This window comes from Monodon monoceros, unplaced genomic scaffold, assembly GCF_005190385.1.
Source record: "Monodon monoceros isolate NGI ecotype Baffin Bay Population unplaced genomic scaffold, NGI_Narwhal_1 Super_Scaffold_20, whole genome shotgun sequence".
Lineage (NCBI taxonomy): Eukaryota > Metazoa > Chordata > Mammalia > Artiodactyla > Monodontidae > Monodon > Monodon monoceros.
This window is the reverse complement of record NW_021703777.1, coordinates 39,785,348-39,838,752: the sequence shown is the minus strand read 5'-3', so window position 1 is coordinate 39,838,752 and position 53,405 is coordinate 39,785,348. Positions and strand designations below refer to the sequence as shown.

General features: G+C 40.2%; 1 protein-coding gene across 1 annotated transcript; it reads right to left on the bottom strand.

The window, feature by feature from the left end:
* Positions 1 to 4,915: 4,915 nt before the first annotated feature.
* Positions 4,916 to 37,985, bottom strand: LOC114902687 (placenta-specific gene 8 protein). Its single transcript, XM_029235155.1, has 5 exons — positions 37,890 to 37,985; positions 23,606 to 23,747; positions 21,816 to 21,940; positions 16,571 to 16,685; positions 4,916 to 5,239 (listed from the first exon to the last, which is right to left on the bottom strand). The coding sequence occupies exons 2-4, from the start codon at positions 23,715 to 23,717 to the stop codon at positions 16,581 to 16,583; spliced, it is 342 nt and encodes a 113-aa protein (XP_029090988.1). The 5' UTR covers positions 23,718 to 23,747; positions 37,890 to 37,985; the 3' UTR covers positions 4,916 to 5,239; positions 16,571 to 16,580.
* Between the last annotated feature and the right edge of the window lie 15,420 nt (positions 37,986 to 53,405).

Here is a 53,405-nt window from a genome sequence, read left to right as displayed (position 1 = left end):
GACAGTTAAAAACCCCACTCTTAAGAGAACCTCCACACTTTATAGGATTTATCCCCAGGAACCCCACCAAGTTCTCATGATTAAGATCAGGGATCCCCTTGTGTTTCAGGGGAGGAGAAGATAACTATTTTGAAATACACCCATATCATTTTCCATGACAAAGTCCTGCCGTCTGAAGGAAATTACCAGAGCCTTATCTCACCTGAGGAAAAGCAAGTTAGACAATTTCAGCCCCCTTTAGCCTTCTTATATCATGGGAGAAGAGAAAAAAATGTCTAAGAAATACTTCTGAAAATCACAGCCCAGGGACCCAGGCCAAATAAAAGACAGAGATATAAGATTATTGAATGCTTCCCAAATACCCTTCCACCATGACAACAGAGTTCCAGTGTAGTATTTGTGGAGTATGACTGAGAGCTCCAAGACAGACTTTAACAAAGAATTCTTAGGGAAAAAACACAACAGGGAAGAAGACAAAACAACAAGGAAAATAGAGGAAGCAAGCCTCTGCCACTTAGAACTACAGAAAATGTTAAGTACTGCCTAGCTCCTATCTAGATTAACATAAAACCTTCTACTAAAAGACTAATTGCCTCAGTTCCTATTTCCTGATACGTCATGTCTGGCCTCCAACCAAAAAGTTACAAAGGGTGATCAAAGGCAAGAAAAAGCACAATTTGAAGAGACAAGCAAGAGAACCAGACTCAGATATGGCAGGGATGTTGAAATTCTCAGAACAGAATAGAAATTTAAAACAGCTATGTTTAATTTGCTAACGGCTCTCATGGAAAAAGTAGACAAAATGCAAGGACAGATGGGTAATGTAAGCAGACAAATTGAAGTTTCGGAACTGTAAAATTTTTAAAAATATAGTTGATAGCTAAGAGGATGGAGAAAATGTAATCATAAACTGCTCAGTTAAAATCAGAGCATCAACAATAGAGTGTCAAAGTACATGTGGCAAAAACTGATAGAACTGCAAGAAGAAGTAGACGAGTCCACTACTATATTTGGAGACTTCAATACCCGTCTATCAGCAATGGACAGATTCAGCAGGCAGAGAAGTAGTAAGGACATAGTTGAACTCAACAGCACCATCAATTGACTGGATCTAATTGTTATTTCTAAACCACTTCATCCAACAACAGCAGAGTACACTCAAGCTCACATAGAACATTCACCAAGGTAGACCACATCTTGGGCCATAAAACACACCTTAACAAGTTAAAAAAAAGAATAGATATCCTAAAATGTATGCTTTTAGACCACAGAGAAATGAAACTGAAAATCAATAACAGAAAGATATCTGGAAATTCCCTCAAAACTTGGAGATTAAACAACATACTTTGGGACTTCCCTGGTGGTCCAGTGGTAAAGAATCTGCCTTCCAATGCAGGGGACGTGGGTTTGATCCTTGGTCGGGGAACTAAGATCCCACATACTGTGGGGCAGCTAAGCCCATGTGCCTCAACTAGAGAGTCCGCATGCCACAAACTACAGAGCCCACAAACCCTGGAGCCTGTGTGCCACAACTTGAGAGATGCCTGTGAGCCACAGTGAAGAGCCCTCATGCCGCAACGAAAGATCCTCCATACCGCAACAAATATCCCACATGCTGCAACTAAGACCTGACACAGCCAATAAATAAATAAATAAAAAATAAAATACTTCTAAATAACATATGGATTAAAGAAGAAATCTCGGGCTTCCCTGGTGGTGCAGTGTTTGAGAGTCTGCCTGCTGATGCAGGGGACGCGGGTTGGTGCCCCGGTCTGGCAAGATGCTGTGGAGTGGCTAGGTCCATGAGCCAAGGCCGCTGGGCCTGCGCGTCCGGAGTCTGTGCTCCGCAACGGGAGAGGCCACAATAGTGAGAGGCCTGCGTACCGCAAAAAAAAAAAAAAAAAAAAAGAAAGAAATCTCAAGAGAAATTTAAAAATATTTTGAACTAAATGAAAATGAAAATATAACTCATCAAAATTTGTGGGTTGCAGTGAAAGCAGTGCATATCTTAGGAAAGAATAAAGATCTAAGGTCAATAATTTAAGCTTCCACATTAGGAAACTAGAAAAAAAGCAAATTAAATCCAAAGTAAGAAGAAGGGAAGAAATAATAAAAATTATAATAGAGTGTAAACCAGTGAAACTTGAAAACAGGAAGTTGATAAAGAAAATCAATGAAACCAAAGTCTGGTTCTTTGACAAGATCAATAGAATTGGTAACTCTAGCCAGACTAAGATAAAAAGAGAAGGCAAATTACTAATATCAGGAATGAAGGGGGCCATCACTACAGATGCTATGAAGAATAGAAGGATAATTAAGGAATAATATGAACAACTCTGTGCTGACAGATTTGATAACCTAGATGAAATGGACCAATTTCTTTGAGAGACATAATTACCAAAAGCCTCACAAGAAGAAATAATCTAAATAGGCCTATATCTATTAAAAATTTTTAATCAATAATTAATAACCTTCCATGACAGAAAGCACCAGGCTCAGATGGGTTTACTGGTGAATTCTATGAAACATATAAGGAAGAAATCACACCAACTCTCTATAATCTCTTTCAGAAAATAGAAGCAGAGAACACTTCTTAATCCATTCTATGAGGCAAGCGTCACCCTTCCACCCAAAGCAGATAAAGACATTACAAGAAAGGAAAACTGCAGTCCAATATCTATCATGAACATAGATGCAAAAATTCTTAACAAAATATTAGCGAATCAAGTCCAGCAGTACAGAAAAAGAAGTATACACCATGACCAAGTGGGATTTATTCCAGGTGTGTAAATTGGCTCAACATCCAAAAATCAGTTAATGTAATCTATCACATCTACAAGCTAAAGAAGAAAAATCATTTGATCATATCAATAGGTACAGAAAAATCATTTTACAAAATCCAACACCTACTCATGATAAAAACTTTCAGCAAACTAGGAATACAGGGGGAACTTCCTCAATTTAATAAGGAACATGTACAAAAAACCTATAGCTAACATCATAATGGTGAGAAACTAGATTGCTAGATTCTTTCCCCCTAAGATCAGGAACAAAGTGAAGTTGTTTGCTCTCACCACACTTTTTTTTTTTGGCCTTACCTCATGGCTTTTCTGATCTTAATTCCCCAACCCACACCCTTGGCAGTGAAAGTGCGGAGTCCTAACCACTGGGAATTCCCTCACCACTCCTATTAAACTTTGTACTGGAAGTCCTAGGTAATGCAATAACTCCAGAAAAGGAAATTAAGCTTTAAATACAGACTGGGAAGGATGAAATAAAACTATATTCAAAGTTGACATGATTATGTAGAAAATCCCAAGGAATCAAAAACAAAAAAAAATTTCCAGCAACTAATAAGCAGTTATAGCAAAGTTGCTGGATACAAGGTTAATATACAAAAGTCAGTTTCTTTCCTATATATATAACAATGAAGAGCTGGAATTTGAAATTTGAAAAAAGTATGTGTGTTGAACGTAGGGAAAATAGGGAATTTGTAGAGTGAAAAAATAGTGGGAGAATAGGCTAACGAGGTAGATTGAGGTTATATTGTGAAGCACCAGGCAAATTTTTTTAGGATGTTTACAGTTTACTCATGGCAAGCTGTGTATAGGATGGATTGGAGAGAAGGCAATGGGAGCTGGAGTTACTAAAGGCAGAGAAACTAGTTCAGGAGCTTTGAATGTGAGTCTCCAAAGACATAATTAGGGCTTGGACTACATCCATGGCAGTGCAAAGAAGAGAGGACAGATTAATTCATTCAATAAATGATTTCAGTATGTATCTACTAGGTGTCAGGCATTCTTCTAGGCACCACAGATACAGCAACAAACAAAATAGATCATCCATTGGGGGTATTAAGTGGAGTTTAAGTGACAGAAGTTGGTGTTGGATTAGATGTGAGGAGAAGGGAGAATGGTGTGCTGAGACAGTTCAGGTTTCACTGATATCTAGATTTCTCACCTTAAACAACTGAGTGGTAATATCTTTTGACCTGTTGTGTAGAGAAGGGGTGGGGCACATCCATATGGACTTGTTTAGTAGGCAGCTGAAGAGACATTCTGAAGATCAATAGTAAGGGAGAAACTAGGAATACAGTCCTCCTTGGTGTATAGGAGGCGTTTGAAGACACGGGAGTAGAGGACTCTAAGAAGAACATGAGTTGCAAAAGGAGTGGACCCAGGAAAGAACCTTGCAAAGTACCTACATCTATAAGGCAAGTAAAGAAGGGCAAAACACTCAAGATTGTTGAATGCCTCTTAAGTTCCAGGTGCTTTTACATTTTATCTCACTGAAATTTCACAATATACTTATAGTGAAATATCTAATTATAGTAGATAGTTTTGCCTCCCTCAACCCCCCACCCCAACAAATGAAATGGACTCAGAAGTGTAGGAGGAGAACGAAAGGAAATTAGGAAGTGAGATTTTCATCAAGGTACAATGTTGTAGAGGATCAAACAGGTTGAGAAATGTGAAAAAAATAGTTTCTTCACACATTTATGCATCAATATTTAACCAAAATTGAATCATATTGAATTGATAATTGAATTTTTATTACTTGCTCTGATACTTCATATCCAAAAGAGAAAGAAAATCAATAACACAACAATGAAACCATCAGGTATGCAGTTGGGAAGCAGAGCATAGTGCATTGTTGCTTTGTCAGCATTGATAATGCTTATAGATTACGTGAAAAGGAGCAAAAGTGTTGGCTAAATGTACCATAAGTGTCTTAGAATAGTTGTCTGTAGCCGTTTTCTCTATCTCTTAAACTTCTTAGAGGAAAGAGAGCTGAGTAGCTGTGGACCGAAATCTCCTGCTAGGAAACCAAACTACGAGAACCAAATTATGAGATTGACCCCTGAAATTGACTAATGACGTAAGGACATTTTATTGAGAGCAAAGAAGCATAAAGATTCATGTTAGTAAAATCTTTTATTTGGTTTATATTTTAAATGTAATACAAAATTTATAAGCCAGAAAATTTAATAGCAAGGAGAAACTAAGCTGGACCATTTAGCAAAACTAAGGGACAACACTCCTTAAAAATAAATCAAAGTTCAATTTTTTTTACCCCATTGATTGTGATTAAACATACCAATCATATTTCAATTGCAAAAAGTGGAGAAGCACTCAAGCTGAAGAGGTGTGGAGCTGGTTTTAGCTGCTTCAGTAAGAGCTCTTCACGAGGTCAGGAGAGAGACCACAGGAGAAAGGAAAGAAAAAAAAGAGCTCTTCACCTATAAGGGACAGACAAAAAATAGGGTTAAATTTTCTCAATCTACTTTTTAAATTTTAATAAAGGTCTAATTTTAGAATCATTTTAGATTTACAGAAGAGTTGCAAAGATAGTACAGAGAGTTCCCATATAACTTGCACCAGTTCCCTTATTGGTTAACATCTTACTGTGTTAGGTTTGTGACCACGAACCAATGTTGATAGATTATTAATCAAAGCCTATCCTTTATTCAGATTCCTCAGTTTTTACCTAATGTTCCTTTGCTGTTCCAGGATCCCATCTAGCTGGTGTATTACCTTTAGTCATCATATTTCCTTAGGCTCCTCTAAACTGCAATAGTTTCTCAAACATTCCTTGTTTTTGATGATCTTGACACTTTTGAGGAGAATCTGCCTCAATTTTTGTATTTTGTACAATGGGTCTCAATTTTTGTTTGTCTAATCTTTTTCTCATGGTTAGACTGGAGTTGTGGGGTTTTGAGAGGAAAACCCTAGAGGTAAGGTGCCAATCTCATCACATCATTTTAGGGGTACGTGCTATCAACAGGACACCACTGATGGTGTTAACTTTGATATTAACTGGCTGAGGTAGTTTTGTCAGGTTTTTCCACTGTGAAGTTAGTTTTTTCCCTCCTGTTCATACTATACATTTTGAAAGAAAGTTGCTATGCAAACCCACACTTAAGGGGTGGGGAATTATGCTCTATCTCCTTGGGGGAGGTGTACCTACATAAATTATTTAAAATTCTGTATTTCTGGGAGATTTGTCTATTCTCCCTTCCTTGTTTGTTTTTAACATTTTTATTGGCATATAATTGCTTTACAATGTTGTGTTAGTTTCTGCTATATAACAAAGTGAATCAGCTATATGTATACATATATCCCCATATCCCGTCCCTCTTGAGCCTCCTTCCCACCCTCCCTATACCCACCCCTCTAGGCGGTCACAAAGCACCGAGCTGATCTCCCTGTGCTATGCAGCTGCTTCCCACTAGCTAGCTATTTTACATTTGGTAGTGTATATATGTCCATGCCACTCTTTCACTTCGTCCCAGCTTACCCTTCCCCCTCCCCCTGTCCTCAAGTCCATTCTCTACCTCTGCATCTTTATTCCTGTCCTGTACCTAGGTTCATCAGAACCTTTTTTTTTTTCAGATTTCATATATATGTGTTAGCATATGGTATTTGTTTTTCTCTTTCTGACTTAATTCACTCTGTATGACAGACTCTAGGTCAATGCACCTCACTACAAATAACTCAAGTTCGTTTCTTTTTATGGCCAAGTACTATTCCATTGTATACATGTGCCACATCTTCTTTATCCATTCATCTCTTGATGGACATTTAGGTTGCTTCCATGTCCTGGCTATTACAAATAGTGTTGCAGTGAACACTGTGGTACGTGACTCTTTTTATTAATTAATTAATTAATTAATTTATAGGCTGCGTTGGGTCTTTGCTGCTGTGCATGGGCTCTCACTAGATGCGGCAAGTGGGGGCTACTCTTTGTTGCAGTGTGCATGCTTCTCACTGTGGTGGCTCCTCTTGTTGTGGAGCATGGACTCTAGGCGCACAGGCTTCAGTCATTGTGGCTCATGGGCTCTAGAATGCAGGTTCAGTAGTTGTGGTGCATGGGCTTTGCTGCTCTGAGACATGTGGGATCTTCCCGGACCAAGGCTCAAACCTGTGTCTCCTGCATTGGCAGGCGGATTCTTAACCACTGCACCACCAGGGAAGCCCCACGCCTCTTTTTGAATTATGGTTTTCTCAGGGTATATGCCCAGTAGTGGGATTGCTGGGTCATACGGTAGTTCTATTTTTAGTTTTTTGAGGAACCTCCATAATGTTCTCCATAGTGGCTGTATCAATTTACATTCCACCAACAGTGCAAGAGGGTTCCCATTTCTCCACACCCTCGCCAACATTTATTGTTTGTAGATTTTTTGATGATGGCCATTCTGACCACTGTGAGGTGATACCTCATTGTGGTTTTGATTTACATTTCTCTAATGATTAGTGATATTGAGCATCCTTTCATGTGTTTGTTGGCAATCTGTATATCTTCTTTGGAGAAATGTCTATTTAAGCCTTCTGCCCATTTTTGGATTGGGTTATTTGCTTTTTTGATATTGAGCTGCATGAGCTGCTTGTATATTTTGGAGATTAATGCTTTGTCTGTTGCTTCATTTGCAAATATTTTCTCCCATTCTGAATGCTGTCTTTTCATCTTGTTTATGGTTTCCTTTGCTGTGCAAAAGGTTTTAAGTTTCATTAGGTCCCATTTGTTTATTTTTGTTTTTATTTCCATTTCTCTAGGAGGTGGGTCAAAAAGGATCTTGCTGTGATTTATGTCATAGAGTGTTCTGCCTATGTTTTCCTCTAAGAGTTTAATAGTGTCTGGCCTTACATTTAGGTCTTTAATCCATTTTGAGTTTATTTTTTTATACAGTATTAGGGAGTGTTCTAATTTCATTCTTTTACATGTAGCTATCCAGTTTTCCCAGAACCACTTATTGAAGAGGCTGTCTTTTCTCCATTGTATATTCTTGCCTCCTTTGTCTAAGATAAGGTGACCATATGTGTGTGGGTTTATCTGTGCGCTTTCTATTCCATTCCATTGATCTATATTTCTGTTTTTGTGCCAGTACCATACTGTCTTGATTACTGTAGCTTTGTAGTATAGTCTGAAGTCAGGGAGCCTGATTCCTCCAGCTCCGTTTTTCTTTCTCAATATTGCTTTGGCTGTTCAGGGTCTTTTGTGTTTCCAAGCAAATTGTAAAAATTTTTGTTCTAGTTCTATGATAAATGCCATTGGTAGCTTGATAGGGATTGTACTGAATCTGTAGATTGCTTTGGGTAATATAGTAATTTTAACAATGTTGATTCTTCCACTCCAAGTACATGGTATATCTCTCCATCTGTCTGTATCGTCTTTAATTTCTTTCATCAGTGTCTTATAGTTTTCTGCATATGGGTCTTTTGTGTCCTTAGGAAGGTTTATTCCTAGGTATTTTATTCTTTTTGTTGCAGTGATAAATGGGATTGCTTCCTTAATTTCTCTTTCAGTTTTTTCATCATTAATGTATAGGAATGCAAGAGATTTCTGTACATTAATTGTGTAACCTGTTACTTTACCAAATTCATTGTTTAGTTCTAGTAGTTTTCTGGTAGCATCTTTAGGATTCTCTATGTATAGTATCATGTCATCTGCAAACAGTGACACTTTTACTTCTTCTTTTCTGATTTGTATTTCTTTTATTTCTTTTCCTTCTCTGATTGCTGTGGCTAAAACTTCCAAAACTATGTTGAATAACAGCGGTGAGTGTGGACAACCTTGTCTTGTTCCTGATCTTAGAGGAAATGGTTTCAGTGTTTCATCATTGAGAATGATGTTTGCTGTGGGTTTGTCATATATGGCCTTTATTATGTTGAGGTAGGTTCCCTCTCTGCCCACTTACTGGAGAGTTTTTATCATAAGTGGGTGTTGAATTTTGTCAAAAGGTTTTTCTGCATCTGTTGAGATTATCTTATGGTTTTTATCCTTCAATTTGTTAGTATGGTGTATCACATTGATTGAGTCGTGTATATTGAAGAATCCTTGCATTCCTGGGATAAACCCCACTTGATCATGGTGTATGATCCTTTTAATGTGCTGTTGGATTCTGTTTGCTAGTATTTTGTTGAGGATTTTTGCATCTATGTTCATCAGTGATATTGGTCTGTAGTTTTCTTTTTTTGTGTGACATCTTTGTCTGGTTTTGGTATCAGAGTGATGGTGGCCTTGTAGAACGTGATTGAGAGTGTTCCTTCCTCTGCTATATTTTGGAAGAATTTGAGAAGGATAGGTGTCAGCTCTCCTCTAAATGTTTGATAGAATTCGCCTGTGAAGCCATCTGCTCCTGGGCTTTTGTTTGTTGGAAGATTATTGATCACAGTTTCAATTTCACTTCTTGTGATTGGTCTGTTCATAGTTTCTGTTACTTCCTGGTTCGTCTTGGAAGGTTGTACTTTTCTGAGAATTTGTCCATTTCTTCCAGGTTGTCCATTTTATTGGCATATAGCTGCTTGTAGTAGTCTCTCATGGTCCTTTGTATTTATGCAGTGTCAGTTGTTATTTCTCCTTTTTCGTTTCTAATTCTATTGATTTGAGTCTTCTCCCTTTTTTTCTTAATGAGACTGGCTAATGGTTTATCAATTTTGTTTATCTTTTCAAAGAACCAGCTTTTAGTTTTATTGATCTTTGCTATCTTTCCTTCATTTCTTTTTCAATTATTTCTGATCTGATCTTTATGATTTCTTTCCTTCTGCTAACTTTGGGGGTTTTTTGTTCTTCTTTCTCTAATTGCTTTAGGTGTAAGGTTAGGTTGTTTATTTGAGATTTCTCTTGTTTTTTGCAGTAGGATTGTATTGCTATAAACTACCCTCTTAGAACTGCTTTTGCTGCATCCCATAGGTTTTGTGTTGTATTTTCATTGTCATTTGTTTCTAGGTATTTTTTGATGTCCTCTTTGATTTCTTCAGTGATCTCTTGGTTATTTAGTAGTGTACTGTTGAGCCTCCATGTGTTTGTAGTTTTTACAGATTTTTTCCCTCTAATTTGATATCTAGTCTCATAATATTGTGGTCATAAAAGATAATTGATATGATTTCAATTTTCTTAAATTTACCAAGGTTTTATTTGTGACCCAAGATATGATCAATCCTGGAAAATGTTCCATGGACACTTGAGAAGAAAGTGTATTCTGTTTTTTTTTCATGGAATGTCCTATAAATATCAATTAAGTATATTTGGTCTAATGTGTCTTTTAAAGCTTGTGTTTAGTTATTTTCATTTTGGATGATCTGTCCATTGGTGAAAGTGGGGTGTTAAAGTCCCCTACTATTATTGTGTTACTGTCAATTTCCCCTTTTTTTTTTTTTTTTGCGGTACGTGGGCCTCTCACTGTTGTGGCCTCTCCCTTTGTGGAGCACAGGCTCCGGACGTGCAGGCTCAGTAGCCATGGCTCACGGGCCCAGCCACTCCGCAGCATGTGGGATCTTCCCGGACCGGGGCACGAACCCATGTCCCCTGCATTGGCAGGTGGACTCTCAACCACTGCGCCACCAGGGAAGCCCTCAATTTCCCCTTTTATGGCTGTTAGCATTTGTCTTATGTATTGAGGTGCTCCTATGTTGGGTGCATAAATATTTACAGTTGTTATACCTTCTTCTTGGATTGATCCCTTGATCATTATGTAGTGTCCTTCTTTGTCTCTTGTAATAGTCTTTATTTTAAAGTCTATTTTGTCTGATATGAGAATTGCTACTCCAGCTTTCTTTTGATTTCAGTTTGCATGGAATATCTTTTTCCATCCCCTCACTTTCAGTCTGCATGTGTCCCTAGGTCTGAAGTGGTCTCTTGTAGACAGCATATATATGGGTCTTGTTTTTGTGTCCATTCAGCCAGTCTGTGTCTTTTGTTTGGAGCACTGAATCCATTTACATTTAAGGTAATTATCGTTACGTATGTTCCTCTTACCATTTTCTTAATTGTTTTGGGTTTGTTATTGTAGGTCTTTTCCTTTTCTTGTGTTTCCTGCCTAGAGAAGTTCCTTTAGCATTTGTTGTAAAGCTGGTTTGGTGGTGCTGAATTCTCTTAACTTTTGCTTGTCTGTAAAGGTTTTGATTTCTCTGTTGAATCTGAATGAGATCCTTGCTGGGTAGAGCAATCTTGGTTGTAGGTTTTTCTCTTTCATCACTTTAAATATGTCCTGCCACTCCCTTCTGGCTTGCAGAGTTTCTGTTGAAAGTTCAGCTGTTAACCTTATGGGGTTTCCCTTGTATGTTATTTGTTGGTTTTCCCTTGATGCTTTTAATATTTTTCCTTTGTATTTAATTTTTGATAGTTCGATTAATATGTGTCTTGGTGTGTTTCTCCTTGGAGTTATCCTGTATGGGACTCTGTGCTTCCTGGACTTGACTGACTATTTCCTTTCCCATGTTAGGGAAGTTTTCAACTATAATCTCTTCAAATATTTTCTCAGTCCCTTTCTTTTTCTCTTCTTCTTCTGGGACCCCTATAATTTGAATGTTGGTGCATTTAATGTTGTCCCAGAGGTCTCTGAGACTGTCCTCAATTCTTTTCATTCTTTTTTCTTTATTCTGCTCTGCAGTAGTTATTTCCACTATTTTATCTTCCAGGTCACTTATCCGTTCTTCTCCCTCTGTTATTCTGCTATTGATTCCTTCTAGAGAATTTTTAATTTCATTTATTGTGTTGTTCATCATTGTTCATTTGCTCTTTAGTTCTTCTAGGTCCTTGTTAAACATTTCTTTGATTTTCTCCGTTCTATTTCCAAGATTTTGGATCAACTTTACTATCATTACTCTGAATTATTTTTCAGGTAGACTGCCTATTTCCTCTTCATTTGTTTGGTCTGGTGGGTTTTTACCTTGTTCCTTCATCAGCTGCATATTTCTCTGTTTTCCTATTTGTTTAACCTACTGTGTTTGGGGTCTCCTTTTCGCAGGCTGCAGGTTCGTAGTTCCCGTTGTTTTTGGTGTCTGCCCCCAGTGGGTGAGGTTTGTTCAGTGGCTTATTTAGGCTTCCTGGTGGAGGGGACTGGTATCTGTGTTCTGGCGGTTGGGGCTATATCTTGTCCTTTTGGCAGGCAGGGCCATGTCTGGTGGTGTGTTTTGGAGTGTCTGTGAAATTAGTATGACTTTAGGCAGCTTCTCTGTTGATGGGTAGGGTTGTGTTCCCGTCTTGCTAGTTGTTTGGCATGGTGTGTTCAGCACTGGAGCTTGCTGACCATTGGGTGGAGCTGTGTCTTAGTGTTGAGATGAAGATCTCGGAGAGCTCTAACCAATTGATATTATGTGGGGCCGGGAGGTCTCTGGTGGTCCAATGTCCTGGACTCGGCCCTCCCACCTCGGAGGCTCAGGCCCGAGACCCGGCCAGAGCACCAAGACCCTGCCAGCCATACAGCTCAGAAGAAAAGGAAGAGAGAAAAAAACAAAAACAAAAAACGAACAGACAGAGCCCTAGGAAAAATGGTAAAAGCAAACCTATACAGACAAAATCACACAAAGAGGCATACACATACACACTCACAAAAAAGAGAAAAGGGAAAAAAAATATATGTGTATGTATATATATATATATATATATATATGGAAGAGAGCAACCAAACCCCAGTAAACAAATCCACCAATGATAATAAGCACTAAATACTAAACTAAGATAAACATAAAACCAGAAAAAAAATAATGCAGAAAGCAAACCCCAAGTGTGCAGTTGCTCCCAAAGTCCACTGCCTCTATTTTGGGAACATTCGTTATCTGTTTAGGTATTCTTCAGATGTAGGGTTTATCAGGTTGGTTGTGGGGATTTAATCTGCTTCTCCTGAGGCTGCACAGAGAAATTTCCCTTTCTCTTATTCTTTCATACAGCTTCTGGGGTTCAGCTTTGGCTTTGGCCCCAACTCTGTGAGTAGGCCCCCCTCAGGAGTCTGTTCCTTGCCCAGAGAGCTGCGGGTTGGCTCTCTTGCTCTCTAAGGCCAGGGGGAGGGAGGGGTACGGTAGTCATCATTGGGATGTGGGGCGAGCCTGAGGCGGCAGAGGCCAGCATGACGTTGCACCAGCCTGAGGCACGCTGTGTATTCTCCCGGGGAAGTTGTCCCTGGATCCCGGGACCCTGGCAGTGTCGGGCTGCACAAGCTCCCAGGGAGTGTGTGGATAGTGACCTGTGCTGGCACACAGGATTCTTGGTGGCAGCGGCAGCAGTGTTAGCAGTTCAGTCCCGTTCTGTGGTCCGAGCTGATAGCCGTGGCTCACGCCCATCTCTGGAGCTCGCTTAGGCAGTGTTCTGCCTTCTGTGGGCACACTGGGAAGGAATCCTCACTCCACGCACACCCCAAAACAAAGGTCTCTTGCCTCTCTGGCAGGTCCAGACTTTTTTCGGACTCCCTCCTGGCTAGCCGTGGTGCACTAACACCCTGCAGACTGTGTTCACGCCGCCAACCCCAGTCCTCTCCCTGCGCTGTGACCGAAGCCCGAGACTCAGCTCCCAGTCCCCCCTCCCCGCCCCAGCGGGTGAGCAGACAAGCCTCTCGGGCTGTTGAGTGCTGGTCGGCCCCGATCCTCTGTGCGGGAATCTCTCCACTTTGCCCTCCGCACCCCTGTTGCTGTGTTCTCCTCCACGGCTCCGAAGCTTCCCACCTCCGCCCCTCGCAGTCTCCGCCCGCGAAGGGGCTTCTAGTGTGTGGAAACCTTGCCTCCTTCACGGCTCCCTCCCACTGGTGCAGGTCCCGTCCCTATCCTTTTGTCTCTGTTTTTTCTTTTTTCTTTTGCCCTACCCAGGTACGTGGGGACTTTCTTGCCTTTTGGGAGGTCTGAGGTCTTCTGCCAGCATTCAGTGGGTGTTCTATAGTTGTTCCACGTGTAGATATATTTCTGATGTATTTGTGGGGAGAAAGGTGATCTCCGTGTCTTACTCTTCCTCTCCATCTTGAAGGTCTCCTGCACTGATCTGTTTGTTTGTTTAGCGCTGCACGGCATGTGGGATCTTAGTTCCCTAACCAGCGATTGAACCTGCGCTCCCTGCATTGGAAGCACAGAGTCCTAATCACTGAACCCCAGGGAAGTCCCTGCATTAGTGTATTTTTGAAGAAAACTTATTCTTACATATAGGTTGGTCACAGTAATGAATAATATTGCCATTACATACATATCAGTATGGACTGATACTCAGATATTTATTTTATACTTTGGGTTATAATCCAATACTACCTTATTTTGTTGCTCAAGTTGTTCCAGTTTTGGCTACTGGGAACTTTTTCAGTTCGTTCTTGTATCCCTTTGTCTCAATCTGTTTTTAACGTAAATCACATTATTCTTTTATCTTTATCTCTTTATTCTCCCATTTCAGATATTTGTATATCTAAAGTGTTATTGTCAATGAATAATGTAGGGTCCAAGCTGATGAGCAGGAGTCGGGACCACCAAGATATTTTATGTCAAACCAGCTCAAAGTTTCAGTGAGATAATTTCCTTGAGGTTAAAAAAAAAGCTCAAATGCCAAGATTTATTATTGTATACGTGTGGGTAGATATTTTTTCCAAACAGTCTCATGTGCTTATTTAGGTAAAGTGTTGAAATGGTGTAAGGCCAAATCTTTGCTTTTGATCTCATCCTGTCCAGTCTGTGCCACATGCCATTACCGGGTTAGTTTTTCTAAAGTATAAGTCTACATATGTTACTCCTTTATAGCCTGCAATAACTCCTTAGTGCTTACCAAATAAAAGGCCAAATCATTAGCCCAGTATTCACTACATTGCATGCCAAGGCCCCAAATCAGTTTTTAAAATCTTTCATTTCTCATTATTTTCCTACTTATACCATATGTCCCTGCCAAGTCAAACCTAAGCTCAAAAAGATGTTTTTTCCTTTTTTTGCCTCTATAGTTTCACTAATGTTGCTGATGGGAAGCAACACCCATTTCTATTCATCCTGTGTCAAAAATCTTCCCTTTTCCCCATCCAATCCATTTCTACCATTGTCTGTCCTGCCCTGTGGTCTGGGAGGCTGACCTGTGGTGCCCAGCAATACTGTTCTTCTCTCTGCCTTCCTGGTGGGTTCAACCAATGGGAAGCCCAGAAGGACATCAGAAAATGAGGTCAGGGTAGTTTTCCCCTTGTTTCCTTCCTGAGGGGTTACCCCAGGCTGCTCAGGTCCTCTCAGGGCAGCCGTCACACAGCTTTCTCCTTTGAGATGCAGGTAACTGCTCCCTCCCATCCTCCCGAGGCCTAGGGATGGTAACGGTTCAGCTGTTGTTGCACAATCCCCTGTCATTTCCCTGTACCTCCCACCCACACCTTTGTAAATGGTCTTCATTAAATCCTTGTATTATCACAGTTTGAGTGCCATCTATTTCCTCTTGTGACCCTGATGCTCACTTCCTCTTTAGAATTAAAACCACTTCTTTCAAGAAACTTTCGCTTACACTTCTCACAGGATATCATCTTTCCTTCCTCTGAGCATAAAATAGCACTTCATCTAAAGGCATTATTCAAAGTTTGCATTTTATTTGAGGGATTTTCTAATGCCTTCTTTTTGAGTATAAAGTCTCTAAGGGGAAGAGGACCAGCTTATTTCCCTTCATTCCCCACAGTCCCTAACAGTATCCTGCATGGTACATACTTGAGGCATTATTTGCTAAATACATGAATATTTGAAAACATATCTTCCAAGAGTTATGTTTGTTAACTTATACAAAGTTCTCATTCACTTGAGAAAGGAAGTGGATTTTTGCAAAGAATGGGAAAATTAATGTTTTCTTCCCATACTCAAGATACGTTCTATAGAAGACTGACAAAATCATGTTGATTTCTACTTTACTATATCCTCAATAGCTAATTCTGAGAATCTTGGAAAAATGAGTTGGAAATGACTTGACTGAATTTCAGATGATGACATTCTACAGAACATTTCCAAATATTCTGTATTCTATTCCACCTCTTTCAAAGTTCACCTTCTCTTTCCTGTTTAACCTCACCTCATTATTTATAGATGCATTATGCCACAATTAATCCAAATATTACATAGCGTAATTTTCATTTGCTCTACTACTTTATAATTATTTACCAGTTTCTTTCATCAATTTGTTTGTATTAGCAGGGAAAGTGCTTTCCACTTCTTTTGTATCTCACCACACTCTTGTATTTTGCAAGTGGTGCTTCATTAATAGACCATCAGAATTCTGAGAAGTCTAGAGAAGTCACCATCCCTTTATTTGCTAAAATATAGTTTCAAAATATAGAGTTCTTTTTTTGAACTAAATGTTTGTGTCCCCCCAGCCACAAAACTCATATGTTGAAACCCTAACCCCCAGTGTGATGGTATTAGGAGGTGAAGCCTTTGGGAAGTAATTAGGTTTAGATGAGATCATGAAGGTGAGGGCCCCATGATGGGAATACTGTCCTCATATGAAGAAAGGCCAAAACTCTCTCTCTCTCTCTCCAATATTTGAGGACACAGCAAAAAGGTGGCCAACTGCAAGCTAGGAAGAGCATCCTCACCAAGGAACCGAACTGGCTCATACTTGATCTTGGACTTCCCAGCATTCAGAACTATGAGAAATAAATTCCTGTTGTTTAACCTGTTTAAGCTATGTTACTTTGTTATGGCAGCCCAAACAAGCTTTCTTCATTTGAAGAAATCAAAGTCAATCTTTATATTAAGATAACATTTGAGAGACTTAAATAATTGTTATTATTGAATTATTATTCAAAATAATGCTTAGTTTACAAAGCCCTTGATTATATTTCTCAACATTCACAGATTCTGGGACTTACCATTGTTTTTTTAGAAAGTATGCATGGCTCTCCTTCTGTTGATGTCTCTCTTGATTTGGCAAAGAGAACACAGAGGACAGAAAAGGGTCACCATATAGTCATCACAAATGGATCCCTGTTTGAAAATATAAAAGAAACAGAAATGTAAAATCCACCTATTTGGGAATTAAGACTTGTGGATTTTCAAGACATTTTGAAGAGAAGCAGAAGGCATTGATCCTTTGAATTTGGAGTTTGGATGGATACATTCAGGAAAATGTTAGTTGATTTCTCTATATAGCTCCTGTCTCTTCTTATGAAATCAAATGTTTTCCTATACTCTGTGATATTGAAAATAGAAGATATCTAACCAAACTATCAATATGAGGGTAAAATAAGGAGTTTCAAAAGTAAAATCTCTTTTCTCCTCTACCCTCTCTCTTTCTCAGGAAGCTACTAGAGGATGCCTCCACCAAAGTGAAGGAGCAAACCAAGAAAGGTATAAGAAACCAGAGACTAACATGGGGGAGCGGTTAATGGAATCTCCAGTCATGGCGAAGGAGATCTCAGGGCAAAAGCAGAGCACCAGGAGTGAAAAGCATCTAGTTCAAAGGGTAGTGGGTCAGGGAGTGATTTCATCAAGGAGATGAAAATGATAGAATGTCTGATATATTGAATGTTTGGGGAAGAGATTTAGAAAACTGGGAAAGAGTTTGGGACTGCACTACTCTTAAGTAAATGAAAAACTCCTAATGAAAAAGCCAAACATTATTAATAGTAGGAAAAACAAAGTTTAGTAGAAAAGGCAATCATAGTTCACTACACGATTCAACTCAACTCTGAAGAGCAAGCAGAGCTATCATAATATAAATACTAAATACGGATTTAACCAAAATTATATATAACTATATTGGAAGGAGTGAGGTAGGGGTAGGGTGCATGTCCATGGTGGGGAAGGGGGATAAAACAGAACTAAATTCTCATCTTCCACAGTAGGAAGTCCAGAGACAATGCCCCAAACTGCAAAGTCAAAAAGTAGCAATACAAGTCTACTATTTGGAGATACGGAGGTAAACACCCAAAGATCAGCCTTGGGAAATAGGAAGTAGGGGAGAGAAGTTTGGGGAGTACTGTTTTCCTTAACAAACCTTATAAATTAGATAATTTTAAAAACTATGTGCTTGCAGAGCTTTGTTAACTAAAATGAAAGCTGTACTAGAAAACAGGGATTGGGGGATTTAGTGAGCCAGAAATCATGAGCAATTTTTGGAAAAAAAAATGAAGCAGATGGGATTACATTGATGGAGAAAGTAAAACAGAGCTAAGGAACATGAAACCTAACATAGTCAGAGGCACGGTATTAGATAAACCCCAAACCAAAAACTCTCAGTTCAGAAAGGAGGAAGAATGGGTGGGGGAATGAAAGATGAGTGGTTAACTGATGCCACCTTGAGCAGCTGGGCCAGCCCAGAGCTGCCAGCTGTGGCCTTGCCTGGAACACAGCCTGCAGAGCAGTTTAACAGATGACCCTAATGTGGGCTTTGGGGCCCCAGAAGAGAAGAGGGGTGAGATAAGTGGGGCAGCTATTCACCTATCACGTAAGAGGCCAGACTCTCAGAGACTCACCACAAACACACTAAAAGAAATAATAAAAGGTAAAGACATTTTAGCACAGCTGAGAAATCTAAATCACTCCCACCCATGAGATAGCCAAATTATTTTACGTTTGGTATTCATCAAATGGTATTTTTTTCCTTCTTTTCATTTTTGGCTGAATAGACCTTTCCTGGTTCCTTTTGTTCCCTTTAGTAGTTTTAGATGTTCCACAACTAATTTTTATTAGCAATGACCCTTAAATTTTTACCCACAACTTAACATTGTATATTAAAAAATTTTTTTTGACATCTTTATTGGAGTATAATTGCTTTACAATGTTGTGTTAGTTTCTGCTTTATAACAAAGTGAATCAGCTATACATATACATATGTTCCCGTATCTCCTCCCTCTTGCATCTCCCTCCCTCCCTCCCTATCCCAACCCTCTAGGTGGTTGCAAAGCACCCAGCTGATCTCCCTGTGCTCTGTGGCTGCTTCCCACTAGCTATTTTACATTTGGTAGTGTATATAAGTCCATGCCACTCTCTCACTTTGTCCCAGCTTACCCTTCCTCCTCCTCATGTCAAGTCCATTCTCTACATCTGTGTCTTTATTCCTGTCCTGCCCCTAGGTTCTTCAGAACCATTTCTTTTCTTTTTTTTAAGATTCCATATATATATGTTAGCATACAGTATGTGTTTTTCTCTTTCTGACTTACTTCACTGTATGACAGACTCTAGGTCCATCCATCTCACTACAAATAACTCAATTTTGCTTCTTTTTATGGCTGAGTAATATTCCATTGTATATATGTGCCACATCTTCTTTATCCATTCATCGGTTGATGGACATTTAGGTTGCTTCCATGTTCTGGCTATTAACATTATATTTATCTTGAGATTCATCAACGTTGTTGTGGGTATCAATAGTTCATTCCTTTTTATTGCTAAGTAGTATTCTATTATATGGATAGATCACAATTTGTTTATCCATTCACCTGCTGGGGGACATTTGGGTGGTTTTTAGTTTTTGGCTATTACAAGCAAAACTGCTCCGAACATTTGTGTACAAGTCTTAGTATGGATATATATTTTTGTAGGGTAAATATCTAGAAGCAGAATGGCTGGGCCAAAAAGTAGGTGTATATTTAACTTTTTAAGAAACTGTATTTTACATTCCAATCAGCAGTGCATGAGAGTTTCAGTTCCTCCATATCTGCTCACACTTGGTGTGGTTTAGGCTGATTAATTTTAGCTATCCCAATAGGTGTGTAGCGGTATCTCATTGTGGTTTTAATTTGCATTTCTCTAATGACTGATGATATTGAACATCTTCTTATGTTCTTATTGGCCATTCAAATGTTTTCTTTTTTTTCCTAATTTTATTGTTTGGGTTAAAAATATATACTTAACATGAGATCTACCCTCTTAACACATTTAAGTTTACACAACACAACGATTTGAAGAATCCCAGAATAATTATACTGAGTGAAAGAAGCTACACACTGTATAGTTCTATTATATAAAATGGTAGAAAACGAAAACTAATCTATAGTGACAGAAAGCATATTGGTGGTTACTTGGGGAAGAGGGGAGGGGAAAGAAGGAAAGATTACAAAGGGATGTGAGTAAATTTTGGGGGTGATGAATATGTTCACTATTTTGACTGTGAGGTTTCACAGGTATATACATATGTCTAAACTTATCAAATTGTTCATTTTAAATATATGCAGTTTATTGTAAGTCAGTTATACCTCAGTAATGTTCTTTTTATAAAAAAATGTGTATTTATCTATCAATGCCAGACAAAGCCTTTAGAATATCTTTGTTTCTTCCTCTTCCTTCCAATCTTCCAAATTTTGTCAAAACCAACTAAAGTTTTAGTTTCAGACTGTTATTAATTTTTCAAACTCCTAATGAACATTAAAAAAAATTGATTATGTACTAAGCCTTTAAAAAAGTTGATAACTTTCATGTTAAATAGTCATAGCGTAATAGATAAAGAGCTCCTACAAATCAATTAGAAAAGACAACTCAATAAAACAATGAACAAAGTATATGTACAGATAATTTATAGAAGAAATGAAAAGAACAATAAATTTTCAAAAAGTTGCTTGATCTATCTAATAAAAATTTAACTAAAACAACAAGGAAATATCATTTTTGCCTCTCCGACAGGCAACATGAAAAAATATTATATTGGCACACATATAATATTAATAAGTTATAAATTGATATAATCTTTTTGAAGGGATACTTGGCAGTATTTTTCAAATTTTAAATGTGCATATCCTGTGATCTGTCAATCTAATCTAGTACATTATTCTACAAAAATACCAGTGCATGTACAAAATCATATACGTACAACTATTTAAACTGCAATATCACTTAACCTTTCATCAATAAGGAAGTGATTAAGTATGTTATCTCTATGATGGAATACTATGCAGATATTAAAAAAAATCTGTATTACAGACATAAAAGGTGTCTACCATATATTAAGTGGAAAAAACAGGTTACAATATAGTATGAACTCATTAAAAAAAAAAAAAAGCAATAAAAGAGCCCTGCAAATCCCAAACCCCATATGTCTAGATCTATAGCTATAGCTACATCTAATCTATATGTATATGCCTTATAGGCATAGGAAAAAGAAACCTGAGGAAGGAGACCACCAAGTTACTAATAGAATTTATCACTGGGTAGAGATTTTCACTTTTTATTTTATATACCTCTGTGTTTGGATTTGTCATAAAATTACCTATATATGTATTATTTTGTATAATTAAAAAAGTAAGAAATATTTTCAAATGAAAAAATAAAATAATTTCAATGGAATAAGATAAGTTCCTAAAATATTTTGCCTATTTATTTATTTATTTTTGCTGTACGTGGGCCTCCCACTGTTGTGGCCTCTCCCGTTGCGGAGGACAGGCTCCGGACGCACAGGCCCAGCGGCCATGGCCCACTGGGCCCAGCCGCTCCGCGGCATGTGGGATCTTCCCAGACCTGGGCATGAACCCGTGTCCCCTGCATCGGCAGGCGGACTCTCAACCACTGCACCACCAGGGAAGCCCTCTGCCTATTTATTGATATTTGTTTCCTGTGATGGTTAATTTTATGTGTCAACTTGGCCAGGTCATAGTACCCAGATATTAGATCAAACACTATTCTAGATGTTTCTGTGAAGATAATATTTCAGATGAGATTAACATTTAAATCAGTAGACTTAGAGTAACCCTCCATAATGTGGGTGGGCCTCATCTAATTAGTTGAAGGCCTTAATAGAGAAAGAACAACTTCCCCTGAGTAAGAAGGAATTCTGCCTGGTGGGCCTACTTACTTTATGGGGTTGGTGTAAGGATTAAATGATGTAACATATGTAATATACCTGGGGCATAGTAGGCTCTGAACATTCCTCTTCCACTGTATGACATACATTGTAAATACAAGAGTTGTTTATTTTCTAAGGTTTTCACAGAAACATAGAAGGAGGTCCCATAACCAGAGGATCTATTGCTACAGTAATGGAATACAAGGTTGCAGATGCTAGGAAACTCCTACTAATCAAATTCGTATGATGATGGGTACCATCAAATTGTCTCCATGTTTATGACAATTATTTTGAACGTGGGCGCATACTTGAATGATACAGTGTCGTAAGAGACTCACTGGGATGCCGTATCGAGTCCTGTAGAGGGTCCTCATTGCAACACTTGTTCCACACAGACAGCATTCATTCATATCAGATGCAACTTGACATGCAAGACACGTGAAGCAAAATATGCCACAGAGACCTGGACACATGAAATCAGAGGTACAAATTACTCCACTCTGCCCCCACCACAGCCGAAAGTTAGTGTGCTTTCATGAATGGCGGTCCAAATCCTGGGGCCTTTGTCACACATCCTGCTGCCAAGTCCATCTTCACTGCTTTTGCTCAGCAACGCATCAGCTTCTCCCTTCTCCCCACCCAATCATTTCTGGAATAACCACACCTTGGAAAGTCTGTATTCTTTTTGTAGTACTGCCTTCATCCATGTATTGAATGATTCACTGAAACCTAGCCATGTTCCAGAGATTATCCTCAGTACTGACAATGCCTCTGTCTGAAGTCTAGAAGGGAAGTTAGATCATATGAAAAATTCTCCAACAGAAACCTACTCAGGATGCCAAGGAGTCACTCACACAAATGGGGTCTCCAGTGCTCTGGGAAGGAAATGTTGCTTGATCTGAATATTGAAGGATGATTAGGAATTTTATAGGTAGAGGAAAGGGAAAAGAGCCTCTTTAGATAACATGGTATGTCTAGGCAATGGCTGGTTTTCATTCAACATGGCTGGAGCCAGGGATGGGATGGGGATGAAGCTGGACCCATGGCGGGTTGGAGACTGGATAAAGAGGAAGTACGAGTGCTCAGAATGGGTCATGGTAGTCATGAGGAACCTCTGAAATATTTTAAGAAGGGAGAATGATTTGGTCAGATCTACAATTAAGAAATTCTGTATGAAGATATTAAGCTCATATTAGGACTTGTAATTCACTTATTTGAGTAACAATACTAGGGGTTAGGGGATTAGAATGTTCATCTTTAGAAGGTTTTATTATTGTGGTTTCATTATCACTACGATATGCAGATGTTGAACTGAGAAATGTAAGTCATCACCCCAGGTCATCCAGTAGGACAATGAGAGCAAATCAATAAACCCAGAACACTGTGTAGACTTCAAGGAGGCAGGAAAACAAAAACAAAAACCTCAGAGCAAAATTTGTTATATAGGCAGGTTTGTTTGTTTCCTGCTTGGTGTTGAGAACTAAGCATTTGACCTTTCTGACACCCCCATCTTCTCTCAAACTTCCTCTCTCCCAAGTTTACTTAGAGAGCTCTCATAAAAGAAACAAAACAAAAAACAAGGAGAGTCAGAGATATTTTACCCAATGAGAAGTTAATTGCCTTTAGAATTCTTTATTCTTAGGTGTATAACAAAGCTAAATGTACAAATAAAATAATTTTTCTCTGAGCTCATGCTGAAACCATGGATGAAAATTATCCCTTGTTTACTGGGCACAGTGTAACTATAAAATAATGAGTTTAATTTATGTGTAACAAGAGCAGTCTTTTTTTTAATCAAGTAAAACTTGAAATGTCTCTTTTAATATGATGTATGGTCTATTTATAGTCATTAGGCCAAGTCTGTTCATTGTTAGAGTTATCAGCTTTTTGCCTATTATCTTAACTCCAGAACTTATTTTAGGAGTAAGACTATTCTTCGAAGGGTGGAGAACAATTAATTTACAGTCCGTACAGGTTTTTTCTGTTAACAAAGCATTGCCTGACACACAGGGTGCTTTGGCATCAGTGGGGAACGTTTACTACACAATAAGGGAGGAGTGAGGGAAGGATTTGGTCTTTGGTAATTCACCTCCACATCAGTTACGGGCGCAATTTCCCCAGCACTTACAGACGCCGCAATCGCTGAAGCAGTCACACATGCCCGTCTGCCAGTTAGAGGTTTGAGGAACCGGACCAATTCCAGGCTGAGTTACAATGACCACCGGAGATGGAGCTTGCATTTTCGATGCAGGGTCTTACGTGGCAGTGGTCTGAAAGGAAAAACTTGGTGTAAGTAGCCTGGAGGTTGCTCTTGGAAGCCTGTTTTGAGGTACTCTGCTTCAGGGGCAAGTGAGGCAATTTAGACCAAGTGACTTGTTGATCTTTGAAGAACAGAATTTCTGCAGAGGCCCCTGGGGGAAGGGATTCACTGAACTGGTAAAACATACAGATTCTTCTCTTGGTGTTAGGGAACGTAACAGGGTTGTAAGAACTGTTTTAAACAGGTGCCTGGTCTCCACACAAGACAGGGAAACAAATGAGGAAACCCGTGATAATGACCATGCCAACTAAAAATTGTTGCACGCTGTTTGGTTCTACAAGAACGAAGTCACCCGCCACTGCAGTCGCTGACCTTCAACACACCCTGAAAGGAGTTCAGCACGGTGATCAGGAATGCGGCACTGTGTGTTCTGGGAAACACTGGCAGAACAGGCCTTCAGAGAGTTAGATATTTTTTAGGAGAAGATTTTATGAGCCCCATTTCTTACATCTTCTCTCATCTAGAAAAGCACTAAAATCATTAACGGAGGCGTCTGCTCCCCGTGACCAGCAGCAAGCCTCTGCCAAAATGTGTGCTTGACGCACGTGCCCCCTTCACCAAAATCGCATGCATACTGACCTCCCCTCCGACCTCTTCGCAGCAGTTCCTCAGAGCTATCTGCGAGGCTGTTCTCCCAGGCTATAGTCCTCATTTGGCTCCAAATAAAACTTAACTCACAACACTCACGTTGTGCATTTTTTTTCAGTTGACAGAAGGAGTAGTGAATTACGGAAACGGACTTCTGTAAAGTTGCACCATCCTAAGCTTTTGTGTACTTGCAACCTTTCTCCTCTTGCCCCTCTTTTATGTTCCCTTTTGCTGTGGACTTGTTTCCGATGAGCAGTTGTAAAGGAAAAACTCCCCTGTTTTCTGTCTACTCACAGAACACTGTCACCTGTGATCACCAAATGTGTGGTAGCTTTTTTCCACACCAAGCAATTCTGCAACACCAGATGGGGGTCCATTGGGTTGCACCCTGCAGGCCTGCGAGCCCTGTACTTGTCCAGAGACCGAAGAAAGAGCCCAGAGTCAGTGACAGAAACATCAATGGTTTAATGGATAGGGGGATCTTACATTTCTGAAGCAAGGTCCTGGAGTGACAGCCCACCAGTCTTAGCTCCCAGGGCAGGGGATGGGGGGAGAGGGAGGTTACCAGTTTTAGGGGGGATTGACATCAGGTTGGCTCACTGGTTAGCAGGGAAACCAGCAGAGGAGCACAGCCTCTCACCACCCCTTTGATAAGCTATCACAGGGGAGATATTCTGATCTAAAGCTTAGAACAATCACTAGCTGGGGCAGGGGGCAAGTGCGTAGGTATTTGCTGATTAGGGAAGGTCAGTCATCTGAATAGAATGTAGGTGAAGCAGGGACTGGTGAGCAGAGAATGTACAGAGAACAAGAGAACAGACATCTTGGGGAGCCTGCCCATACAGTGTCCTACAATTTGGCTCAATTCTGACACTGTCTACAGGAGACAGTGTCAGATTCCACGTGTTAAGGGCTCAGTCCCACAAGACTGCCCTCCCTCCCCTACTTCAGATGCCAATTGTAAGACCAGGTTGTCACCTGTGCTTCTGACCAACTAGATCAGAGGTTCCCATGACCCCTTCCTCATGTTTGATAAATTTGCTGGAGTGGCTCACAGAACTCAGGAAAATAGATTACTTACTAGATTATTGATATATTACAAAGGCTATTAAAGGATACGAATGAACAACCAGATGAAAAGATACAGAGGGTGAGGTTCAGAACCTGTGGGGTTTGGGGTGGGCCACCTTCCCAGTACACCAACCCTAAAGCTCTCTGAACCCTGTCCTTTTGGGTTCTTATGGAGCCTTGATTACATAGGCATGATTGATTAAATCATTGGCCATTGGTGATTGAACTCAGTCTCCAAACCCCTCTCCCCTCCCCTGGAAGTCTGAGAGCTGTGGCAAAAAGTTCCAACTCTCTAAACAAAGATTGGTTTCCCTGGCAACCAGCACCCTCAAGGGCTTTCAAAAAAGTCACTTCATTAGCATAAACTCCTCTGTAGTTGAGAGGGGCTTGTTATGAATAACAAGACACCTTTATTGCTCTTACCATGTAAGAAATTCCAAAGATTTTAGGAGCTCTGTGCCATGAACGGGAATGAAGACCAAATATGTATTTCTTATTAAAAACCACAACATCACAGTAGTCCTCTCCAATCTTCCTTCATCCAAGTTGGTCCTTCACTTCAAATTTACCTGGAGCCTGTATCCCTCTGACAGTGCAGACTGTCAGTGCTGACAGACCCTCGGTACGTGTTAGGGGCAAGCCCTGATGGTGTGCCCCAGCAACGTTTATTATGAAGTACATTTTGTTAGGTTAGTCCTAATTTCTCTCCATCATGAGAGGCATTGTGGGGTCATGCAACATTGATTTGATTTGAAGTGAGAATATCTTTGCTCAAATTCTGATTTCCTAAACTGTGTGATCTTGGACTAGTCATTGATCAGCCTAGTTATTTAACTAGTCATTTAAATTTCCTCTTACTAATCTGTAAAAATGGAAATGGTTTCTGACTTATCCACCTTCTGTGCTTATTGAGAGTATTTTCTTTTGTCCTGTATTCTGAAGTGGAAATGTATTACATCTCAGTGTCTAGCACACTGTGAGTGAATCAAGCATATAATAAGTACTTAATTCAAGAAGACAATGAAAATTACCTTCTATGAGTACCTTCTATGAGATAAAGTCTAGGGATGAATTTAATGAACAATAAAAAAAATCAGATTAGTATCAGGTAGTATGGCTAAAATGTACAAAAATGCAGCAAGGAAATTTCTTTTGATGATTTCCATAAATATCTGTTGGCAATAATATCAGCTAATATTCATTGAAATTCTACCCTATATCAGGCACTGTGCTAGACTCACACTGTCCACTTAATGTGGCAACAGCCCTGCCAAGTAGGAATTATTATCTTTATTGAGTTGATGAGGAAATGGAGGCTCAGAGAGTTTAAGTAAATTATGAAATTCAAATCCTTCTCTGGCTCACTCCACAGTCCCTGTCCCTCCCTTTGCCCCTTAGCTTTAGAGCCCTGCTCCATCACAGCACTTATTACAGGGTGGCATTTTCATTGGTTTGCTGTGATCTCCTTGAGAACTGGAACTCTCTTTTCATATTTATTCCTTTAGCACCAACTTCAGTGTAGTCTAATAGAAGGTACTTTTCCTTGTCTTCTTGAATTAAGTACTTATTATATGTTTGATTCACTCACAGTGTGCTAGACACTGAGATGTAATACATTTCCACTTCAGAATTCAGGACAAAAGAAAAACACTAAAATTGAAAATACAGTGCTCTGAGATACTCAGGCAATGTGATTATACTAATGCTTTCTTGTATTATTTCCCTCATAGGGCAGTGTCAAAAACAAGCAAATTACCTCCATTGTTCCATATTACTTTACACTTTTTCTATTTCTTGAATTAACTGGGTTTCTTTCTAGATTGCATTGCCCAGTAATGCCTGGCTAGTTTGGTAGTTCCCATGGACAAAAAGAGAGAGCAGTATATGAAACAAGGCAACATCTTGGATGTTTTTCCACACAATTGAAAGCGTATCAAAAACGGTTCAAACATGTCTAAATCTGCCCAGGTTTCACCATAGCTAATTGTAAATTAACCAGGTCAATCATTATAAATGATCCCCTGAGTCCTAGCAAACAGCCTCATGTGAAGGACACGGTGTTTTTGGATGACTATTAAACGAGTTTATTTTTATTTTTTTAGAAAGAAGGAATAAGGTTTAAAACGTTTATTTTTAAAGGTTTCTGTCTGTTGAACTTTATCACCGTCAGAAAACAGCTCTAGGTATTTCCCTTCCCATTAGTGAGTGTGGTCTGCAAACATATATTTTTCTAAGTTTTAATAAAATGATTATAGGTACACAAAGAGAGGACAAAATCTGACATTAAGTATTAAAAAAAAAAAATCTTGGGCTTCACTGGTGGCGCAGTGGTTGAGAGTCCGCCTGCCTATGCAGGGAACACGGGTTCGTGCCCCGATCCGGGAAGATCCCACATGCCGCAGAGCGGCTGGGCCCGTGAGCCATGGCCGCTGAGCCTGCGCGTCCGGAACCTGTGCTCCGCAACGGGAGAGGCCACAGCAGTGAGGGCCCGCGTACCGCAAAAAAAAAAAAAAAAAAAAAAAAAAAAAATTTTTAAAATGAGAGAAATTTAAAAGCCCCAAGGTTGATAAATGACAAGGCAGGAACAGATAATTCACAAAAGAAGACATGAAAATGACCTTAAGTATATTAAAAAAGATGTTCAAACTCACTCAATATTAAAGAAATGCAAATTAAACACTTGTCAGGTGGCAAAAATTAAAGAGTATGCAACACACTCTTTTGGCAAGGCTGTGGAGGAACAGGTACTCATATATTTCTGGTGAGAATGCAAACTGGTGCAACCATTCTGGAAGGAACTTTAGCAATACTTAACAAAACTACACTTACGCTTACCATTTGCCCAAGTAATCCCATATCTAGAAATTCATCCTGAAGATATACCTCCAAAAATGCAAAAACACATATGCATGAGGTTATTCCTAGCAGCATTGTTTGTTTTTGCAAAATAATTGTAAGCACTGTAAGACAGGTTGAATAAACTATGGTACACCCACACAGTGGAGTGTTATGCAGCTATCAAAAAAAGAAGGAGGGGCTTCCCTGGTGGCGCAGTGGTTGAGAGTCCGCCTGCCGATGCAGGGGACACGGGTTCGTGCCCCGGTCCGGGAAGATCCCACATGCCGCGGAGCGGCTGGGCCCATGCGCCATGGCCGCTGAGCCTGCGCGTCCGGAGCCTGTGCTCCGCAATGGGAGAGGCCACAACAGTGAGAGGCCCAGGTACCGCAGGAAAAAAAAAAAAAAAAAAAAAAAAGAAGAAGGAGGACGAGCTCTATAAACTGACATGAAGTAACTTCCAAGATATATGTAAGTGGGAAAAAAATGCACAAAAGAATGTTTTTGGTATGATATCCTTCATGTAAGAAATAAAGGGAAATAAGAAAACACACATGTATCTGTTCAATTGTGCAATAAGAAATACAGGAAGAATAAACCAGACACAAATGAAACTTGTTATGTTCAGGGTAAATGAGGTGGAAAGAATGAGAGAATGGAAATGGAGTAGCAGGGCTGGGGGCAACACTTCTCTAAGTGTACCTTTTCATATGGCTCTGACTCTTCCAACCATGCTAATATTTCACATATCAAGTCAACGCATAAATGGATAGTCAAAATCAAAGAGAATGTGGCAGGATCCCAAAATGCAATATAAACAGTAACAAATAGACCTGACTGTATTACAATTAATATTATAACCACACTGAGGAAGAAAAAGGTAACCTAAATAACCTTGGAAAGTATTTTGACTATATAACATAAAGCTATAAAAAAAATAACTGACAAATATTATACTCTAGTTTACTAAACTTGTTTTTCACAGAGGTATGAATTAGCAATTCTGAAATCTATCTATCTATCTATGGCTTGAATAATATACTGTGGATAATGAGATTGAGATTTTTCCCTGTCAGAGAAAGAAATTACAGATAAGGAAAGGAGGACAGCTAGTATGAGTCCTATTGAGTTGGAATCAGTGGTATGAACTCATGGTTATTTACACACACACACAGTTGTAAATGAGGGGGTAAGACTCCTTTGCGGGGTCTTTAAGGGTCACTCCAACACAGCTACGGAAATCCCATTCAGACAAGCATATGAAATTAAAGAATTTATTCTACTCACAGGTCCTAAAGGGGGAGGCATGGCATGCCCAGACGGCCATGCAAAGTCCCTTAAAAGCCTGAAGTTTGGTAACAGCAGGCGTCGAGAGAGCAGAGCCAAGACTCATGGGCGAATGCCTTTATTGAGGGTCCTGAGTGGGGTAGCTTGTGGCATGCAGGAAGCATTCTCACTGGGTAATTTAAATGTAACTGGGTCAACGTGGAAAGTAGGAAAAGGGTAAGATGGGGAAGTCATTATAAGGCTTATGAACACATGTACTGGGGATGGGTACTTAGAAGTGGGCAATAACTTGGTAAAAGCTCAAAACAGGCACTTAGAAAGCCACTGAGGCAACAAACAACAGCTTTACAGTACACACACACACACACACACATACACACAGAGAGATATAGAAATGTGTATGAATACATAAATATTTCCTAGCCCTCTCCATTGAGAGGACCTAGAAGCAACAACAACCCACTATCAATGAACACACCTTGTGCCCAAATCTTGGTTTCTAAATACCATTTTCCAATTAAAAAAAGAGCCTGAGTTCATTAGAGAAATGGATGATGCCAGGGCTGGGAAAGGGAAGTACAAAATAACCCTGGAACATCTTGTATACCAAAAAGTAAAAAAGGGTGCAAATATGGATTAGAGATAGGACCTCAGAGCCAACTTGATGGCTCTTCCAATGGCTAAATCTGGGACAATTTGTGTAACCAAATAATGTTAATATCTGATTATAATTCATAGACTAAACTATCCGTAACTCTCTACTGATATAAATAAAAGAGTAAATTTTATTTACTCTGAGGGAGAAGGGGGGAATTCCCTGGTGGTCCCCAGAGGTTAAGACTCCACGTTTCCACTGCAGGAGGCAAGGTTCGATCCCTGCTCAGGGAACTAAGATCCTGCAGGCTACACGGCACGGCCAGAATAATAATAATAATAATAATAAATAAAATGAGGGAGAATTCCCATTAATGAATATAGAGGGAGTGACGGAAATACAAGATCACCATTTGGCAAACACTACAGTAATAATTGTTATAGGAAAGACTCACAGATGGATGCTAAAATTAGACTTTGAAAGTATGATGAGAAACAACATATTTACACATCTTAAAGTATCTCCCCACAGGCTACTTATTAATTACAAAGAGAAAAAGAGCAACTCTCTAGTGGATAAATCTGGCAGACACTATCTTAGTCAAGTGACCAAAGTTGATATTATCAGTAATGGGACATACTGATGTGCTCCAGAAAGTGGAGACAATGCTATGACTGGGTATATTAATAAATCTTATCTATGGGAATGAAGGTGACTAGAGCAAGCCTAACCCTGCAACAGGTAAAGAAGCAGCAATCACTCATATTAGTCAGGAAAGGGAAATGTTTGGTATTTTGTGGCTTGGATAATGTTTAAAGTTCATCTGTGTTCAAATATGATTACAGAGTGTTAGTGTTTTTATTTGATCCATCATGGTCTTATCTGATGTTGATGCTCTGTGAAATTGTTCATGTGCTAGAGGGGAACATCAAGACCCAGTGGGAAGGACAATATGGATGGACCTTAAAGGCATTACGCTAAGTGAAATAAGTCAGACACAGAAAGACAAATACAAGATGATCTCACTTATATGTGGAATCTAAAACAAGCAAACAAACCAAACTCATGGATACGGAGAACAGATTGGTGGTTGTTAGAGGTGAGGGGTAGGGCGTGGGAGAAATGGGTGAAGGTGGTCTAAAGGTACAAACTTGCAGTTGTAAAATAAATAAGTCCTGGGGCTGTAATGTACAGCATGGTGACTATAGTTAATAACAGTGTATTGTATATTTAAAAGTTGCTAAAAGAATAAATCTTAAAAGTTCTCATCTCAGGAAAAAATTTTGTAACTGTGTGGTGATGCATGTTAACTAGATTTACTGTGGTGATCATTTCACAGTATATACAAATATCAAATCATTATGTTGTACACCTGAAACTAATATAATGTTATATGTCAATTATATCTCAAAAATAAAGAAAGACCTGGTGTGAGTGCCAGGCCAGCTTGCTGCAACACCAAAGCCTAGCTCACAGCACTGGGCCAGCTCCACAATGGCAAGAGCTGCTTTTCTCTTCCTTAGGGCAATAGTGGGACAATTGGTAACATTTGGATAAGATCTGTAGATTAATTAGGTGATAGTAGTTTGCCAATTTCCTGGTTTCAGTATTTGTACGATTGTTATGTAAAACATTAACCAGGAAAGCCAGTGAGGGGTGTATGGGGACTCTGCGTATTACTTTTTTATTTTTGTATTTTTTAGTCTGTGCCGTATGCATGTGGGATCTTAGTTCCCTGACCAGGGATTGAACCTGCACCCCCTGCAATGGAAACGTGGAGTCCTAACCACTGGACTGCCAGGAAAGTCCCTGTTATTTTAAAAAATATCTTATTGAGAAATATTTTACATACTATAAAATTCAATTGTTTAAAATGGATACAGTTCAGTGATTTTAGTATATTCATACTTGCATAACCACCACCATAATCTAATTCTGAAATATTTTAGCACACATCCTTTAGCACCCATATCCATTAACAGTCACTCCCCACTTCCTCTCGCCTCCCCTACGTCCAAACAATCTCTAATCTGCTTTTTGTTTCTATTGGTTTGCTTATTCTAGTCATTTCATATAAATGGAATCAGAGAATATATGCTTTTTTTGTAACTGACTTCATTTAGTTAGCATAATGTTTTCAAGGTTCATCCTTACCACAGCATGCATTAGTACTTTTTTTTTAACTGCTGAATAATATTCCATTGTGTGGATATACCATTTTGTGTTTGTCCATTGATCAGCTGATGGTCATTTAGATTACTTCTACTTTTTTGTTATTATGAATAACGCTCCTATTACTATCTGCGTACCACACAGGGTTTTGTGCGGACATTTGTTTTCATTCCTCTTGGGTGTCTATCTAGAAGTGGAATTGCTGGGTCAAAATACTAACTTTATGTTTTGCATTTTGGAAGGCAGCTATGCTCACCACTATACCACCAAGGCCATGTTTAGCATTTCGAACTGCTTCACATTGTTTTCCAAAACTGCTGCATTTTGTTTGCGGGTCCCATCATCGTGGCCAACATTTGTTATTGTTTGTCTTTTTGTGTGTTATTGTTCCAACATTTTTCATAAATCTGAAATTATTTCTAAAAAATAAGAAAACAAAAGAGAATATGGGAAGAGGAGAGCCCCCATAGGACTTAGAGTGAAAAATACAAAAGCAATCTGTTACAAAAGCTGTAAAATATACATTCCCAAATCTAAGTAGTATATAATATAAACATAGCCATAAGAAGATTTTTGAACTGTGGTTGCATTTCCCACTTATAATTCTTAGGGACCATCCTAAAGAATTTCTCTTTTTCGTATAAAACACCATAAAATGCATTCAGAATAGCTGAAGCTTATTTAAAATTTATTAGGTTTGTCCTTTTATATGCATTAAAGTGGTTTTTTATTTTGGTTTTTGCTTTATTTATTTATTTTTTAATGCGCCATAATGGCTTTTTACTGCTCTTTTACAATAAGAGAGGCTAACCACTGTGGATCTCACAGAAAACACTGCGAAAGAAAGTTTAGTAAGTGAACAAAAATGGGGGGGAGGAGGGAAGGTGGCGGGCGGGGGCGATCATTCAGGGCCTGCGTTATCTGTGGGTGTCTTTGTAGGCAGGAGTCTATCTTGAAGGGTAGGATCACCAGGTGATGGAACGAAGCGAACTTGCCTCTGGCTGTGCTCTGGCTCCCTTGCAGGGAGAAGGGACAAGGGCAGGACAGTCCGCCGGTGGCGGGGCGCGCCGGTGTCAGGCTGAACCAAGTTATCAAAGCATCCGGGCCCATCAGCAGCCCCCGCTTTTCCATTTGGGGCGGAGAGCCCACTCGCTCCCCGTTTCTGGAGCACGCGGGAGGTGTGGCCTCGGCAGGAGCAGGGCCCGGGGCTTCAGCAGGGCGGGGCGGAGGGTGGGGTGGGCTTCTCACCGCCGTGACCTCTCGCCCCTCAGGATGGTGACTGCGCGCAGCGCTGCGGCGCAGAAGGTGTTCTCCGCCAGGCACCCACGTTCCGCCTCCCAGTACGTGAGTTGTGTACCCGGCCGTTTCCTCTGCTGGGACCCGACTTTTTGCCCCCGAATCCCTCCGGGCAGGCAGCGCGGAGCCCGAGGGCAGGGTCGGCCGCAGTCGGGGCGCGGCCAGCTCCAGGCGGCTGCGTCTCGCGGACGCCGGGAGGGTCCGCGAGGCTGGGACCCGGGCTGGTCCCTGTCACCGTACGCGGCTGGACCTGCCGGACTTGGTGGGAGCCGAGATTGGCCGGGCAGGCGCGAGGGAGCCCGGGGTCTGGGACAGGGTCGGGGCGCCGCTGCCCGGCACCCTGCCGCTCCGCCAGCCGCGGCCGCTCAGTCTCACCAGGCATTTGTAATACATTTTTTAAAGTTTTCATCAGATGAACGGGCTGATCAGCTCACTTCTGATCAGGAAGTAATACAGAAGGAAACTATCATCAGCACCCCCCTGCCCCTGGCCCCAGTGATTTTAACACCTCTTAGGTGGTCCCCAGATTCTACTTCTAGTGCACATGCCTGTTTTTCATTTTAGTAAGAAGCATCCACAGCTTTCTAAACAAACTCGTTCTGTGGATTCATGAAAAAGGAGATAAAGAAATTGCAATTGTGTCATTTCTGTTGCTCACCCTTTTTACAATAATCACCTTGGTTTGGGGGAAAGCTCCCAGTCCTGAACGTAAGCTCTACAAGGGCAGGGAATTTTTGTGGACTGTGTTCTCTGATGTAACGCAAAAGCTTAGCTCAGGCCCTGGCACACAGTAGGTGCCCATTAACACGCCCGCTACCACGGTCTTAGTGCGTGATGCCCGCTGGAGCCGGTGCACATCAGACACAGGCTAGTGCTCAGCCCTGAAAACGCAGTGGCAGTTCTCCCTAGAACTCCTTTAGACTGCCAGACATCCTATATCCGAAACCCCAGTACTCACATGACAGAAACCATAGTTTTGGGTGATAGCTTCCCATATTTGGGGCCTGGGAAGAAGAGGTGTTGCAGAAAATGCTTTAAAAAAAGGAAATTCAGGGCTTCCCTGGTGGGGCAGTGGTTGAGAGTCCACCTGCTGATGCAGGCGACAGTGGTTTGTGCCCCGGTCCGGGAAGATCCCACATGCCGCGGAGCGGCTGGGCCCGTGAGCCATGGCCGCTGAGCCTGCGCGTCCGGAGCCTGTGCTCCGCAACGGGAGAGGCCACAACAGTGAGAGGCCCGCGTACCTCAAAAAAAAAAGGAAATTCAAACTTTCTTTTGTATTTCTTTTTAATAATCAAATATCAGAAAAAAACAGGAAAGGCTCTACAAAATGTTTGGTGGTTATCGCTAGGTGATTGGCTGGTAGATATTTTTATCTTTATAATTTTGAGCATTGTCTGAAAAAATTTTTTACAATTAGCATTTATTCCTTTTATAATCAACACAAGAAATACCCATTTTGGAAACAAAAAGCAAATGCAGTGACAAAAAACAACAACAAAAAAGAAAGTAAAGGGTTGTGCTGATTATCCTATAGCTGTCTGAATTTTTTTTTCCTTAGCCCCTGGCCAGTGCCTGGCACAAGTTGGCATTCAGTAACCAATTGCTGAATTAATGAATTTATACCCTTCCCATGATCTCTCTCAGGAAAAACATGTTCATTTAACTTGCTTATTTTTTTAAGAAGTCTATGCTGTGATTTTGAATAGAATGATCTGAAGATTTCAAAATAAAAACTTGCCTGCACTTATCTAACCATCCTTTCCTTTTCCTAACTGTCCTCACTCTGTACATACTTTATATATCTGTGTATTCAGATTGGCTGCTGTTAGCCCTTAAAGGAGAGACTGGAGCATTCTCTGAGTGCCTTTGAAGTTCAGTCAGTGGTAATCTGCACATTTTGTAGCCAGCAGCTTCGTGGGAAATATCCATGTGCTGACTGCCAGTTAGTTTGTACCACAGTTTACTTTCTCAGTGTAGTGGCCTCAACAGTCTTTAGCCCCAAAGTCAAAAGCTCTCGGTTTCTGTTTCTTTCACTACTTTTGACTTCCTTTTTTGATTATGGAAAACTAGGGCACCCCAGGTGTTTCTGTGGACTTTAGCAGAGATTGGGGGCCCCAGGAGGTTTCAAGGTTTCAAGGTTCACCTCTAGTGAAGGTTACCTACAGCAGGGGGGAAGGCTACTCTATCCGGCCCAGAACAACAGCACTAGGAACCAGCGCCCCAGACTTCTTTTTGACCAATGTGGCTTATTCTGAAAGAGGTTTTGTAACTTCTCACATGAGATTTCTTATTCCAGAAAGAGCTCCCTGGTAGCTATCAAACAGAAGAGAAAACAAGCACACTTACTCCTGTGCAGCTCTGTGGTTTAAATATCATTTCACAATTCTAGGCATCCTTTAGGTTGCAATAAAATATAAAATAAAAACGAACTCAAAATATCCTAAATGGTTGCAAATCTCTTTGCTTCAGCCATTAAATACCCAATAGTCTTTAACCTTAACCATTCAAGGTAAAAGATCGACAGCAGGAGTTAAGGGGAAGATAACAAAAGACAACTTCCCTGAAATCATTTTAGTGCCCAGTAATGTTTCCAAGAATTTCTGGGACCTTGTCTACAAGCTTGTCTCCTCCGTTCAGTGGTCTTTTCAATGCTTACTGTGCGTAAAAACCACTTGGAGAATTTGTTTACGATATAGATTCCTGGGCACTATCCTTTGAGACTGTGATTTAGGTGGGATGGGCTGGGGTCCAGCAATCTGTACCGAGCACCCTCAGGGCTGCTGCCCCTATGGCATAGGGTGCTGTCATGTAGAGAAATGCGGCCCCTCTGCATAGACACAGCTTGGTGAGAAATAGAAAAATACCATCCCTTTCTCCAGGCAGATGTAGCCATGCCAGGGCCTCCAGCTTTCCCGAGGAGCACAGGCTGAAATAGCCCCACTCACCCCTGGGCTGCCTGCCCATGCAGAGGCCTGGCGTCTCAGGAGATTCCAGCATCAGTGCCCTTACAGAGGACACTTTGTAACCCACGGCCCTGGGCGTTTTTATTTCTCTTCTGTTAAGAATAACTGCAGATCCAGCCCACATTAGCAAACGTTACTGGATACCCAACGTGTGTAGCGCTTGTGTTAGATATGGTAGGGGTTCAGGAGAGTCTGTAGTTTCCTCTCCACAGCTGGTATCTCTGCCCATCACTGAGGGACCACACAGCTGTTTCGTTTCATGTTGTCTTTGATGCCACAGAGCAGACAGGTGACGAAAAAAGTTGGTGGGGGCCACTCCGGAAAAAGGAAAAATGGAGGCAGGAGGAATTGAAATGGGAATCTTGGTGGACAAGCTTTGAAGAGAGACTGAGACCCCTTTCTTTAGAAGACCCCTTTCATGGAATGACCTCAATGCCCAGAAACCTTGCAGGATTTGGCCCACATTTTAAACACCCTAATTTCACCCATTAGTTTTAGTTACAACTAACCTTATACCTGTCTCCCCTGCCCTGGAAAACCTCACTCTTGAGAAGGACAGCCCCTATCTTATTAATATTAATTAGTATTAATCTACTACATTAATTACGTTAATATTAATCAATATATCACTTAGATTTTCCTTTTCTTTCTAGTGTTTATCAATGTTAAATTTTAATTTTTTTTTGCTTTGATTGAAACATTTCCATTTCCTAATTTCTCATCTCAGAAGTTAACAAATGTGAGATGAGAAGGGTCTCTTTCTTTATACATATAAATAAAGCACCAGAATTTAAGTTTGAAGGCTTCTAGTCTGTTTTTCTTACTGTCATACCAAAAATTCAAGGATTCTCATGATTCATTAGCTAAATCTATAAAATTCCGTCTTCTTTTTCTAATGGAAAAAAAATCAAGCAAAATAGTTTCAAAAGAAATTAGCCTAGCATGAGTAAACATGCCTATGTATGAAGTAAAGAGTGAAATTAATGATCAAGTTATAAACACAATGCCTAATATATGTATCCTGCTGAAAGCAATAGTTGATGAGGATTCAAGACTACCTTATGAAAAGCATGGCATCTCACACATGCCTGGCACATGTTGAATTTGACTAACTTAACTAAATTTAAAGCAATTAGATAAGAGAACATTGGTCTTTCGGCTGGACCTCGAAATATTGCATGTTAGAAATAATAACAAGAAAATCAAATACTATTAAAGAAAACTTTTTTTTCCCCCCCAGGGCTAGATAAGCTTTTAAAGAAGTGCTTCATTTCAAAGTACTTACAGTTAAGAAATAGGTTCTGGGCAGGTTGTATCTTGTGGCTTGAGAGAGAATCTCACTAGAAGTGAAAGATACAGAAAAGAGAGAAGTATGTTTCCGTCGCAGTATGCAGTACAAAGTACATAATCAGTGATTTTTCATTGGCCAGTGCAATCTGGGCAGAGGAGTGTTCAAGGTATGTTTCTGTTACTTTGAAAATGAAAGCATTTCTTGCCCGCAAAATTGTGTTCCTTCTCCTACATTGTGTTAAGTACACTCATGTATCTTTTTTTCTGGGGGGGGGGAAAGATTTGATTCATTATATAATTTGACTGGTTTTACATGTCTGGCAGAGCTTACCAATTTTTAAATTTTACTTTTTCCCTTTAATACAATAAATAAGATTTAGTGTGTATTTATTGCCATTTTTAAATTGGGGAGCTTGTAGGTAGGGTTAAGGAGAAAACAGGCTATCTGGAATTCCGTACCTAATCAGACACTTTTCTTTTTTTCTTCTGCCTCTTTGGACTCCTTTGTTCTCCCTGACATTGGTTAAGTAAATGCCTACTAAGTGTTAGGCACTGTACTAAATGCTTTTCATGTATTAATTTATTGAATTCTCCTCACAAGTCTGTGGGGTATTATCATCCCCATTTAACGGGCAAGGAAACTGAGTCACAGCAATGCTAAGTGGCTAGAAGTTGGCAGCTAGGAACTGGCTGAAAAGGGACTCTAATCTGTGTCTGTCGAGGTCCGCACCACATCCTGCCTCACGTTCTCACCCTACAGTCTGACGCTAGCCTCGCTCTAGTGGGAAACATCTGCTGTTCCTCACAACCTCAGAGGGAGTGAGAAGCCTGGCCACTTTCATGTCTGAAAGGCTCAAATTACGGAATCAGAAATCGAAATGTTTTGAACAGGTATTTCAAAAGGAAGAAATTCAAATGTAAAAGAAACGGTATAAAGAGATTGGGCGTGATGTAGTAAAAAGTGCCATAGCTTGTAGCTGAGCTGACAGGGGATAAAATCCTCGTTGTTCAACCTCTTATCTGTATGGACTTGGAAAGTCAACTAAAAAGTCTAAACTTTGGTTTCCTTACCTCTAAAATTAGAAAAATAAGGTTTACCTACCAAAGTCATTGGGTGTCATTGATAAGGCTTAGTCTGTTTTATTTTATTATTATTTTTAAATTAAAAAAATTTTTTTTTAGTCACGCCACACTGCACATGGGATCTTATTCCCTGACCAGAGATCGAACCCGAGCCCCCTGCAGTGGAAGCGTGGAGCCTTAGCCACTGGACCGCCAGGGAAGTCAGGCTTAGTCCATTTTAATGTTCAATGTATGTTAGCTGATATCACTGAAAGACTGTTGAGATACCAACTATAATCTGAAATAATGATCCCCCCGCACACCTCCCACCCAGGTGACATCCAGTATTGACAAGGTTTTGCAAAATGGATGATAGACTCATTGATTTTTGGTGGCATTATAAATTGGTACTCTCTTTTTGGCAGTCAGTATTGGCTATACATACATAGCAGAATCAAAAAATAGACTTATCCTTTGGCCCAGCAATTTCACTAAGAGTGAGTGTCTTCTTAAATTCTGTGCTCATAGACATTTTGTTTACCCCGCCCTGGTCCCAGGCCTGAAAGAATACAGGAAAGAAAGGGTCAAATCATGTCAAGTCTGCGTTTAGCCTGCTATGCTACCCAGAGTAAGGGATAAAAGAGCTTAACTACACAGTCTACCCCTTTGAGCTACACTGGGGGCAGTGGGAGAAGAACACTCAATGACAGTGAATTCTATGTGAAGTAAACCTTTTTTAAAATTTTGAAACAATTTTTGACTTAACAGAAAAGTTGCAAAAATAGAAGAGTTCTCATATGCCCTTCACCTAGCTTCCTTTAAAATTAACATCTCATATAGCCATAGTAAGATGATCAAAAATTGAAAATTAACGTTGGTACAAGAACATTAACTCAACCACAGACAAAACTATTTGAATCTTAATAGTTTTTCCATTCTCTGTTCAAGGATCCAATCCAGGATTCCACCCTGCATTTAGTTGTCATCTCTCTCTTTAGTCTCCTCCGATCTGGAGAAGTGCCCCAGGTTTTTCTTGCTTTTCATGACTTTGACATGTTTGAAGAGTACCTATGTGGAATTAACCTCTTCTCCAAGGAGCCCTGGGTCTTTTCATTGGAGAACAGCATTTAGAAAAGATCTGGGTGCTAGGCGGGCTCATTGCTGTTGGGTTCTCATTGCTTTTAGGCTCCTTCAGTAAAGAGAGGGGATATATGTATATTTACTCATACACATGAATGAATGTGTATACATGTACATATATGGATATGCACACATATGCCCATCATTATCAATCAAAACTGTGACTTCACACTGATATCTCTAATTCTAATCCAATTCCACGAGGTTTAATTCTAGCTTTCCTCCTTGCCTTATTTTAAGTTCTTTTTCAGACAGTGAAAAACTTAGCTTTCATTATCTACAATATATTTACTTATTTGTTCAATCCAACCCTTTTATGTACACATGGTGCTTTCAGAATTGCTAACTGACACCTCTGTGAGAAACCAATTTACCAACTAGACTACAGTGTTGTGTACAGTTCTTTTTGCTTTTTTAGCTTTACAGGATCAAGTCAAAACACTGTTTTCCAAAGTTACTTAGGTTACTTCTTTTCTTTCCTGTCCCCTTTGGTGTGGTAATGTAAGATCTATTCAGAAAAAGGTCACTCCCTCTTCATCTCTGCTGTCCTGTTACCATCCCCTCCCCCCCCCCCCCCCCGTTCCTATCCATCCCCTGTCTTTTTAGTTTCTGGTTTATCTTCCTTTATCTATTTTGTACTTATGTGGAGAGGAACTGAGACCCAACCCACAGCCCCAGCTTTGCACAACTTTGTGAATATACCAAAACCCACTGAATTGTGCTTTAAAAGGGTGAATTTTATGGTATGTGAATCATATGTCAAATTTTTAAAAGCCGTGAGTTAGAAATCCTTTTTATTCTTAAAAAGGAAACAGCTGGAGCTAAGCTCTGTGTTCAATGCCATTCTCTAATCAGCATCTGGAATAACTGGAGCTATCATATCGAATAGAGGGCCAGTTTCTTGTGAAATTATAATTAATATTCTTCTAGCCAGAAAACTGGCCATGATATAAAAATTTTCATAGAGAATTGAGCATTTCCAGATGCACATGAGGGCAAAACATTTCTATGTCTCAGGCTTTTATCAGGTCACGTGTAAATGAATCTTGATTTCCTTTGCTTGTCCTCTGGGCCCATTGTTATAAAAGTTGTTAGAAATCTTGGCAGCTCTGCAGAAGAAGTCATATCCTGTACGAAAAAGGACGGATGCCAAAGATCATTTTGGTTTATGAGCTCTTGTTTTTTAGTTAATGTATACAAGTCATTAACCTTCCTGTGGAGAGAAGACTAAGAGTCTGTTACCTCTAAATGGGGAGGAGCTGGCTCACGCAGTAAGTGCAGCACAGAGAAGGGGTCCAGCTCACGTAGTTATTTCTCTAACCAAACATTGTCTCCTGGGGAAGGATAATGAACCAATAAAGACCAGATGATTTACAACACGCTTGGTAAAGGAGAAGATCAATATTACAAACCCAATTTATGTGGAAATCTATTTCTGTGCTTAGATGTGCATTCAGCCCCAGCTCATGCCAGCAACTCGTCAGTTTATATCTGGTGGAAATACATTTCCAGAAGGTTGCAACCGAGAACACAGTTTTATGATAATGAGGAGGTGCTATGGAAGAAGTTGTGACATTTGTTTCCCTATATCTTATTGTGGGAATCCTAACTGCAGATTAAATTCCTGTCCTTCTGTAGCTAGATGGAAGATTCTCCATTTCTTGGAGAGACCCTGTCTGCATACTCAGTGGCTACAGACTTGTAGACAGGCCCGGCTTTCTTCATGAAATGTAGTAACTTCCATTAGGGAGAGGCTGTGTATAAGCTACAAGTAACAGAACCCACTTACCTGCCCCTTTTTCCCAAACGAAACATAAAAATAAGAAAGCAAGAGCCTGAGGGCAGGGATATAAGCAGCCCTTCAAAATGACTGGAACCAGGGACTTGAATAGGGTTGCTATCTCTTTCTGTCTCATCTTTGTTCTTCTTTATTGCAGACTGTCCTTGTCTGAAATAGGGAGTGGGTGTGTGCCTCAGGATAGACAAAATCATATAAAATGATGGGACTCATCTTGACAGGCTGGAGCGGAAACTGCAAAGATTCAACCTGTGGTAGCACAGTGTTAATGAAAATAACCAATAAATAATCTCTGATAACAAAAGAGTTTTATTTGAGCCAAACTAAGGATTAGCCTGGAAGCCAGTTTCCCGGATTACTCTGAGAAGCTGCTTCGGAGAAGCATGGTTTCCAGCACAGTTTTATATCTTGTCAGAACAAAGAACATTAAACAAGTTAGGGATACATATCTTCAAGGTTTCAAAAACAAGCAAACAAAAAAAACACACATAGATCAGCACATATAAAAAAAACAAAACAAAACACATAGATCAGCACAAGTCAGCATGGCCTTGGTACCTGGGAAGGGAGTCTTATCATCAAAGGAGTACCGCGGTTAGTGTCCCAGGAAGAGAGGCATTTAATCTTTATTTTCCACTTGGACATTCTTTACTACTGGTCAGTGCGCCCTTCTCTATACTAATTAAAGCAGATGTACAATGTATGTTTGATAGGCCACAAACAGGCTATTTTAGTTAGCATAAAATTCAAGTTAACTCATGCATAAGCCAGAATGACTTCCGTATATCTCAATATGTGAAAATTTCTTTTATCACAGGCTTGCCTGGCACTTGGGAGAAGCATGCTGAAGAGGAGGGCACAATTGACCCAGTGTGTCCCTTGGTCCCTGTGTGATGACTCAGTAGGAACCCAGGAACTGAGCTGTGTGTCTCTGGTTTCACTGGCATCCCACTGCACTCAGATGACCTCTCTGTTTTTACTTTTGTGTTTTTGAAATTGATAAAACTCACATCCTGTTCTACCCATAATTAAGAAACGTGTACATTGCCCAATCGTTGAATCTAATTAGTTGTTTTAAAAATCAATATGAATATTATTGTGACTCTGTGACTATTTTTAAAGGCAGAGCCAAACTTCATTTTTCTTTATCCATTTGATACACCCTTACTAGTTGCTGGGCACTTTTCTAATCACTCTGCAGTTATTAACTTGTCCTCATGACAGCCCTATGAGGAAGGACTCTTATTAACCTTATTTTATGAGTGATGAAACTGCCAGACAGAAAAGCAACAAGCAGAAGGTCACAGAGTTAGTTAACTGAAGAGTCAGGATTTTTTTTTTTTCTCTGAAGTTTCTATTCACTTATTACATGCTTTAATCATCTTCTCGATGCCAGTTTCAAATCTTGGGAATTCTGTTTTCCCTGGATTGCTCCTTCCTAAAAACCTCTATCTTCTTGCCCAGTTTGGGCTAGTTGTTCTCTAAACCTGCTGGGTTTCTATCCACCTGAATCTTTTCTTTATTTCTCCCCAGGATTTTTCAGATTTTAAGTCATCCTTTTTCATGGTTCACTCTCTCATTTAGCCCACTTGCATTGAATGTGACTTCCTAAGACAGGAAGTATGGGAAGTGCATTTTTTGAGTCTTTCCACGTCTGAAAAAATTTTTTACTCTTCCCTCACACTTCATAGTTCAACTAGACTTATAATTCTATGTTTAAAATAAATTCCCCTATGGGAAGGAGGAATGAGGTGGAAGGGGAGACTCAAGCCAAAAGAAGGCAAGAAAGAAGAGGGAAAAGAGAGAGCTAGAAAAAGAGAAATAGAAAGCAGAAAATAAGATGGCAGATTTTTCCCCCCAGATGTAGTACTCACTTTAAATACCTCAGTTAAAACACAAAGTTCTCAGATCAGATTTTTAAAATAAAGAAATAGATCTAGCCACACATTCTAATCAAGATTTGCAGGAACATAATACACAGAAACTTTAAAAGTCAAGGGATAGATAAAAGGCTACCAGGCAACTAGCCAAAAGCAAGCTAGTGTCACTGTATTACTATGAGACAAATAATATTATAATGCAGTGAAAGCGCATGAACCTCAGTGGTCTCTCCCCACATGGGTGAGCTCAAAAACGCATGGAAAAAAGCAAGTCAGAAGAATACACAGGGTAGGAAGATATTTATAGAATTTCACATAATGAATATATGTTTTACAATACATATTTCCAAACCAAAATTATATTGGTCATCAAGACATGCATATGTGGTGAAACTATAATGGAAATCAAGGTGGGGAAAGAGCAGGATCAGGGTGTGGACCTCAAGTATATAACAGGTACTGGTGATATTAAGTATCTTCAGTGGAGTGGAGGGTTCATGGGTGTTCATTTATTATTATTTTGAAGCCGTTTTTGTATGTTATGTGCACTGTTGTCTACAAATTTCCTTTGGAATTTTGAAAGCATTGCTCCATGGTCTTCTACTATCTGATGTGACTGAGGAGAAGTCAATCTAATTCTTATTCCTTTGTAAGCAATATGTTTTTGGAAGCTTTTAGAAGTTTCTTTTTTATGCCTGTGTTTCTGAACTTTTACAATAAGATATCTAGTTGTAGATTGTCCCCTTTTCATTGCGCTGGCTCCTTTGTGGGTCCTTTCACTGCAAAAACTCTTATCCTTCAGTGCTAGGAAAATCTCATGTTATTTCATTCAGCGCTTGCTTCTGATGCCAGTGCCTGTCTTATTGCATCTTCCATTGTTTTCAGTATTTCTGAAACAGTCTCCAGGATTTTATAGCAAAGAGCATCTCCCACTACTTTTTTTTTCCCACTACTTTTTAGCCTCCTCTATAAGTATTCTAGAATATAACTTCCTCTAGTTTTTCTTCAACTACCATTTCTCCACCTAGTTTACATCTAGAAATTCACTGAACTCTCTCCTTTCTGCTGATGACCCTCTTCCCAGTCTCTTGGTTTTATTTTTTTAAAATTAATTATGTAATGTTTTTTTCCTTTTTTTTAATATTTATTTATTTGGTTGCCCCAGGTCTTAGTTGTGGCACGTGGGCTCCTTAGTTGTGGCACGTGGGCTCCTTAGTTGTGGCATGTGAACTCTTAGTTGCAGCATGTGGGATGTAGTTCCCTGACCAGGGATTGAAACCGGTCTCCCTGCATTGGGAGCGCGGAGTCTTATCCCCTGCTTCACTGGGGAAGTCCCCAGTCTCTTGGTTTTAACTATAAGTCTCCAGGGATATTATTTAAATGCTCGTTTGTTGGCTGTTTAGCACAAAGCTTCTCCATCAGTTTTTCTGAGGTGCAGAGAGAATACCAATGGGGGAGGATTGAGTAGAGCCAAGGGAATTGGAGCCAGAGCCTGGATGAAACCATACCTGCATACCTGAATGAGCACCCAAAAATACCCTGTACTCACTAACTGTGTAATCTTGGACAGACAAGGGGATTCCCTTATCTGTGCTTTAGTTTCTAATGGAGGTAATAATACTAGATATACCAGTGAACAAATAGAGGAAATCCCAGGCTCTATGCAATTTATATCAAATGTCTTCCCCCTGATACACCGACTGGCACTAAACCTCCCCACCACGGTTTAGCTCTATGGAGGAGGGTTTCTCTTGGAGAGAGGGAGGGTTGAACATCTTGACTGCTAAATCAGGAAAAACTGGTGGCAGTGGGTAGCCATGTGTGTGGGCACTTGGGGTGAATTGAGTCTGTGCTCTCCCCCCCCACAGTGCCTTTGCACCTGCTCTTTTCACTCACTACCTGCACTGCCTTTCCTGTCCCTCTTGGCTAGTTGATTCCTGATCATCTTCTAGATCTCAATTGTCAGTTTCCTTGAGAAGCTTTCCCATACCTTGATCATGCCAGTCAGTTCTCCATACTGTGTATTCCTTTCTGTTAATACATCCCCTCACTAGACCACCTCCCTCATGTAGTTTCATTGTATGACCTCTGCACAGATTTCTCCTAAATTCCCTGCCCCCAACCCCAGGCCTTCCATCTTGCCTCTCATCTCAAGAAAGTGAAACTGTCCAGTATTTCCTCTGCGTCTTGTTGACCCAGGCACTGTTTTCTCACTGACAAAGCCTTGTTTGTTTGGTTCGACTGATTAAGTGAATTCTGTTTCTCTTCTACTATTATTTACTGACCGCTTTCATTATTTTTCTTTCTAAATATTGTGTCATTTACTTGGAAAGGATAATATAGGTAAATGGTACAAAATTCAAAACTATAAAAGAGTGCATCGTGAAAAGTAAGTCTCCTTTCCTCTCTGGTCCCCCAGTTACACTGTCCCCTTGTATGAAGATGTTCACTGGTGGCAGTTTCTTTTGTATCCTACAGGGATAGTAGATGTACTACAAGGATGTCCATCTAGATATTGTTTTTTTATTGTATACAATAACTGTACGCTCCTTTTGGCCTTGTTTTTGGTTTTCATTTTAGCAATTTATCTTGAAGACTTTTGTTTCCAACAAAATCTAACATACAAAGTAAACCTAAATATGCACAACCTATACGTCTTCTTTCAAAGTATTTTATATGCTTTGTTTTATAGGTTTTATATACACGTTTTAATCATTTCTTTTTTTCTTCTTGTCCATTGTAATTCCTTGTAGTAGCTACCGATGTTTTAGAAAAGCATAATACACCCATAACGCTGTGTCTGTGATGGTAGAAGAGAATAAAGGGATGGAGCAGTATCGAGAACGGCATCCCCTCCACAGGATCTCACCTGTGGGGATGGACAGGTGTGGAGGTAACTGCACCACGGTGAAGAGTCCACAGCAGAAAAAGAGTTGCAGGTGGAATTTTGCAAGCTTTTTTCTTTTTTAAAAAAATTTATTTATTTATTTTTGGCTGTGTTGGGTCTTCATTGCTGCGCTCAGTCTTTCTCTAGAGCAGCGAGCAGGGGCTACTCCTCGTTGCGGTGTGTGGGCTTCTCATTGCGGTAGCTTCTCGTTGCAGAGTGCGGGCTCTAGGTGCACGGGCTTCAGTAGTTGTGGCACATGGGCTCAGTAGTTGTGGCTCGCGGGCTCTAGAGCACAGGGTCAGTAGTTGTGGCGCACGGGCTTAGCCGCTCCATGGCATGTGGGATCTTCCCAGACCAGGGCTGGAACCCGTGTCCCCTGCGTTGGCAGGTGGACTCTCAACTACTGCGCCACCAGGGGAGTCCCTCTTGCAGGCTCTTGAGCCCTGAAAAGATCATGGTTTCCCTGTCCTATCATTTCTAGTTCAAAATAAATGTTTACTTTTTGAAATGACATATCATTTATATGTGCTGAATTTCAAATGCATTTTTAATTTAAAAATTTTAATTTTAATTGACAAAAAAATTTTAATTTTAGATAAATGATTAGAAGCATCTTGTTCTTTCTCTTGTCTCTCGCTCTGTGTCCCTGTTTTCCTGGGTCCCTGGGCATGTGCTTGGTCAGCTTCTTGGGTCGCCCAGCACTGGTGGGATGGTCAGCACAAGCCACATAGCTGGGCATCACAGAGCACTGAGAATCCAGAAGTGAACAAGACACAATCCCTGACTATAGGTCACTCTCTCAGGGGAGACAGACAGCAGGGCAATTTCAGTTCCATGTGGTAAGTGCAAATATGCTCTGTTATCACCCTGGAAGGTCTTAACCTAGGTGGGATCTAAGTTAGTCTCAGCCATATATTTCTTTTCTTTTTTTTTTTTTTTACTTTTTAAAAATTTTTATTAGGGTATAGTTGATTTAAAATGTTGTGTTAGTTTCAGGTGTACAGCAAAGTGAAACTGTTTTACATATACACATATCCACTCTTTTTTTAGATTCTTTTCCCATACAGGCCATTACAGAGTACTGAGTATATTTTCCTGGGCTATACAGTAGGTCCTTGTTAGTTATCTATTTTTTTTTTGATTCAGAATTAGGTATTTCATTTTATTTTATTTATTTATTTTTTATTTTATTTTATTTTTTTACATCTTTATTGGAGTATAATTGCTTTACAATGGTGTGTTAGTTTCTGCTTTATAACAAAGTGAATCAGTTATACATATACATATGTTCCCATATCTCTTCCCTCTTGCGTCTTCAGCCATATATTTCTAAATCACTAACCTCATTAATTATGTGTCAGTGTTCAAGGATAAGTTTATCAACATGTGCTGGGAGTATCTTATCACAAGTTCCTATTACCAATTACATGCAATATAGCAGATTGCGTTTTTCAAAGCTGGCCCTCTTCATGCTTATCCCACCCCGCACTCTCTTCTTACAGTGTGACCATGTGACTGATATTCTCACATGTAGGGGTGTGTGTTCCCTCTCTTTGAATCTGAGTGGAAACCTGTGACTGCTGACCAATGGAGCAGCGATGGAAGTGATGCCGTGTGACTTCTTAGCTCAGTCATACAAAGGATCTCCCCACCCTCCATGCTTGTCCTTGGAACCCACCACCATATTTTGATGAAGACCAAGCTATATGGAGAGGCCACATGTGGGTGCTCTGGCCAACAGTCCCAGCAAGACCCCCAGCCAATAAGGCAGCATCAACCACCAGACATGTGAATGAATGGACTTCACATGGTCCCAAATCCTGGCCTTTGAGGCTTTGAACTGAGGATTAGGTATGATGGACCAAAGACAAGCTGTTCCCATTGATTCTGCCTGAATTCCCGACTCATAGAAAACACAAGGTACAATACATGATCATTGTTGTTTTAAGACACGAAGTATAGGGAAGTTTGTTATGTATGAACAGGTAACTAATACAATGCACAAAGCTATTTATGAGGATTTTTTTTTCTTTTTGTAGAAAGATATGAGAAATTGGAATGATGGTGAACATATTCATCTTTATCATTTGCACAAAAATTAAAGCACAGTACGTTTATTTGGATGTTGATGAAGTGACATTTAAAAACTATTATCTAGTAAGATGCTTTGAAAAGCCAAAAGCAGAGTAGTTGGTATAAAGATAACTAACACTCATGTAATTCATACAAGGCTTGAGAGCTCAGAAATTGGAGTAAACCCGAGCTGTTAAAGCCTACAGGTAATATGAGCCTACAGGTAAACAGAGTAGAGTCCAGCTTCCGCTAAACCCAGTAAGCACAATATTCAAACTTTAGTGTGTCTTGAAGTCACCAGTAATTGTGTTAGAAGTTCAGATTCCCACCCAATCCCTCCTCCCCTCCCCTCCCTGCCCAGGCCACTTCCCCTCCCCCGAGTATTTTCATGCAGGGTGGGGTTTGGGAATCAGTATTTCTGCAGTCTTCATGCAAGTTGACTACAGGCAACGCAACTTCATCCTATATTAGAAAACGTGTGAATTCTGGCAGTGCAGGCAGATTCGCCAAGGCAGGGATGACCAGGCTGGGCTCCCCTCGGAGCTCTTGAGAGCGGATGCCACACCCCGCCGTCCATCCTCGTGTCCAGGGCCGGGCTGTGCACAGAGCACACTCAGGGGACATTGGCTGAGCCGAGGCCATCACTGTGGGTGCTCTTAGAGCTGGGCACTTCCTCCAGTTTCATAGTGTGGCTGGCCCTTGCCCGAGCTCCCCAAGCAAACGCTTCCACTCCAAGGAAATCACTCATGCGAGAGTCTCATAAGAAATTTCTGCTTCTTTGATTTTGTTTTTGTTTTGTTTTTAATTAGTAGAGATCTGGGAGTGAGTAGAGAGATCTAGAGAAAGTACAAAGGGAAACATTCCTTTACAGAAATTGTTGGTAAATGTTATTTATTCATTCTACAACAGCTTTTGAGTTTAAGCTCCTTGAAAGAGTCTTTTTTTTTTTAACTGCTTTGTCCCCAGAGCTTCACATAATGCTTCACAAATGACAAGAATTATAACAAAGGTAATTTACTTTTCTTGGGCGCTTACTGTGTGTTAGGTACTCTTCTAAACACTTTATATATATTATTCATTGTATCTTTACATCAGCCCTGTGAGGTAGGTTCTAATATTATCCCCATTTAATAAGTTCATAAACTGAGGCACAGAGAGGCACATAGTAGTCACTCAGTAAATACTAATTGAATGAACTATTTGTGGAGTGCTTCCTATGTGCAAAGCTATCTGCTAAGCTCTGAAGAGGGTAAAGAAATGAAGAAGACAATCCTGTCTGGAAAAGGATCTGGGAAAAGGGTTTCCAGTCTTATATGCCAGCCTGTTTGTGAGATTCCTGATCACACTGCCGGGAAGAGTGGACAGAGCCTGCTTCCTTCCATCTCCCACCTCCCATCCTGCCATGAACTGACATTCTTGGCTGAAACTGAGAAAGCAATGCAAGTCAGCATGTCTTAAACACAATGACCCAAGGATGATATGACAGCCATTTCCTGTAGAATGCCAGAATGATAATTTATTTCTAAAGAAATTCAGATAACTAAGCAGTCAGTTTCCTGCAAGTGATTATTCAATAGAGTGAGCCCTTGGGACTTGACTGTTAGTGAGCCACAGCAATAAAGCTGAGTTCATTTGGGGACTCAGAGGGACACAAGGGAAGTTTCCTTGTGTCTAGCCCTCTCCTTGTCCCCCCCCCACTCCCTCCCCTTGCCCCATTTGTTATTCTGACCTTTATCACCCTCCAAATGTGGAAAGGCACGATCCAACAGTTTAATTTCCCCAAGATAGTTACCCTTTCATAGCCATCCACAGGAGAAATCATTTGCTGTCCTTCCCCACAACCCTGCAAATGAGAGACCCTCTCCAAAAAATCTCCTATTCCATTTGAGTGGCCCAATTCAAGTGTCTGCATATTATTTGGCCTCTCACTTTTGAAACACTCTCCTCTTCTATATTCCTTGGTTTCACTCTCCCTTCACACAAACTGCTCCTTCTGAGTTTTGCTAACCATCCCTTTTTCTAACTAATGTCCAAATCTGAGAGTTCTTCAGCCCTGGCCCTCAACCCTCTTCTCTCTCTGATCTTCGTTGCTCATCTCATGCATTGCCATGGATTCAAGCACCAGTTTAGTGCCATCGAATCTAAAATTTGTGTTTCTACCCTGGGTCTCTCCTTTGACTGAAACTCTTGACATCGCTGTCTTGACTCGTTCCCTTGGATGCCTTATACCCCTCAAACTTAACAAGTCCCAAAAGAGCTTTCAATGTTCTCGAAACCTCTTTTCCCATCCCACTCCAGTCTTCCCCATTTTGCTTAGTGGCTCTCTCCTCCACCTGGCTGCTCAAGCTGGAAAACAAATTATCCTGAATTTCTTCCCTTTCTTCATGTCCTTCAGTTAAATTCATTGGTGTTTAGCTTTTCTTGATTGTGCCTCTCAAAGTTTAGACCTACATGCTTTTGAAAGCTGGAAACCTTAAAAAGTGGCTATCTTTTAGCTGTCAGAAATTTGTATCTTTGCTCTCAGTGAAATTGCAAATTCGTGGGGAAGATTCTTCTTTTGTTCTGGGAGAAATAATTTTGTTTTCAGTTTTAGGGGGAAAAAAGTAGTTCCTTAGTTTGAACGAATCATCAGATGTTTTAAAAGTATATCTTCAGGGACTTCCCTGGTGGTCCAGTGGTTAAGAATCCATGCTCCCAATGCAGGGGGCCCGGGTTCAACCCCTGGTCGGGGAACTAGATCCCGCACACCGCAGCTAAGACCCAGCACAGCCAAATTAAAAAAAAAAAAAAAAAAAAAATATCTTCATCAGTCAGGTCTAGAGGGGTGAGAAGCAGATAACTGCAGCAACTCATCAATCTGCTGCAATCCTCCAAGAGGAGCTTTATTGAGAACAGATGGACTACAGCTCTGACCCCCAGATGGACAAGACAAAACACAGAGTGCCTCACGGCATCTGTGGCAGATTCTATTTTCCAAAGATGGCTGCAACAATAGCCCTTGTCTTATATTCTTCAAGTACCTTGCTACACTCCACTGAGTCAGTGTCTGTGTCCCCTCCCTCTTGAAACTGGGTGGACCTTTGCCACTGCCCCAACCAAGAGAGTTCGGAAGAAATGAAGCTATATGACTTCTGAAGCTAGATCATAAAAATGTTACTCACTTCCATATCGTTCTCTTGAGATGCTTGCCCTGGACTCCCAGCAACCATACTGTGAGGCAGTCCAAGCAGCCTGTGGTGTGGCTAATGTAGAGAGGAGCCCAGGCCCTTAGGCTCAAGCCCTGGCTGAACCCATGGCCAAGAGGCACCTCCAACTATCTTCCAGCCCGGGGTGAGCTCTCCCAGTTCACACTGCATGAGCAGAGACAGAGTATCCTGCCCAAATTATAGACTCTTGAGTAGGAAAAAACGGCTGTTGTTAAGCCACTAAGCAGCAGCAGCTAACTCTGATATAGCATCCATGGCAGGAAGAATGTATGGATAATTATTACACACCCTGGAAAAGTGAGATGAATTCTTTTGTGCTGTCTTTTGCTTTGTCAATTTGTAAATCTCCTACATGTCTCCTCCCCCAGCCCCAACCTCAACCTCCTCTGAGGTTGCTTCTTGGCTCTAGCGATTTACTTCTAGCATGCAGTAGCATTTAAGGAGGTTTTGATTTAATTAAGGGAAGTGGCCTGGTATGAGGGAGCCTTAGGAATTTGGAAGGTACAGGATAAAGCATGATATCAAGAGTGGGAGAATGAGGCTAATGAGAACTGTTCTCATCCTTATCAAAGACTTTTAAAACCCTTTTTATTTATCATAACTTTTAAGTAACTTTAAAGTAAGCTACATGGAAAACACATTATTTTGCTTAATAGCAGAATTCCACGCCCATCCTGCATCTTTGGGGCTATGGTTCCTAGGACTAGAAGGCTGAGATGGAACTAAATTGCTCTGCATAAGAAAGGTATGTGGGCTGCACCCCCCTGTTCATTGTAGCATTATTTACAATTGCCAAGACATGGAAACAACCTAAGTGTCCACTGACAGATGAATGGGTAAAGAAAATGTGATATATATTGGAATATTGTTCAGTCATAAAAAGAAGGAAGTCCTGCCATTTGCAACAACATGGATGGAACTTGAAGGCATTATGCTTTAGTGAAACAAGTCAGACAGAAAGACAAATACCATGTGATCTCACTTATATGTGGAATTTAAAAAACCAAAACAAAACAAAACCCAAAACACCCAAACTCATAGATACAGAGAACACATTGGTGGTTGCCAGAAGTGGGAGGTGGGCAAAAATGAAGGTGGTCATAAGGTACAAGCTTCTAGTGAATAAGTCATGGGGATATAATGTACAGCATGGTGACTATAGTTAATAGCACTGTAGTGCATATTTTTGATATTTATTAATATGGGAAGTCATTCATAATTTGTGGCTAAGCCATAAAACAAAACAGGCAATTTAGAAAATAGTATGCACAACATCATCACATATTTTCATAAGGAAAGTGACTAGAAAAAATACCTCCAAATAGTTTCATTTTGCACAAATGTCTTACCTGATTACTATTCTTGCTATTCTTTTATACCTTTGAAACTAATCTACTGACCTCTTGACCACAATACTTTCCATGTGCTGGGGGAGTAAAAAGGAAATTGGAACAAATATGATCTG

Excerpts from the sequence above, each read along its gene's own strand:
- LOC114902687 (XM_029235155.1), bottom strand. The coding sequence starts at position 23,717 with ATGCAAGCTCCATCTCCGGTGGTCATTGTAACTCAGCCTGGAATTGGT. Across the intron at positions 21,941-23,605 it reads CTTCAGCGATTGCGGCGTCT|GTCTCTGTGGCATATTTTGC; the intron begins GTAAGTGCTGGG and ends TCATGTGTCCAG. Across the intron at positions 16,686-21,815 it reads GGACTCGATACGGCATCCCA|GGATCCATTTGTGATGACTA; the intron begins GTGAGTCTCTTA and ends ATTTTCAAACAG.